Raw genomic sequence first — 70,396 nt, 5'->3', positions numbered from 1 at the left:
CCCAAAATCATAACAAACTTGCTAATTGCAACATATTGCCATTACGATAACGATGTTCGCGTATTAATAGCATGTAATTTTTAGAATAGGAAGATTGAAAAACTACTTCACGGAGAAATTTTTTGTCTACAATTTGTTTTACAGCATAGCTGTTTGTGGCTAGCATTACGTGGATTTTTCCTATACGTCAACAAAACCTCACACCGCCCTGTCTTTGTCGTCATTCCAAGCGCTTGCATGCCTAGTTTCATTCCACTCTCCCGAGGTGGCGGTCCCGTCGCGCGTGTTTAGTTTCCTCCGTCTCCTCGGGGCGGTGATAGTTCGCAACCTTTATCAAACTTCTGTGTCACGTCTGCGCCGTGCGCTGAACAACTTCGCTGGTCATCTACCTACACAAAGAGGAATAAATGATGATTTTTATATATTTTAATTTGTCTTTATAAAATGAGCCTTTCATTTCGGCGTTCTCAAAATTATCTGCAATTAAAAAGAAAATAAAGGGCTCATTTGTTTTCGTATAAAATAAATATGACAAGTTGCATCTGAATATAGATATAACCGTCATTAAATCTCACAGTTACAGCACAATGTTTACACGTTGCAAAAAAGTGATCATCCTTAAATAAACGGACTCATCTGTGCAAGATAGACTCATACAAAAAACAGAGGCCTCAAGACGAGGGTGATAACATCGCTGCCGGATAGCTCAGTATTTATTGTACGACAATCAGTGGTCTTCAAGAACGACATTTTTTTTTTCATTGCCTTTTCTGGAGGCGTCGTTTCGCGAAAATAAAAACATATAGGAACTGTCTGGAGCGAGGTGCGGCAGGGTATCAACTTCAAAAGTTTGAAGCGTTTTCTGAACGTAAGGCACGCAATGATGTAAAATTTTTTGGCTGCAGTCATCAGGAGGCTGCATTGCACCCTTCCGTGATCAAAACCTTTAAGCTAAAATAGACGCACGCACTTGAAAATTACGGAGTGTCGGAACTCGCGTCACCGCGTTGCGTTTAGAATGAGTTTCAAATCTCGTCGACCGCTCAGCGTCATCTGTGTGTTCCACTGCTCTGCTCTCCCTACCGGTAAGCAGATGATTTGGGCATTTTTAGTGGATTGTCCACCAATCCACTAAAAATGCCCAAATCATCTGCGTGGATAAAATACCTTTCCTATATAATTAAAGTACAATTACAATTATTTTCCTAAAATTAGTTAATTACAATTAGAATTACCACTGTATTGAAGGTAATTAAACACAACCACAATATAGATTTTAAAAGTAGTGCAAGTATTTGGCAATTAGTTCGCTTTCTGTGCATTCTTATGTAAAATGCCCATCAGTATTACGCGAGCGTGCTATTTTTTCTTCTTAGACCGTAATTCTACCCGAAGATGCTCCCGCAGGTTGGGGCTTGCTCGTCTGCTCGTTGAATAAGTCTTCAGCGACGGCGCGCAGAGTTTGCACTTTACCTATATGTTTTTTTCCGCAGCAGGTAAGCAGGTGAGGATGCTTACCTTCTTGAAATACATTGCATACGATGGTTATGGAAGTCTTTCCTTTTCTATATTTACGCTACTCACCAATGCGCGGGCAAGTGCCCTTCAACTAAGACACAATTATTATTAAAAAAACTAGCCCAGCGCCAGCGTGCCCAACATTCTGGAGCCGTGATTTCAATGTGTCGGACTCTCGTTCAATCAAGTTGGGAAAATAATGAAAAGGGCGAAAGAAAATGAAAGAGAATGAGAACACAAAAAGCCGATGATGTCATTGGTTTAATCTCATGATGGACCTCTGCAAACTTTACGAGCTTAGCGATCTGTTTCAGCACTGGGCGGGCAGAACTGAGGTTCGAAGAGCTCTCTGTTTTTTTAGGTTGCCCGTAGCATTTATTGCAGTCCAGTTTACGGTTACACAGATCATAGTGACGAGCTGCGAAGAGCACCGCCATACATTGAACAAAAAACATTACAGGCAACAAAAATCTCTGAACTCGTTCTGAAGGTGTCAGCGTTTGATTTTCGTGCTAATGCATTATTTCTTCTTATCTGGGGAAGGTTTCACTTTATTTTGTTTTTTGGCAAGTAAAGAGAAATAGTAAAGAGAAGTGCGGCGGTGCCGACTTTCCAGTCTCATTTGCTTAACCATTCTTTTTAGCGTCGTCGGACGCTTGCCCGCCCATGCTTTAGGTGCAATGCGGGTCTTTTTGCTCGTGCTGCAGCTCTGAAAGCAGTTCAGCGGTATGTGCAAGGTCGATCAGCAAATAAGAGAAGAATGAGTTTCGGTGGTGCAATAGGTAACTTTAATTTCAATTCAAGTCTCTTTTTTACTGCAGTGTAAATGTAATTAAATTTGATCAAAAGAAATCAATTACAATTACAAATTACCTACAGAAATATTTCAATTACAGTAATTTAATTACTGTAACTGATTTACTATCCAAGCGTGGTTGGTGGCAGTTGTGTGAGATAGAGAGAGCGCTGTGAGTGTAAAAGTCAGTTCTACACGAAACGTTATGAATGCCTTGAGAAAAGACTACACTCTAAGAAAAAAGGGAGGAGAAAGGTAGCAAAAGCGACAGTTCCTCCTTGTTGCGGACAAGTTGCCCAGAGAAGGGAGGAACGGCAGTTCAGATGAAAGGAGGAGGGCGACTTCCTCCTTGTTCAGTTGGCGCAGGGGTAGAACATCGCGCTACTGACCGAGTGGTCAACGGTTCGATCCCCAGAAAAGTAAGGTTTTTTTGTGTGTTTTTTTGTAAAGTTTTTTTTTTTTTTTATTATTTTTGTTTACCAAAACACACATAAACAAACCCAGACCGATGAAAGGAAAATTAAAGTCCTTATTATTCTCCGAGACGTTTTCCTCCTCCAGGCAGACCGGAGAAAGCTTTCGCCCTCCCGACCCATCTTCTTTCGGTTTCGTTTTTCGAGCACATCGCGCACGTTGTTTAATAAATTAATGTTGAGTTGATTGAGCTTCAGCGGCAGCGAAGGCCGCCTGAAATTCCGTCTTCTAGTGCAAACGTGCAGAACATTTCGGTTGCATTGACGTTTTTACCACTAATTTTATCAAACGAGCTAACGAAGCCGCTAGAAACAGCGAAGTTCCGGAGCAGTGCCAGCAGCGCTACATACACTGGGTAAGACGGCCGTCTCCAATTTGCGGGACACACGCGGAACTACAGCAGCGAAACCACGAGGAACTGTGTCGACGTTTTCGACGTTATGGAAATCGCGGGAACTGCGTCCAAGGAAGGCAGGTTTTCCTGCCGGCTGCCTGGGTGCCTTCCGTGCTGAGTTCGGTTCCGTTGTCTCATGCCGAGTGCCAACCGGCGTTCAACGTAATTCTTCTGCGTGTCAGCAACATCGTCAACGTGGTTCTGTATTTCTTCGTGTCAGCGACATCGTGATGGCAGTGTTGTGGGTTGTGAACAGAAGACTGGAATTATCGCCGATGTGACCGTGTGTTCGCGTATCAGTGGTGTAACAACAAGATGAGATGACGTAAACTGTCGGGCATTGATGCCGCTGGTTGGGCCGTTATCGGAGGGGCCGGGGTGTCGCAGGATGACGTTCCGCTTTACATTAAAGAGTTTAAAACCACTTGAGGGATTAGGTGCAGTCGATCGACGTGTGGATAGTCATGTTGGAACGCTGGTCTGAACGGTAACCCTAGTAGCACCGAATGTTGCCACAATGTTACTGGAATGTGGTCCGCCAACGTTGTGTATACGTGGCTAATGTCCGCAAAATGTCACGTCGCTGGAACGTTATCTGAAAACATTCCCGTAACATCACAGTAAACATTTGTGCTATGTTATGCCCTCAACATTTGTGCTATGTTATGCCCTCAACATTTGTGGTATGTTATGCCCTCAACATTAGTGGAACATAATTTATTAACATTGTTTATATATTTCCAATGACCACACAGCAAACATTTATGGTATGTTTTGTCCTCAACATTCGTGTAACATTAACTTGGTGTCTCAAGTAGCAGCCAGGCTCTTTAAATCAACCGTGAAATTTGGTTTCTTAACCTATTGCGCTAGGAGTTTTTGCAGCGTTGCCCACAGGCGGTGCATTTTTTTATTATAAAAATTGCAAAGAGCGAACTTACCTGAGGAAAAAGTAAAGAAAGAAAAAAGGGTTAACTCTTTTGGAAATTCAGCGAAGGCACCAGTCTTCAAACAATAGGGCGCCCTATTTTTGAAGACCGTTGGCTTCGCTGCATTTCCATTGCAGTTAAGCCTTTTTCTTTCTTTATTTTTTCCTCAGTTAGTTCGCTCTTTGCAATTTTTATAGAGAAAAATACACCACCTGTGGGCAACGGTGCACAAAATCCTAGCGCGACAGGTTAAGAAACCGAATTTGGTGGTCGATTTAAAGAGACTGGCCACTATTTGAGACACCCAATATATTGCCAATTGACCACTACTTTTCTACATGAGCTACATTATAAAAAAATCAATTTACCCACAACAAGGACAGCTAAAAACGGACAAGCACATATACATAGCCGCAGTGTGCTAGCTTCGTTTCTATCTTTCCTCGTCTCGGGCAAATTAGTCGTAGACTAGCTCTCTCAGCGATTTCACCCCTCCTTCGCCTGTGTGAAAGTCGTTCATCAAATAGCACTGCTGCTGAACCGCTCTAAGAAGTTATTCACTTCACTTGAGAAAACGTGAATACTCTTTTCTGTAATCTGCTTTCAATCATGTCGATCTATCCCAGTTTTATTTCGAGGTAATAGCTTTTATAAAAAGCTCCACTTTTTTTTAAACTTTTTTCAGCCAATCAGAATGTTTAACTTTCAGATGTTTGTCACTCCAATGTTCTTGCACAAGAATTTTCTGAGCAGAGAAAGACATTTAGCCTAATTGTGAAGTAAACTTTGTGAGGGAAAAAAAAATCATTCTTAAGTGACAGAGAAATAAAGAACTTCTGATGATCTTAAAGGACAAACATTGATTTTAATTCCCAAAATAATTAGCACTTATAACCAACAAAGACTAGACACATTTAGCTAATGAATGGGTATATTGAAGATAAAATGTTTGTCCCAAGTTGCCTTAATACCCAAGTTGACACCTTAGTAACTGTTGAGCACAGCACTTGTTGACAACATGTCGGTTACCAGAAATGTAGCCTGTAATATATATGCCTCACGGAACTCCAAAGCCAAATTTAGCAGCTATACTCTGTTTCACCTTCAGTTGAAGCGCAGCATACACTACGAGCCATCCCAGTCAATTTAGCGTCAAGTCTGATGCGACTTTGAGCTCTGCCTCCCGTTCCACACAACTGGAAAGTAATGTGATACTCTTCCGGCGCTGGATCAGCTGGGATGGCCCATACCGTTCACTATGCTTTAACTTAAAGTGAAACGGAGCATAGTGGAGACAGCACTGTAACTATTCAGACTCAATATTTTGAAATTAATTAGTGTTGATTTTCATTTCTTTTATATTAAACTTTCACAACCCACAAAAGTAGAAGGTTTCATGGATTACCAGTATCCCCAACCATTGGGCAATTGATTTGCATGATAACTTCTACAATTTTTTCTCCAATTGCAAGATTTTGAATTATTTTGGAGTGGATTATCTACTCTCTACAGCAGAAGACTGACTAATAGAACATGCATATCACAAGATGCATCCCCCCCCCCCCCCCCAGACAGTATAATTTCAGCAATATTTTCACTTTGTGACACAATTTAAAGCAGTCCTCCACTCTACTTTTCTCTCTCGCATCTGCTCGTGGCAAGCAGAGAAGGAAGCAGGGGTTGCTGCAGGGGAAAGGTATGCACATCCGTCTCCATCACTTCCTTCCAGCCAATAGGAAGTTACAAAAAGAAAGCTATCTCCTTGAAATAGCAACCATGTAAAATCAGTCTTGCCAAAATGAGTCTTGCGCCCTAAATAGTTATACTTTTTTTTTTTTCAAGGAAAATGCATTTTATGACATGGGAGTCCTATCCATGTCGTTCTAACTTGTTCTAACTTTTTTAGTGGCCCTCTAAGAGGCACCTGTCACTGACCATAAAGTAGGACGCTTAGAGGAATCCAAAAGATTTGTTGAGATAGGGTTTATTTTCATAAATCTTCCAAGTTTTACATTGCACTCAGTAGAAGCTGTAAGCTCAGCCAACTTGATTAAAATAAACTGTGAGAAAACAACACGAAAAAGGTTACAGCAACAGGACCAGACATATACTGCGGAAACATTTGCAGATTCACTAAGAAACATACTCAACTTCTCAAAAAGTATAATGAGTGGTAACAACTAAGCTTAAGTTAGCAGAAGAAACATGTAGTTTGAAAGTAACTTTGAGCTAAATAAAATTGACTAGATATATAAGCAAAGGTGTGTTACAAACAGATCATTCTTGCATCCGTAGGGCAACTGCAAGAGGAAAAAAAAAAGTAATTACACAGACGAAAATTATAACGAAAATGTTTACCTCCTATTCATAGGCAGTATCGACGTTTACCAGGAATAGGTGTGACAGCTACTCGCTTAGTTCTATATACACAGATATTAGATTGTGAAAATAGTGGTAAATAAGTTCAATCAAAAAAACCACTAGAGTAACCTGACACTGATGTTACCATATCTGTTGCTGCTCAAAGTTATCATAAAACAAACATATGTCATATTGATGAACAGAGAAGGAAGAGGAACAATTACATAAAACTAGAGGGCACACAGTCCCTTATCGCCATCTTGAGCGGAGTGTCACCCTTTCTCTACACCAAGTGTCATTATTAGCTGTAGATTACTCCCAGAAGTAAAAAACTTATTTTCGGAAACCTCAATGAGACAGGCAAATGTCCTGCTTGTCCTCTGTCAATAACATAAACGTCATAATTATTGTGATCAATAAATTACATGGGTCCCCACCCCCTAACCTAAAAAAAGCTGCGCACATGGCAGGCTTCATGTTGCTTGGTAATGACATTAACAAGATAAACACTCACTTTTCTCAGTACTGTTTCTAAAGTGCAGTCAAAGTCAGCAAAACAAACTGACATATTAAGGAACATAATTTCCACATCAAAGGTCACTCAATGCCTGGAAAGTAGTTATAAAAGGGAAAGTCAGAGTGAAAGAAGCTGACTATAAACATAATAAGAGTAGAAAAAGTGCTTGCCTCTTTCTACAAAGTCACCTCCAGGCAGAAGCAGTGCCCTCCTGCAAAAAGCATATTAAAGAGTAAAGCTATACAGGGTGTTTCTTCAATTCTTTACGGAATTGAAAAAAAAAAAAAAAGCTGATAGCTACGTGGATTCGCCTTCAGTGTATGTTTGTGGGGCTTGGAGGGCATTATATGAGGGGATAAATGTCACAGTATGTTGGCTAACAAAATTCTGTTAATTAACTTTTTCATAAACGGTTTAATGGGCCACGTTGCAATTGCAGTTTTAAAGGGAGCCATTAGTAAAGGCTAACCCAATTTATACAGTTTGCAAAAAAAAAAACAAAAAACATTAAGATATTTATTGTTGAAATTTTGCGTTTCTTCGCTTCATTAAAAACCGCGTGCTGAAAACCGCGCCTGGTTAGGATTCGTAGAATAGTGATGGATTTGTTTCTGGTTCATCGTCACTATCTCTACAGCGTGCCTTTCATAGACGCGCCGGCGTCACGTCTTCTGAGATTGTGACAGATGGACAGAAGTGGCTATGTCACTCTTCTACCAAGCATAATCAGGTGCGCGTTTTGAATCAAGCGAAGAACGGCAAAATTTTAACGACGAGTATCACAAAGCTCATTGTCTTTTCGCAAATTACCTCCATTGGGATGGGCTTTATTGATTGCTTCCTTTAAAACTGCAATTGCAACATGGCCAATTAAGCCATCAAATAAAAAGTTTTGATGGCTTAAATTAGCTCGGCATGCATAAAAAATGTATGCCGAGCCCCAGAAACATACAGTGAAGCGGCATTCACGTAGCTATCAGCTCTTATTTTTAAAAGATTTTGTAAAAAATAAGAAAAAACATTCTGTATGCTCAAATCTTAAAAGCTTGCAAAAAAAAAAAATGGGTTGTGGATATTTAGACAGCGTGATGTTGATCAGCCATTCAAATGATGCGCATACTTCTACGCTATAGATGAGATATTTAGCCAGTACAGTACAACTGGTAGTCTGGGTCATTCAAGGAAATATCATCGTCTCCTTCGGAAGTAAATTCGGAGCCTCGTTGACTTTGGACTTCAATCAAACTTTCTGTTGCCTCGGCTTCTGCCGCCACCGGAAGAGCGCAAACATCTTCATCTGTGCTAGAGTCCACAGGATCTATCAGGGAAACGTCATCGTCTTCGTTTGAAGTAACTTCGGAGCCTTGTTGACTTCTGACCTCAATCAAGCTTTCGGTTGCCTCACCTACTGTCTTCATCGGTGCTGGAGTCCACGGGATCTTCTTTGCAGTACCTTTCTAGTTCCCTCTGAGCGTTTTGCGCGATTCTTCTTTTCTGGCGATCGGACAACTCCGACAGCGAACGCTTAACGCGCTCCATTCTCCACAATAACAAGTAACAAAATACCACGTACCTTGTTTTGTGTTGTTTGCAGGGAGAACGGCGATTGAACGATAGGACGATGGTGCGGATAGCGCTTTCAAAAGCCTCGGCCTTGCGCGGGAGCACTACCGGCTGCGCAAACAAAAGAAAAGTGCTACTTCTGGCTATGGCTAGAGACGAAAGGCCTAGAGCCCGATAGAATCCGGAATGGCCCCGCTTTCGATCATTTTATTAATTAACAAAATAAATAATTTTATTGTATATAGTACCAAATAACACGTATAATTTTTTTTTAATTATAAAATTGTTTGTAAGCACTTTATCACTTTAGTCGATAATAAAGTTTGGTTGTGTTGGTGAACATTGGTCGACCTCGCTAGGTGACGCAAGCTACCGCTCGTTACTACTCGTTACAAAGGGTATTTATCTATCCATCCAGGCAGCGTACACAAAATGGCAGCCGTGTTTTCCCGTTCTTCCTAAGCGTTTTCCAAGCGTTTTTCCGATGACACCGATTGAGAGCAGACGAAGTGATCCGCGTACAAGCTTTTCATCATCAGAAGTTTAAAAACTCAGGTTTACGAGTGCTACATCTGTGCATACTCTTTGATAGGCGCTTCAGATGTGTGAGCTCATATCGCGGGTGACGAAACTGTAGAACGGAAGCTCTGCGAGCGCTCTACACGGCCCTCGTACTTCCCATTTTGAACTGGAGTATTGCTCGGCGACCTGGTCCCCGCCCCAGCAGCACGTCTGGGAACGGCTGGAAAGTGTGCAGCGCCGTGCGACACGGATCATCTGTGGCACAGCGGACGGCTCGTACGATGCACGCCTGGTGTGGGTGCGCTTGGTCGGCGACCCCCCACGAGAGGCGACGGGCCTCACGGATGCGCGCACTGTGCCGGATGCTCGATGGACCGCTTTCCGGGATCTCGTTGTACTCCGCAGTACGGACAAGCAAAAGAACTGGGCAGCCTGAGCCTCTCCGTGGGAGGACCACCCGCCACTGCTAGCTCTTCTCTCGCCAACTGGCTTTGAGCTCGTGACGACCAGTGACTTGCACCATTATTTTTCTTGTTGCTGTGTGTGCTTGTTTTGTTTTACCCTACTGAGTCCCCTTTCTCCTGTCTCATGCACTGTAGGGGGCGGCCTGCTAGTAGGCGCATATGCATAAGGGTTATCACCTTGTCTAGCCTTGCACGTCGTCGCATACACGTCAAATCCGTGTGCAAATAAATTACAATCGCAGTTACAATTACAGAAACAAAAACAATGGCGACAAGTATTCCTGCACAACTATACACTGCATTGACCCTTAAATAAGGTGCAGCGAAGGCTACAGCCACTAGACCGCAGCTTTGCAGCGTGAGACGGCCCTTTGGACATGAGTGAGCGAAGGGCACGTGGTGCATGCATCCTGCTTCGTGGGCGCTTGCTCACTGGGGCCATTCGAAAGCTTTTGAGCTTGCTCGTGCTGCATGCAGGTGTAGCTCTACCAAAACTGAAGCGGCAATTGAGGAGACTGTGCATTCCGTTTACTATTTCTGATTACTGGGAGGCCATGCTCCGTCCATTTTAATTACATATTCATTAGTTAATTCAGAAATTACTTCAGTAAAACCAAACTGCTACATCCATTCAATGCAGCCCTTTACACACAAAAGTACAATACTTCCCAGACCATAGTCTGCAGACTATACATGCCTAAAAGTTAATATTTCACTCTGCAGACTATCTGCCGGTGCAGAGGATACAATACATTTTGTGTCTTTCGTTCTAGATATTTTACAATACAATATTTACAATATGTTTTGCTTTGCTTAAGTGAGAAACAGGTCATACTGTCAGTGTGTCGTCCAGGCCTTTGATGTCTTGGGGTTGACAGGCTGTTAGCTTAAGTGCCTCCAGGCAATCTTTGTTTGTCAAGCTTAATCCTCATAAGCTCTGTGATTCACCACGACAAGCGGGCTCAAAAGGACCTCTCCCCATAATGTGGACCGTCTAAGGAAACAGATATTCAGTTTGAATTTGCCCCTGTGGACTATACACCGAGTGGGGACTGTATAAGAAAAACACTTTTTTCGAGCCAAAACTAACCCTTGTGGGCTTCACGCCGGGTGCGGACGAAGAAATATTGTAGCGGTTTATTTCCTTAGGGCATTGAGACATTACAGAGTGGAGTGGACAGAAATATCTAATTGCAAACAAACACATTAAAAACTAAATCAAAATATTGTTAACAAGACCCCGAATTCATTATCACACTGCATCTTTAAATTCGGTGCAATCAGCTATGCCAGCGATAAGTACGGGGAGATGATTCTTGCCTAGTGATGACATAGGCGGGAATGACTGACAATAGGTGGAGGTGTGACAAAGGGGGATGTCATTGTGGTGGTGGATCTTGTGAAATAAATACAGGCGAGATATGTTTCTGCAGACAGAAAGGTGTGTTGTGCTCTCAAGTTGCGGGATGTTTTTGTAACATTTTATAAGTTATCACAGATGCATCTCCTTAATGTTACCTTTGAAACATAGGCTCTTTGTTTCTGGATTATATTGCCCTAACATTTCTGCAGCAACATTTCAGTAACATACGTAAAAGTAGTGTAACGTTGCATCTCACTTGTCTAACATTGTGTTGATGTTTCGAAATAATGTTTTTGCAATATGGTTTTAGTAATATTGTCGTTACATTGTTACACGTTGCATAACGTTGCACAACATTAGCCACGTTGCAGTAACGTTCCTGCAACATCTCGTGCTACTAGGGAAGCTCCTATCGTACAGTGGCCAATGTGACTGTCGGTCCCCGAGAGCGATTGCGCTCTGGGGAAAAGACAACACTACGAAAGTATGACGAAAAGTACGTATATCTATAATGAAAGTTTAGCATAAAAAAAAAAGATAGGCAAAATCGAAAAAAAAAACAAAAAACGCTATCCTTTATTTTACTGTTTAAATATATTACGGTTCCTGTAGAAACTGCCCTCTAAGTGGCGCGCTGAGATGAGCGCTAGAAGTTTTCGAGCTCGCAACGGCGCAGCTCCGTACACTTAACAGTTGTCGCAAGTCTCGGCTTTGACTGCATTCAAGTTGATCGAAAAGCGATTTCTGTGCCCGTGAAGCATCACTTCCAGCTGAGTGGATATCCGCTCTACAGAGATTAATTCAAGACGGCAATTGCAGCTTTGCGCGAACAGCACAAATAGAAAAACGAACACTACAATATAGATACTGGCTACGAAGGGCCATGCGGGAAAACAAACTCATGCCTTGGAACCACATTGGAGCGGCTCGATTTATTGGCTTTCAAATAATTATGGCATGATCGAGCGTCTTCTTTTTAATAAGAGATTCATCACCTGCGCCATTAAAAATAGCCTCAGATGTATGACATTGCTAGAAAAAAATGAACATGTTCGGAATATTTTTTTTTGCTTAGGGAGTCACCGAAAAATTCCGTACGTTCAAAACGACCACTATAAAAGACGGAAACGCAGGGCTCGGTAGTAGTGATCGGGGTAGTGTGCTGTTGTATTGATGTTTGTATGTGCGATGCGTGTGTATGCGTTCAATATATGTTGACCTGATGTTTGTAGTGTGCGCAACGTGTCTACATGTGTGAGAGATTCCGAAGAAAAGGAAACGCAATTGTGGCGTAAAGAAATAAAAATATTTTTTTGTGAAACATGAATTGGGCGGTACCTAGCGCTACCTAGCCTAGCTACGTGCGATTACTCTGCTTGACCCTGCCATCTGGTGGCAAGCGATTTAACATCCTTTTACGCTACGCGGCTACGCCATAATTTCGTGTTACCGTGCTGAGATAAGCCAAGAGGTTGCTTCGGATTTGCTTTTTTTTTTTTGAGAGCGGCTTTTGGTTTTGCGGGCGAATGATTTTCACTCCTCCGTGATGTGCGGTTGACGCAACGGTTGACGAAGGAATTGTGGCTCGAGGAATAGCAAAGGTAGGACATAAAGTGCGCGAACTGAGTGCCGGTTGTCTCCGTTGAACATCGCAGTGCTGACGATAAGAAGACTGAGTGACTGCATGCTTTCGAAACGTAAGTTTCTTTACCTGCAGGGGCAAAGAAACTTCGGAAATAAATACAGTTCGCGGAAAGCTCGTGTTACGTTTTTATTTCCTGCTCCTCTCGCTTCGTGCAATAGACTTAGTGTTCTCGTTAAGCCTTACCGAGCTCGATTTGCTCGATTCGTGGCCGCCATAATGAGATGCAGTCGACGGAGGAACTTTTCCTCCCCTGCTTAAGGGACGAAAGTTTCTCCCTTTCTGAAGGAACATATGTGTCAAGAGCGTTCCTCCCTTTAGGGAGGAATATACTGACCCTTTTTTCTAAGAGTGTACCGTCTTTCACTAAATGGGCTATTAGGTTTTAACTCTCTACAACATTCTTTTCGTGATTTTGTGATAGGGATAGTAATAATTATATTTATTTTAGCTCAAGAAAACCAATGCGCCTTAGAAAGGCAAGCTGCCAGTACATTGAAGGCCTGCGGGACAAAGACTAGTGATAATGCTTTAATACTATGCAGATAAAAGACAAACAACAAAACGATTGATGATGGGTCTTGTGTAGTTGGTGGACGAGGGTGAAAGCTGATGTTGCAGGTTACGACCTCATTTTTGTTTTTGATTTTTGTGAGAATTTCTGTGTGATGGCCTTGAAAGGGAACCAGGGTTTCGGAACACAGTTGGCCATCGATTGTGCTCGCTTTGTCTCTAGTTGGGCGAGGGGAGGCTCCGCAGATGGTAGGGTTAAGTTTTTCAAGGTGTCCGTTGAAGTTCTGCTGGCAGTTAGACAGAGCGCTGAGTATTAGGTCAAGCTTCAAAGTGATGAATTCACTTAAACGCTCATTGTGATGCATGATTTTTTTTTTAAACATGCCTTATGTTATGATCTTTAGGGTGTTAGTTGTTTCTGTTTTTCTTTTGTATCTGCTATTTTCTTCCGGTTTTCATAAAGAGTGAACCACCTAAAACGAAGGACCATGATCTAGCACAACACATCCCATATCTTTTAAAAATATGGCTTCATTAGCGAGAAGGTCGGTTGAACGGGAACACAGAGCAGGTTGGCGCAGATGACTTGAAACACAAAAGAATGAAACGCATAGGGACGGACACACAAAAACAGGACAGTTCTTTCAACGTTGAAAGAACTGTCCGGTCTGTGTGTGTCCGTCGCTATGTGTTTTATTTTTTCGTGGTTCAAGTCAAAGTGAGCTTTCCCACTCTATATTCGTTTGAAAACAAAGACAAGTTCGGCATTGAATTTTTTTTCTTGTTTTAACAACAGGCTTTTTTTTCGGTAGGAAAACTTCAAAGATCGAGCGCAAAAAATAATATATTTTCTGAAATTGGTGTTACCATTAAACAGGTAACGATGTTTTGATATTTTGAGTCCCCTTTTATGCAATAACATTTCAAAAAATCTTTAGAACGCAGATCTACAGGATACCAATTCAAACACAACTACATTTCAAATATTAGTGTTTGTTTCATTTCAGGTTTATTGGATTTAGTGCAAAACCCCAAACTGTATTGTATGTTCGGATATTGGTTCAGGGCTGATTAAATTAAAGTTATTGTCGCCGGGTGCTCACGAACGTAATTATATATCTGATATTGGTAATACTTCAACGCCGTTTGCTCTTTGCTGAAAATTTTGAAACAGCAAACACGTAGTATACTTCAGGTGCATTCTTACCGTCTCGCTCATTGATCAGCTGCAGGTAAAGACCACGTTGCACTTCATGTGGACGTGGGCGACTCCACCTCTGTCGCTACCCTAATGAACAACATCGGCTCTCAATCCCGAACTCCACTGAGTATCGTGGTTACCTGCGCTGGTGTGGCCGAGTGGCACTCTGTCGTGGACACAACGGAGCAAGATTACGACGCACAGATGCGAGTAAACCTCAAGGTTGGTTGTACTTTGTATACCTACAATAAGGAGGGCACATCGTGAAGGCAGTAATATTTATTGAAACGTTACCGATATGTCAATAGGTTTACTTAAACATAGCTAATCGAATATCGAGAAAACCCTCGGGTAACAAAAATACAACTTGTCACATTTCAAAAGGCAAGTTAATTTCAGACTTTATGGTGCTGTATTTTATGCGTGAATAATATATTTTTTATTGCTTTGCATTAGAAGCAAATCTCGATCCAACTTACTAAACTTCCAAAATCAAACGAGACAGATTCCCATGTCTAATTGGAGGCTTCCAACGTGTACCAAAATTGTTTCTTTTGTTGTAAAATTTATTGAACATGTATGAAACTTTATATAACTATCTAGAGGACCTGATAAAAATAATTCAGGAAAGCATTTAAGAACTGGGCTGTGCTTTAAAGGGCCCCTGAAAAGAAAAAAAAATTTTTTTTTTTAAACAATCTGGTTGGGACACGCGTGCCAAAAAATGAATTTTACGCGAAAAAAAAAAATTTAGAGCAATATTGACGGCGAGAGATTTATTTGAAAATTTGCGCGCAAATTCCAGGTCATTCAGCTCGGCTTCTCATTGGTAACCATGGTCATTCAAATCGGCTTCTCATTGGCCAATAGAATGAGTGACAGCTTAGATGTTGGTTCTAAAATCTTCGTGATCTCTTGAAATCGCCTTTTGAATTACATATTTTTAGGTTTAAGAAACAATCCATCGAATGAATGTCGCAATTGTTTACAAACGTTTTACAAACTCGTAACTTCCGTTCGGATACTACAACAAAACAACAAACAAAAGCTTCGCCATTTTGTTTTCTGTCGTGGTCGCCGTCTTCGCGTTTCGCGTTCTGAAGAGGGCTTGTTGCTTGTGTTAGTTAGTCAGTCATAGTAAGTACTTAGGAAGTGGCGCGGGGTGACAGGTTTCTGTTTTTCTGCTCTTCTTTGCGCGATTCGTGTGTCCGGTTTACCTTATCTTTTGTTTGTTTTCTGGCGCGCGCCAGTGCCAATGTTTGTTTAGATGTCGGTTCCCGTGGTTCCCGTAAAGAGTTTAGTGAGGCACGCGGCACCGCACTCAACGTTTAATAATAAAAAAAATCAGTTACCAATGCGTGTCCTCGCGGCGGCTTGAAGGATCGTGCGGCTCGAACGAACTCGTCGAGGCGCCCGCTTCGCCGCGGCGAAGTGGGTGCCTCGCGAGCGGTTGTCTCGCGGCGATCGGAGCGGACACCTTCCGGCTGGCGAGGCGTGTCCTCGTACGGGCGAAGGCCCAGCTGCTGGCAGCGTTGAAGCAACCGACGCTTCAGGTCGGGGTCCACCGCGACGACTATGTACTGTGTGTACGACCACGGTGACCACGGTACGTGCACGATACGACGCGGTATGTCGTTCGATCGGCAGACAGCCGGCCAGGGGCTGTGTTCCAAATCTCCAAATGAATCCGAGTTTCTCCGGCGGATCGTCTCACGTGACAGCACAGATTGAAAAACGCTGTACGCGGGTAGGTTTTAGAACGCCAAGAGTACAAAACCCTCACCCTGGGGTAAGATCGAGTCAATTTTGGAACACGGCCAGGAAGTAGCAAAAGCAATGGCTCTCGTGCGGGGCGCAGCCAAGCCAGGAAAGCAGCCAAGCCGATCCACTACGAAGAGGCGGGGACTACCTCTCCTCCACGCGCCCGAGATGCCGAGAGAGAGAAAAGTGGAAAGGAGGTGACTGCCGACTAAATTGCGTCTGGCGCAGCCAATATTGCTCTGAGAAAACTTTTTTTTCGCGTAAAATTCATTTTTCGACACGCGTGTCTCAACCAGACTGTTTTTGAAAAACTTTTTTCTTCTTTTCAGGGGCCCTTTAATGACACACGTAGGCTCGTCATGATCCTAAAGATAAATGTTTTGTGTAAACGTTTAGAGCAGTGTTATACGGAACGCGTTCCTTTGAGGAGGAACGAAGGAACGCCGCCGTTCCATTTTGCATCGGTAGAACTGGAACGGGAACTCGTTACATTTTTCCTGGTACGAAAAAAGGAACGGCGTTCCTTTTTTTGTCCGGTAAGGTAATTTGTATTTTATTTCTAAGCCGGGAATTCTAAAAGTATGAAAGGAACATCTTTATGAAATGCGGGATCTCGTTAACTTTTTGGTTACTTATTTTAGCAATTATTTTGTGTGGTCCTCGCTTGGTAACAGTCAGGTGCAGAAGGGCTATTGGATATTGATTCTTTTTGCAGTGCCCGAAACTGCAATAAAAAAAAACCTTTTAGTTAAAGGAAAAGACAGAAAAGGAGGGACGTTTCAAACTCAGATAATTTTTTTGCTTCCACAAATCGTCATACACCCAGATATCTAATGCCGACTACAGCCATCACCGAACATCCACGAAGAGATCTTCAGTTACAACAAAAGAAAAGGTTACCAGATATCGAACGCATCCCTGTATCCCGAACATTGGTCACTTAAAAGATAACTAAAAATAACCTTTATTCTTTTTTCCTTGTCCCTCAGCTTCACACTGAACAATGAATCCAACCTTCAGGAAGAAAAACTTGTAGTTTTCAAGACTGAACTTCCAAAAGTTCTAACCTAGCGCTCTTCTTCACTTGCCGATCTTGCGGACAGCGACATAAACAAGCAACTGTGGTGTTAGGTTCGAAGAAAGGACTTTGTTAGATTGAAATGTGTGAGGTTATTGTAAAACACTCGTGCAATGTGGAGTAAAAGTACATTTGGCTCGTATGAATCGCCCACCATAAACATGAATATGGTTAAAAGCTGTGATTTTTAAAGGTGAATATATCAACAAATAAAACCCTGCTTCCGCTTGTTTTCCACTCCTGTTGCTCTTCCATCACGGCACTCAAATTCGTATGTTCCCATTTGATGGGATAGATAAAAACAAACTTTCCTCAATTTAACCAATGGTAATCAGCAAAATACAAATGTAACATATGTGTAACAATACGTTACATTTTTTAATTTAACGGGAATGAGTTACTTTTTCACGAATGGAACTTGTAACGGGGACGCGTTCCAAAAATCAGAAGGAACGAGGAACGAGATTTCGTTCCTTTTATTGAGAAACGTGTACAACACTGGTTTAGAATTACTGGAGCCATAAAAAACTTTTTTGTTTATGCTCTCGTATTCCACATTGTGTGTGCGTGCATTGCGATATGTTTGGCGTACGTCGAACGGAGAGGCTTTTTCTCATGCGTTTGTATAAATACGTAAACAAAAGCTTCCCCTCTACCAAATGCACTGAAATTCTGTCCCTCATTTGTGCGCATCATCAGGGATACTTGTTTTAATATGAATTTTCGTGTTCAGAAATTGCTCTGAAATAAAGCGGCTGATACACGACAACAATTTCACGCTCTGACGAACACGCCTTAAACAATTAGTAATATAATGTTTGTCAAGTTCTAAAGAGCCGTCCAATATCTATGTAAAACAAAACGACAGTCGCAGGTTATAATACGTGCCGTGTCCCACAATTTTCATTTCATCTATGATTAGAAGCGCCATAAGTACGCATAGCATGTTTTATGACCCATGGCGTCATTACAATTAATTATTTATTACTTGTATAGAGTAACTTGATAATTGCGAGCTAATATCGTCAAGTACAAACCATTTTTTAGTGCAGTTCAAATAGTCTGCGGATATTATATTTTGACATTGCTGGAAAACGGCACTCACACTCCTTTAATGTTTCATCAAAATTTATAACGTAGGACGTATAGCCAGACATTTTATGTCAAATTTGATTTTGTTGCTTGCAGTCTCGCAATTAAGATGTACGTAACGCAACCAATATAAGATTAGTTCCTTAATAATAAAATTTTTCTCATTGCCGTGTTTGAAATGTCCCTGATAACCTGACAACTATTTTACTGTATTTAATAGAGTAACTTAACATGTAGTCTTATTTGTTCTTCCCCCTGGAGGAAAAGGGCGATATAAGGGATAATAAAAGTAAGAAAACAAAATAAAACTGGCAAACTTCGCACATGGCAGCTATACATAATCATTTGCCGTTTCCGCGAAACACCCCAGGTTATCATTATCTAAAAATGCAGAGGAATGAACTTTAGTGTGGCTAATTTTTTTTTTCTGCGCATAAATATTAATTTTTTTTTAAAATTTTGTTTCAATGATGAGGGTTGTGAAAATTCAATGAGGGAGGAAATGCTGAGATAATCGTCATTGGTGGGCAAACTTATAATCACAAAATAAAAATTAAATTGTAATAATCATTGAAAGATTAACTTTAAACACATTAGTATCCACCGGCAGGAAGCTATAAGCCTTTGCTCATCTTCCTCTAAAATAAAGTAGTATACTCTCTTAATTATTATTTTTTTTAATAAACAACGGACATTGAATAGGTTTCTGATAATTCATCGCACTAAACAAACTCAGTTTTCACCTTTCCAACGCTGGCACATCGTTGAATGTATTAGCTCCAGTAAAAGTAGTCTGGGCATGTTAGAATCATATCACGGCAAAAGTTATTCGTTCTGTCTAAGATTCCCTTTTTTTCACCAAAAGCCATTCGTTTTTCCTGAAGGGGACCTTTCTAGTAAACCAAGCCGCTGTCAAGGCCATGTTGGAGAGCAAAGTGCCTCAGGCCGCTATCGTAAACATAGCCAGCATTGTGGGCAAGTGTGGTTTTCCTGGCCTCGCCACCGCCGCAGCCTCCAAGGGCGGCGTCATAGCGTTCACCAAGTCCCTGGCCCAAGAATTGACCGGAACGAGCATCCGCGTGAACGTTCTTCTGCCGGGAGGAACGCACGCTCCCCTACTGGGTGTTATTCCTGAGGACGCACAGAAAGCAGCTCTCGCTACGTGTCCCATGAGGAGGTTCGCGCAACCCGAAGAAGTGGCCGAAGTGGCCAGATATCTGTGCACCTCTGGCAGCTCCTACATTACAGGCACCTGCGTGGAGGTCGCCGGTGGAATGGGCGCTTGAGACACGCGTACGACCAGCGGAAAAGAGCTTCGCTTTTTCTGTTGACTTAATAAAACTGCGATATATGTGTTGCTTTTATCGTGGTGTAACCTACCCTACCGAAGTTTGTAACCTACCCTACCGAAAAACCCAGTATAAGTTTACAGAAAAAATCGTAAGGGTGCAGGCGAGCTGGTGAACATTAATCATGTTGAATTAACCTGAGACTGGGGTAGAGAAGAAGCATCGAAACGTAGAAGGGACAGAAAATACACAGGACGACGTCTCAAACTCAGCTAACTTGTTTATTTGGTCCACTTTCTTGTATAGTCTCAATCTCAAGGTCATTTCCACCAACGTCCTTTTGGTGTTTTTTGTTGGTGGAAATGACCTTGAGATTGAGACTATAAAAGAAAGTGGACCAAATAAACCAATTAGCCGAGTTTGAGACGTCGTCCTGTCTATTTTCTGTCCCTTCTACGTTTCGATGCTTCTCTACCCCAGTCTCAGGTTAATTCAACATGGCTAATAAGTTAACACTATGTGGATTATGTAGCTTTCAGGAAACTCGAAATCCAGATCGCAGACGAAAGATTAATATCTGAAAACCTGAAATCCAGTTTTATCCCAGATAGATTTTCAGGTCCATAATACAGGTAGCGAAATGCAGTACTGGATTTTTCGGTAGGGTATTTTATGCAGATTTGAACAATTGCCTGATATAGCGATGTTCCTGAATGCGATGAAGGTGTGAGAGCACTTTATTATTTTGAAAGGGTAGTACTTTCTATATTCGGGTCGCCTCTAAGCCGACAGTGCGGTGGAAGCTAACGGTTCGATGGATCGATGACGCGTCGATCTTACTCAACGGCATTTCGTCCCCCGCAAAACCTGCGTGCAAAGGGGGGGGGGGGGGTAAGGTAATGAATAGCAGGCGGTTCATTAGTGCGACGAGCGCCTCAATTTCACCGCACTGCCAGCTTTGGGTGAACGGAGCATAGTTGGTGCAGGCCTTTTAATAGCATAAACCTTTAGAACGTCCGTTTAACAAAATTGCAAGGTATGTAAATAGAAGGGCAGTTTCCGGACCTTAAACTATAAACTCACTGAATTCATGTTTCTTTGTATATTACAGACTGTAAACACATGCGAATTTACTTTGGTTGCATTGATTAAAGTGAACGCAGGGCCAGCTTTCTGGGACCCACTGTTTTAGTTCCTAATTCTCACAACACGGGGGGGGGGGGGCATATCAAGCTTGTGCAAGATAAACGAAGAATTCCAAGCGCGCGACCGCTATCTGAACCTCCTCCCCTGTGCTTCTCTCTGTCCTCGCACTCTTTCCCCGTTTGCGTCTGGCTATCGCTTTCTGAGATCGAATTCTGCATAACCTATCATCGGGATTCAAGCATAGAAGAAAAATTTTCTCGTCGCGACCAGTCCTCGAGCTTTTCAATTATGCGCAACAAAAATGCGTGAACCTCGTTTTTGATTTAGTACTAAGCTGAATATAAGCGTGAACTAATGTTGTAAGACCCGAACAGTGCCCATTTCAGATTATACTATATATTTCATGAACAGTATAGGAACAGACTTCGACGCTTTTATTGCGCGCGCTTCCGAGTCCTAGACTCGTTCTTGTTACCGACGAGAACTCGAACAAAACGCTCATATCCCAACCTATGCGCTATATGCATGGTTGAAAGTACAGAAGCCCCGAGCAAAGGAAGACATAAGATTTAGTGGCACCTTTCAAATATCTTTTCATTACAACCAAAATAGATTACCCAAGCTGAGCATAGTGCACAGTAACGAAAAAGGTGTAGTGGATACACCCACAGGGAGTGTAAGTGCTGCCACAAATACTACACCCATAAAAGTGTACAAGTACACCCCCAAGACGAGGGCGCATACATAAATCCTTTTTGAGGGTGCGTATGTGCACCCTTTTATACACCTTCAGCAATCGGGGGTGCACCCCATAATGGGTTGTGTTACTACTCCTTTCTTACACCCTAACTGTCGTTTCAGTGTGCATGTACACCCAATGTAAGGTGTACTAGTATTCCCTTTTCTACACCCACACAATTTTTTGAGAGTTAAGATACAACCACCAGCAGGGTTTACTATTACACTAATGTTCACATCCACCCCGCACATAGGGAACAAATATACACCCCAACAGAGTTTACTATTACACCATTTTTTTACACCGACCCCGCTCATAGGAAACATGGATACACCTCATTCAATGGTGTACCATTACACCTCTTTGTGCACCCACCTCAAGGAAACCGTAAGAAATGTACGCGCCCAGGTGGGTGCAAAAAGGCAGACACCAGACACAAGGGATTGTTTTCAAATCTCCTGAAGTTTAATAGACAGCCTATTCCGTGAACGAGTACAAAATTGCTAGCAATCGGTGGCATGTGAAGATATACAGCGGGGTTGTTACACAGCTGAGAAGATTACTGACTAAACAAAACCCGGAATGATTCTTAGGTAGTCTTTAATCCCCCAGTTGCCGGCAGAATCATTTACCCGAAATTCTGCCGGTAGTTGCCACTCTTTGGCGATACAATCCCTTCATTGAACGACGTTTCATCGACACGCGATGTTTCATATAGACAGCTCAGATTAGCTTACCTAGATTAACATCTCTTTTTTTTTTAATGAGTTGCTTCAGACTATATGGGCGAAGTGATATGCACGGGTGGAACAGGTGGGGCAAAATTTTTGTAATAAGCCGCCGCAGACTGTCCCCACGAAGCGACGTGAACGGGTGAGCTGGGTCGGTGAGCACGCTCCTCGGAGACACGCTCGCGACGAAATGTCCCTACAGCGTACATTTAGCGTAACGAGTGACGGTGAAACGTATCTACAAAACGTGTACCAACGAAAAGGTGTCCATGAAACGCGTTTCCAAAAAGTGCCTGGACAATAACAAAATGAGTATTCTACCCTCAGTAATCACACGATTGTAGACAGCTAATGGCAGGCGACTGCCGATAGAATTTCGGAGAAATTATTTTTCCGGCTTCTAGGAAATAGATACCGCCTAATTTTAGAGGTAATCGGAAAAAAAACGGTCAGTTGCTGCAAAGGAGTAGGTTGCAGCGCACTTACGATGAAAATACCGGGCTTGAAATATGTAATCCTAGATATACGTCGAAACGGGCAGTGCAGAACAACCACGAAAACACAAAAACGAAAAGAAAGGAGTTTGTGAAGATTCAACACGATGTGGCAGAAGCAGTCATTTGCCAAACCGAACACTAAACGCATCAGATGAATTCCTTGGGCTTTTTTGAAGAAATCGCGTATTGCCGACGTACGCGTAGGGCTTTTCAAGCACTGGTAGCGTTGGTACACTCGAATACGTTGTCCCGGACGAAATCTACGGCAGCCCACACGGGTCAAAGCACAGCACACAAGAAACTAGGCTGGAAAGCAGACCTTATGGGATCGGAAAGGGCTACTACGTCATCCGTGAAACTTTTACCACATGAGCACGCTCCTGCCGTTACCCGCGTCCAAACAGCAGAGTCAAGGGGTAAAAAAGCCCCCGGTTCATTGGTCCGGCGACTGCGTACCTTCTTATACGCTTTCAGCACAGGGAGAGAAAAAAAAAGAAGGGAGTAGGAAAATAGCAGCCCCTTCAAGGCCAAAACCGGCTGCCCTCGCAAACGCTTGTCTTCAAGGTTATCCCAACAATGAACACGAGAGGATTTGTCCCTTATATCCTCTTGGAAGTTCGACCCAAAGGTCATAGTGCAGTAGGTGCTATTCGTGGCCTTGGCCTTCATGCAGGTGCAATGCACTGCCTTCTTTCTACCTTGCAGTTGTAGTCACGTGATTATATCCGGAGACCCGATTGGCCTAAATCAAGCGTAACGTCTACTCTACTGTCAGTACCGAGAGAACAGAACAGCTCGATACCTCCTAAGAAACCGATTAACCCAAAAGTGACCCCCAAGGGGAAATTGAAGCACAAGCTGATCGGTGCGCGTGGCTAGCGTGGCGGTGCACTGATATACCTACACTCTAAAAAAGTGCATGCGTCTACTTTCACAAACAATACTCGAAGAGCCAATCACCGCAACTTACGGAGGCAGCTCAGTGAATTACGATGCCGAAACATATTTTTAGACCAAAAAACGCAGTCTCAGTTGTGACATTAAGCAATGCAAGCGGGACGTTTTGGATTGCTTAATGTCACAACTCAGACTGCGTCATTTGGTCTAATCATATGTTTCGGCTTTGTCATTCGCTCAGCTGGCTGCGTACGTTGCGGTGATTCGCTCTCCAAGTGTTGTGCGTGCAAGTAGACGCACAGAGTTTTTAGAGTGGTTTTTAAGAGAGAGGAGGATGCTTATTGTCCGTGTACAATTACACCCGCTGGGCAACGAAGGGGGCATCTTTCAAGAAAAGGGTGCATGTGCGCCTGAAACACCCGACTGCACCCTTTTTTATTAGAGTGTGAGTCGGTGCTAAAGTACGCAGCGAGGAATACCGTCCTTAGCCGGCGTTCTATGAGTGACTCAGTATATAATCCTGAAGGGAACAGCATCCAGCTTTGTTACGTCCTACCACCAATAAAACTTGCATTCATAAAAGTGTGTTTTGCGTGCACAATAGCCGATGTGGTAGTCGTTTCCACCTTGAGTTTTGCAAAGTCTTTATAAATATAGATGGACTCAGCGAGAGGACCGAAGCTTTTCTGTGTTACACTGACAAGGCTAGGGTAGCTTTAAAACGCTAACAAACCAAGACGGCACGGCTTGTGGGGTCATGCATTGCGAGATGCCGGCATGGCAACCATCGCTAGGCATGGTGACGATTCCATCAGCAGCGTGAGGCTGCAGAGTTGATAGAACGTACAACTTCGCAGATTAACACAGATTATAGATCTTTCGAGCAATTTCCTTCAGCTAGAGAAAATAAAGAGATAAATTTTATTTACAACGACACTTAGTTCACTTCATCTCTATGTCTACTGCAGTGATCAGGCTGCTACCATGGCAATGTACACAAGGTCGCGGCCATCTGTACAACGCCCCGGTCAATTTCGTTTTGGTGGCAGCGGAATCACTTAAGCGGGAACCAAGCTTTGTTAAGGCGGCGGTCCGACGGCCGACATCTTTATTCTTGATCCGTTTTAGTTTCTTGCGTTGGTTAGAAAGTAACCGCAGAGCTGTCGTTTTGCGCGCATTTTTCTAATATGGGTGGGTAAATTACAACCAAACTTTATTGCCATAATTAATTTACATAATCAGAAAATTAGAAAATTATAAATCGCATAGGGGATCGCAGATTTCTCGACTACTAATAACGTTACGATTGGCTTTTTTTTTCATTCATATTGTCAGGGCTGTGGGCTTGTTTCGGTATAAAGCCCGTTTTCCGATTTAAATATTAAAATAGGTTTAAAAAATCAAACTTCTTTGTTAAAATAATCTTTTAATTGTTGAATCTTGTTTTAAAAAAATTGAAGACGCAAAAAAAAAAAAAACTCTTTATACGAAACAAGCCGACAGCCGTGACAATATGAATGAAAAATATGGTAATCTTAACCTCATAAGAAAACAAGAAATCTGGAATCCGGTGCGCGATTTCTAAATTTCTAATTTTCTGATCACGTAAATTAGTTCCGTCAATAAAGTTTTGTTGTAATTAGAAAAATGTGTGCAAAACGTCAGCTCTGTAGCTATTTTCTAAACACCGTAAAAAAATGAAACGTTAAACACCAACAATAAAGATGGTGAAAGTGGGACTGCCGTCTTAACGTGTCCTGAATATGACCTATAACTTTCTGCCATGGAATACAGTTCGTCGCGCCTGTGCCCAGACCCACGACGAAACAGTCTGGCACATCGTACTGGAATGTGCAGGAGTACAATTGCCTCGGACACAAAACAATGGCTCTAGGCCGAGGTTTTCGGCTTGACTATTCCAATGAAGAACCCCACACCAATGAGCCAAGCTAGGGTGCAAAAAATAAACATCCATAACACTAAAATTAGACGACCTCCAGCGGCTCCCTGAGGCCTCCAGTAGTGGCCTCAAAAAGACGACTGGAAGACAAGTGGAGGAACGCCCGACCTGGGTAAAATTAAGAGCTTAAAAATTTCCAGGCTTTGGCATAAAGACAGTTTTGCCCGCCCGATTCAAAGTAAACATATATCCCTCCCCTCGTCATTATCATCAGCACCAATATGTTGGAAACGTTTGGAGTCAATATTTGTCAGTGACGTCTTATGCTCGTGAATACAGCTTGTTGGTATGGCTAAGGGCATCCCATACGCACTCTATGCTTTACATGCGATAGCACTTTATGGACATTTTAATCATATTTAGGAATTCGCGCGTGGTGCCATCTAAAAGATTTAGATAACCTTGATCGTGCTGGCAAAGTCTGGGAAAGCACATAATGTGTTCAGTTCATTCAAATGCATGCAGTGCATGGTCACGGAGAATGAATGGTGGTCGCGGGACCCCACCTATTATGGCCACGGGACATCTGGTCACGATTGGTCAACTATTTCCCGCGTTGTCCCATTTTAGACGGGAGTCCGCAAACCATCGTCACGTGACCACCCATAGATGATGACAATGTAATGCAACGGATCATGGTCACGTGAGAAGATGACCAAAGTTGGTCCCCCATTTCCAGCATGTAACGAAGGGGACGGGCCTCACGGCCAATGCTCACGCGAACACCCCCGATGATGTTCAGGGAATCTCACAGATTATGGCCGTTTGACCATGTGACAACCATTGGCCCACTATGTACAACATGTGTCTAGGCGGACGGAGCATCTCAGACATGGTCAAGTAACCACACATGAGTGATGGTCACATGACCCGACGGATTACGGGCACGTGGCTATTTGACCACCCTTTCCCGCTATTTCCAGCATATGACGAGTTGGATGGGACCCCTCAAAAAATAGACGCGTGACCGCCCATGGACAATTGCTACTTGCAGCACGAATCATGGTCAGATGACTATGTGACCACAATTTCCTTGCTCTTTTCATAACGGTCCAAATTGACAATCTAACCTGAGAGTTCAGCGTTACGGTCCGACCTTACGATTCAGCTTGACGATCCACTCTAACGGTCCAGAGTGACAATCCCGCGTTACAGTTCAGCATGACGGTTCAACCTGTCGTGAAGGTGCCAAAAATATTTGGAAACTTAATTATAAAAACATTATGTGTTAAAAAAAGCCTGCGGTCAAAAATGTGCTGTTAGAAAAAATTAGGCCATTTACTCTGTTGTCGGAAACGCCCGTTATTTCCAACAAAGAATGCGTTTCTTGTTGTTTAAAATATCCTGAAAAAAAAAAAAGAAGAAAGAGAAGAGAAAAAAAGGATGCTTAAAATTTACTGTAATGCCGAATTAGAGCGCAGCTCTTCAGGACGAGGAGGGGAGAATACGGAGGAAAGGTGTATTACTCACCTTCTTCTCTTTTACTCCCTCCCATTGAGCGGGAAATTTTCGCTAAATTTCCCGCTAAATTTAGGGGGGAAATTTTTCCGCAAGATTTAGCGAGGAATTTTTCTCCCAAATTTAGCGGTGGAATTTTTTCTTCAGAATTTAGCGGCAAACTTTTTCTGCCATATTTAGCGGGAAATTGACCAGCTATAGTTAGGAGAAAATGTTCCGGTAAATTGAGCGGGGAAATTGTTCCGCTGAATTTGGCGGGGAATTTTTTCCGCAAGACTTAGCGAGGAAGTTTTTCCGTTAAATTTAGCAGGGGAATTTTTCCGCTAGATTTAGCGGGGAAATTTGTTCACTAAATTTAGCGGGAAATTTTTTCCGTTCAGTTTAGCGGGGAACTTTTCCGATTTTTTTCTTATAAATATAGCGGGCAATTTTTCTGCCAGAATTAGTGGAGAAATTTGTCCGCTAAATTTAGCGGGGAAATTTTTCAACTAAGAAATTTCAACGCTGAATTTAGCTGAAACATTTCTCCGCCAAATTTAGCGGGAAATATTCCCGCTCTATTCAAGCGCCGCGTGACATCACGAGGGTGACGTCAGACGTGACGTCACGTGTGACGTAATTATGGGAACGTCCCATAATGCAAGGCCCGGTTACGGCGACGGCGACGCCGACACCGACGGCGACGGTGACGACGATGCCGCTCAAGCCGGAAATGGGCGCCTAAGAGCTGGGCTCTAAAAAAAAAAAAAAAAAAAAAAAACAGTGAGGTCAGCTGGGTGCCGTCCCGGGAGGGGGAGGGGGGAGTTTCAGCAACGACTCGGCGCAAAACAAAGAAAATGTCTTTTTAAAGGGGTACTCCGGCCACACTTTGACGGTCACCGATTTTAACAAAAATTGCACCATGTAATAAAGACTTGTTCCTGAACAGGCTGTCCAAATTGCTCATCAAAATATTTGTTTTCTGAAGAGAAAACGAATTTTGAAATGTGTGCGCGCACGCTCATTTCTCCGGGCGATGCTCTGCTGGCAACACTGAGCGGGAGCACGCGGGGGATGCTGAGAGAGTGGCACGTGACGTAACACATGGGACAGAAGCTCCGCGTCTGTTCCTCTTTGCCCGGCGTGTGTGTATTCTGACTATTCTCGGCGTAATTCTACGCCGTTTACGATTTTTCTTAGTGTGATGTTGTGATGGGGGTGATTGGTGCTGTGCTGTGGGGCGCTCCAACACCTCAAGGAAGTGTAGTAAGGTGACATTTCACCAGTTCCCGAAGGACAAGTCGCTCCGAGAGAGGTGGACCCGAGCGGTACGACGTAAGGACTGGGTCCCTAACAACAACAGCCGGGTGTGTTCGGATCATTTCACACCGGATTCTCACGATGTAAGCGTTTCTCCGAGAGAGTCGTTCGGACTGGCCAGGGCAGGGCAGCGTAAGAAACTGCGAGCGTGTGCCGTGCCGACCGAATCCGCGTATGCACCTCGACGGTCACGGATTGAGCGTGGAGCTCTCGCAAAATGGAGAAGGACGGAGGTAAGATTGCTTTTATATGATTAATTTGGTGCAAGCTTTTTGCCGTTGACCACCATGAAGCACATTTCAAATTATTCGGGACGACGTGAATGATAGCTGGCGATCATGATCGCGTTACCCAAAACGATGCTTCCATTGAATGAGCGCCTCCTGCGCTTCGATGGAAGCGTATTCATGGAGGCATGCTTTTGGTTGGAGCGCACACCCCTACCAAAAGCTGTAAACTGCACTTTAAGTTATAGTTTTCATCAAGGTGAAGCCAAAGTACAATCAGCACTTTCGAACAAGCGACTTCGGAGCTTTGGAGCGTCACCTCTTATACGGAGCTCAAAATGAAATTGCTCGGCGAGCGATTGCCCACATTGGGGTCTGTGGACTTAGTGACCACTGTGTAACTTTTAGAACGCTTGCGCCCTGCGTTCTCCTGCGGGAGGCTGTTATTTTTACCTTTATTGCATTAGTTTGCAGAAATACATTCGACACAAGACTGGCTGAAGGAGTCATCCATGTTTTGTGTGCTTGTCACTTTTGATTAGGCCCCCTCGTTTCAAATGAGAAACAGAAATCGAAACACCAACAAAGCATGATGCGGCGAAAAGAAATATAATTGCTCATTGATAAAAATAGAGAGCAACCGAAGTCATCACTATTGACAGAAACTTGACTTGTTTACAAGTCATCTATGGAGTGATGGTATTGCTGCACCGAACTGCATCAATAGACTAACCCTGCTACATGCTGCTACAATTTACCAAAATGTGACGAATTTGTGCTAACGCTGTGCTAGAAGCCCATTTTTTCACTGCATCGTTAGGATTTGGGTGTGGGTACAATGCCAGATCATTGCAGTAGGATGGTGCCTATTTTTGATGATTTTTAATATTGCTTTGGATTATGTACTGTTAGATTTGACCTCATATCGAACACAATCAGGAGTCAGAAGTTTTTCAACACATATAACTCTAATTTCTTGAACTTTGGGTTGCTTTGCTAACTCCTGCAACTGTGCTTCACAATATTCTCTGGTACACTGCAGTGAAGCAACCATAATGTGGGCAGAGTGCTTTAGCGTGCTGTGCTTCGCTGCAGCGACGGTGTGTTGGAGAGAACACCTTTTGAGTGGGGTATTTAAAACTACCCCACTCAGAAGGTGCTCTAAAATGACTCGAGCCAATCACATCACTGCTCTTACTATGTTACAATGAACCACACTATTTTTACAGCATATGTCGAACATGCTCCCTTTAAAACCCTTATTCGTGAAATTAAAAAAAAGGAACAAGTGTGGCCCCGATAGTGTTTTATTCTAATTTCAGCTAGTGGAGGATGCTTTGAGGGGAACGTCAAGTAGCTGTCAAGTATCCACAGCAGATGCAACTCCATCAACAGCCTGTGAGGCAATTGATCCTCACAATCTCACACTGCGTTCCACGCAACTTGCTTCAGTCGAGGTAAGGGCATTTTTGATCCGAATGAAAAAATATGAAAGCCGTTTACAAATCCCTGTAACGCCGAATTGAAGAGCAGCTCTTGAGGAGGAGTAGGGAAGGGTACTGCGGGGGGTCACGTCACCTGCAGGTAGTCACGTGACCCCGGGGGGTCACGTGATCTCGGGGGAGGGGGTCACGTGACCTCAGGGGGAGGGGGGGGACAACGTGACCTGGGGGGTCACGTGACCTCGGGGGGGGGGTCACGTGACCCCCCCCTCCCGGTTACGCCGACGCCGACGCCGACGCCGCTCAGGCTGGAAATGGGCCCCCAAGAGCTGCGCTTTAAAAAGTAAGGACTGATTAAACTTAATGTTTCTAAGGCAACGACATCTGGCTAAAAATGTTCTAAACCTGACATCTCTGCAGCCCCCAAGCGACCCCGACAATGGAGATTTGTGCATGAGCAACCCTGCAGCAATGGACGAGAGCTCTAGTTTGGATGGCGACACCGGACTGCTCCTCGTTGCACGAATCAACCCAAGTAGGTGGACTGTGTTACTAATTCAGCCATTGATAGCTGATAGTCAATATAGATTTTGAAGTACTGTCCACTCCAATGTACAGTCCCCCGCAATATGAAAGACCCACTGGGAACGTGTGGCCGAGGCAGTGGCTGGCGGGGGCGCTGCGAGCGCTCCGGGCAATTCAATTCTGCTTCAAGGGGAGGACCCTCACTCGGGACTCAGCACAAACTGATAAGCGCGCTGCGCTTTAGCCGAGCCTCGAGTGAGCGTCCTCCCCTCGAAGCAGAATAAAACTCATCGGAGCGCTCGCAACACCCCCCGCCAGTCAACGCCTCGGCCACGCGCTTCCAGTGGGTCTTTCATATTGCGGGGGACTGTACTTGAACCAACACTATCACTATTCACAGGAACTTGGCATGCAAGCAAGTTGTCTATTGTCGTGTCTGAAGGGATTGCACTACTTTTGCAGCAAATATTTAAATATGCCTTTAGAACACTTAGCAGCAAATTTAATAATTAGAGTCTAGACTTATTCGTGTTTTTCTTATAATCTCAGACAGTGGAGGATGCTCCAAGGGAAACAGCACCAGGATTCGGGCACGCATCTCCAGGGGATATGGATCTAACAACCCATGAACCAAACCAACTTTCTGATCCAACAGCCTGTTCCACATCATGTGATTCAGTCCAGGTTAGTGTATATAGCATCTCGGATGCCTGTAAGAGAAGTAAGGTGAGACAAAATGTTAGGCTTTCGAGGTAATAGCAGTTATTTAAAAATGCTCTAAACCCGACATCTCTGCAGCCTCCAACTGACCTCGACGATAAAAGGTCGTGGGTTGATTGTTGAGAGCTCAGTGACAAAAGTGCGACTGCCTCACGACAAACGTACTGCTCCTCATCATTGCTAAAGTCGGCTCAGGTAGGTAGTTGTGTACCTTCACATGAAAACAGAGAGGAGTATTTGACCGAACTACGACAAAATACAGAGAAAGTGCCCACTTCGTTCAAGTGCCCACTATTAACATTTCCCAAAGTGGGGTGGGCACTCCCCCAGTATTTTGCAGTAAGTCTTTTCATGATAACAGCTGCTGGCTAAAATTGCTCGAAATTTCTGACGTCTGCAGCTGGAGCTCAGTTTTCCCGACAACAAATGTGGGCTAGCCGATCATCCAGTGCCAGTGGACGCCTCAAGTTTGGGTGGCTACCCAGACTGCTCCTCAGTGCATGAGTCACCGCAGGTTGGTGGACTATGTAACTACTAATTTGGCCACACAAAAGAGTCATTACACATTTTAAAGTACCCTCCAATCTGTAGTCTGCTTAAAGCATCAATCACATTCCAGATCTGTGAAGGTGTGTTCAGTTGTCTATATTTCTTTTTCTAGACAGAGTACCACCTCCAGGGAACATCAGAGCAAGCACCATCCCCAAATAGGGCAAACTTTGGGTGCCAAACAAACATATGGGTTGGCCGAAACAAGGGAACGCAAACAGTCTTTTGGGTCAGGAGCACCTGTAAGCGAAGTTCAGCAGTACTTAGTTGTCAGAAGGGATCCACACAACTTTCCAGGAGCACTTTTTTAATATTGAATACTTTTTAGCTACACAGACAAAAGTGGCGTGCCAAGATATGGAGACGCAGACAGATGACGCATCGGATGATGGATGTCGCCCACCACTGCCAGCTCCGTCTACACAGCGCACCATAGTCAATAAGTATGTGCAACATGATACATACGCATTTACCTCAAGAAAAAAAAAAGGAAATTTTGCTCAGTGTTCATACAGTGTGCGAAGTAGTTTTTACAAGATTTAGTTGTCAGAGGAATCAGCAATGCTTTTTGGCATTTGAAACCTGCACGTCCTGATAAGATAAGAGATATCTAAAATTCACCTACATATATCTTCATTCTCTACGTAAAGGTGGAAATTAGTAATGCTCCGCGAGAAGCCAGACTATTTTTATTACGGTTCTTGAGAGGAAAACAAGTATAGTTCTAGACTGCCACTTAAAGTGGCTTTAGCTTTCAGGGCTGACGAAACGTTTTGTGATTAGTTTACAGCACGGATGACTGTGAGTCAGGTTCCGAAAGCAGGGATGATACGTAAGTAACTTGAAAATTTTTTACATTTTGTTGCCTTACTAAAATCTAGATACCTTTTTTCTTTTACAGTTGCAGAGATGATCTTGATCCTTTGTATGTCATGGAGGAAGAGGACGGTAGCGACAGCAGCTCTGAAGAGTAATATTTCGCTTGCATTCAAATGTCCTATCTACTTTAGGGAAGTGCAATATAAGGCCTTAGTTATCACTGAACTCTGCCTCGTAAATAAAATAAAATTTTTACAAACCGATATGCAAATACATGGTTTCATCCCAAAGGCAGTACAACAATCCCTGTGTAATAGTCAACATAAATCAAGTGATAAAAGCTTGTCTGTTCTCATATGAATGGAAGTACTGTATACATCAACTAATGTTTACGGACCAACTGGTGTGCCCCTAGTAGCCGCCAGTGGCACAGTGCACATGTGATAGGCTGTGGGCCAAAAGTGTAACCATTTCATATAAAACAAAGTGAAGGCGGTAATGTTGGCTAGTTTTTTGCTCATAACTCTAAGAATAAACTTCAGAAAAACAAAGATAAGGCAAACAAAAAAGAGCACGGAACGAGCACTGTTTACAATTGACATTCATCAACAAATCATTGGAATGCTTTGATGATGGACCCAGTTTAAGTTTATTTGTCTTTCTCACAATGTCCGACTGCTTCAAATGTTTTGGCAGAACGCGCAAGAATCGCTAATCCACAAAATGTTGCGTGATTAATGTGACGTAGGGCGATTGCATTCGTCACGGACATCAGCGACGGTAAACATCGCCTTTCACGTACTGTTTACACTGGGCTGATTTATTCGTGCGCCCTGCAGCCTTACATTTCTTTTAAAACCTACAATTACTTTGCATTATCTGAGCAGAGTCGTAGTACAATTCCGTGCCATTGCCGTTTGAATGAGAAGACACTTGGAATGTAGTCTTATCATTGTGATGGTATCAATGGTTATTAATGCAAATGAACAATAATTCTTTCGACAAGTCTACGAGAACTCAGTGAAGTGCTTCTGACACAGTCACTGGGGGGGGGGGGGGAAGCAAGCGGCTTTTCTTTAGTAAGGTGTCTACCTGTGTCCTCTGACGAATCATGCAAAAGTACCTTTCGGATTGCAATGCCTGTCTTGCTTCTTTGCCCGAAGCCGCACTGCTGCATCCTGACTTAGGATACTTGAGTTGGTGTGTACACTGATGGATTTACATGCACTATTAACTCGACATCTTCGTTAGTCGTACCCAACTATAAAGCTGCTCCTCTGTTCAGAGCCAGAAATAATGTTGCCTAGAAACATTTTCATGCTGTCCGTGCTCTAGAAGTTGCAGTTGCTTATTGGCTAGCAACGTCTAATTTCTTATGTTTCAGCACTTCCCATCAGCAAGAGCATGAGGGAACTGGAGACCATGCAGAGAAAAAGTATGTCGTCTTCCACCACTGTTTAATGACGCTTCTGGAACGGTGTGGACAGTGCGGTTCTAGAGACTGCAAAGTAGTCATGAACTATGCGGGGACCCTCGTGACGGCACACATTACGTGCCCCAAGAAGCACAAGGAGACATGGCGCAGCCAACCCCTTGTTGAAGGGAAGGCATTATTTAACATCCTTTTGTGCTCAGCCATTTTGTTTTCTGGTAGTTTCTCCACTAAGGTGTTGCGGCTGCTCTCGTTGATAGGAGTACAGACGCTGCAGAAGTCGATGCTCTTCGACTTCCAAAGGCTCTACTTGTGGCCAGCAGTTCATGAGGTTTGTGCTTGCAAAGTAAAAGAAAAGCTTTTATTGAAGGGGTTACTTTTTTATTAGGTCTGGAAATCGGAGCAGGACCTCATGATCCAGGCAACACAAGGGGAAAAGCTGTGTCTCGCCGGGGACAGCAGAGTGGACTCCCCTGGACATTCGGCTGACTTCGGCACATACACTCTCATGGACGTTACCCACAATTGGGTCTTCCACATCGAGCTCGTCAAGGTATATTACACTGCACTGTGTAAAGCTTAAAAATACTTCCATCCGTGTCTGTGAACTTTTTTGGACATTCTAAAATGAAATCCCAAGAGCTAGGGATAGTACCTTTTATCAGCAGCATGCCAGGTTAACACAAAGCTTACAAGTACAGATAGATAGATATATGGTGTCACAAAAGAAAATTTACACTGTCTTTTTTTACCGCAAAAATAAACTAGGCATCGCCGAATGCTCACTCTCCGACCAAAGGTAGAGCTAGAGGTCACAACCAGATGCCGAAGTTTCAGCCCGATCCTATAACTTAATCAAAAGTTATAAGTGATTTTCTGAAAATTTCAATGGGAAAATGCAGACCAATTTTGCCTGTTTTCGGTTCCTGGTGCCACAGAGGCACCAGAAACCGAAAACTCCATCGGCCGCCATTTTTCCATTGAAATTTTCAGAAAATCACTTATAGCTTTTGATTAATTTATCCGATCGAGCTGAAACTTTGGCATCTGGTTGTGACCCCTAGCGCTTCCTTTGGCCGCAGAGTGAGCATTCGGCGATGCCTAGTTTATTTTTGCGGTAAAAAAGACAGTGTAAATTTTCTTTTTTGACACCCTGTAGATGATAGTCGGTGTACATCCAGTGACCTATAGTTGGTGACAGGTGAAGAAATCAGTGGCACAGTAAGGAGGCTCTTTCAGAAAGCATCATTCACATGCTTGAAGTGCCCCTGCTATCAAAGAAATAGTTCTCTAGCAATGGCGCAACTTTTTCACAAGCTAACATCTTGTAGGCCACCGTATTTGCTCGAGTAATAGTCACTTCTTATGAACAAGGCCCTTGTGTCTACTTTTCTGCAGTGCACGCATACAGCCAATCACCGCATTCTGCATAAAAACTCGGCAAATAAAGTCTAGAACATAATTTTCCGTAAAAATGTGATCCGAGCATATAGCAATTTCCCGTGAAGACATTGTCTCTATCCCGTAAATCGCTGTCATCTTTTCACCGATCGCGTTGGTTTGCTATCCCCGTGCTCCGCGGGAAAGCAGACCCACAGGCCTTGTTCATAAGTGTGACTATTACTAGAGCAGATACTATGTCAGTCACTCGGGCAAGTCAAAGCTGCAGCTGAGAAGCTTTCTGTTGATTAAACTGGATGGCGTCGTCTGCCCCTGACTTGTATGGCTCGGTAAGAGATGGGTGACAGCAGCACACTGGATTATTTTGTTCCATGGCGCCTCGATAAGCGGTAGAATGGGGACATTCATTGATTACTTGACCTGCCACACCATTGATCAGTATGACGAGGCTTGACAAAGGTCACATTTTGCTAAATAATACATAGAGAACTGCAAGCAAGTTTTTCAATATTTCTGCAATTCAGTCAACAGAGGTCTCCTGAAGCAATCGAATGGAGAAGGAAGGGCTGGTCAGGGCGCTCAAATCGCTCCAAGAACAAGGAGTCGAGGTTGGCACAATCGTAACTGACCGCCACCGTGAGGTAAATGCCTACCTGCGGATCAACCACCCTGACGTGCAGCACCGCTTTGATGCTTGGCACTTTGAAAAGGGTAGGAGCTTGCTTAGCCTCATTTTTTTTGGTTAGGGTGTATTTTTGACGCATCAGAATTTGAGTATCATATCTTTACTCAAGCTCCAGTCTTTTTAAGTCTTTGCATTTCGGGTAACAAAAATTGTTTAGGTATCAAAAAGAAGATTGATGCAGTTTCGAGGACAAAGGCACATGAGGTGCTGCGCAAGTGGAAAAGCACCATCATCCGCCACGTTTACTGCTGTGCCCGTACCAGCGACGGTGATGGCGACCTTGTCCTTGCCAAGTGGACGTCCATCATGCGGCACGTAATAGACGTCCCCATCCACAGAGATCCTCTGCATCCAGCCTGTGCGCATGGCGACATCGGAAGCCGGAAATGGCTGGAGGAAGGCCAGCCTAGTAGAGGTACCTGCTGCTCCTATCTGTACCTAAAAATTCCTTATTTTTGTACAGGCACAGAAACCTTCAGGCGACTGGAGTCTGTACTCATGCCCGCCCTCCTGCTCAGAGACATCCCCAGGATCTCACCTAAGGAGCAGACATACGCACTAGAATCCTTCCATGGTATCCTGGTCCATTTCGCACCAAGGTCGAGAAAATTCAAGTATGAGGGAATGCTGGCACGGTAAGCAAGTGGGCTCATTAGGGTCCTCGTACAAAATAGTTGTAACATATATATAGCTAGCTCTGGCACCTCAAGCGCATATGTCAAGATATCACATATAGCAACTTTGTTGGTATGTTTTTGTTCTTTTTGAGTTTGTGCTATTGGGAAAAATTAAGCAGGAACAAATTCCTGAAAGAATTGGCAGTTCTTATTTTTTATATTGTTTATCCAAGCACAAGTGACGAGGACGCGTCATCTTGCCCCGAAAAACTGATATTCCGGCGCATAATCGCAAAGAAGAAAACAAAATAATTGCCGATCTGCAGCCGCGTGTAGATGTTAACGGAAATTATGTGTGACGTGCTCTGGGGGATACACAGAAGTGAACAAAACCTGTCCCCCTCCACTGCTGCACTCGCCGTCAGCCCCGTGGCGAACTATCTTTTGTGTCGATTGCTCACCGCGACCTTCGACGATGCTAGTCCTTTAAAAGTCTATGATCGCGGAGGAAGCGGCTGGGATTTCTGAAGAGAGAACGCAAGGGTGCATCACGTGATCCCCCAGAGTATGTTACCCGAAAGGCGACGATGAAAATTGAAAGGCACTTTGACATTCGATTTGTTTTATTTTTTTTTACATAAAAACTAGCGCTCACAAGAAGGTACAGTTTTCTGTTCTTCGTTCCATGGGTGACACAGATTAATTTCCGCAGTTAATTGGCCAAAGTCTGAAAATCGTTGTACCGCCCATGTAAGGCTTGTCGCACACTTGTGCTTGACGAAGAAAAACTGAGGCTACGTTTACATGGATGCGACAGCAGCGCATCGGATCCAGTTAGCGAATCGGATCCACTTCAACCACTAAGTTTACATGGATTCGGATCGACCAGCAGCGGCACCTCGTGTCGAAGGATCACAACGCAAATCTCGTGACCTTCAGATTGTTTTCGAGGTGTCCGGTTTGCCTACCGGCAGGCGAAGCAAAGCTCCCGTAATCCCTCGCTCGAGCACTCGATTAGATCCGCTAGCGTATACATGGAGAATCTCGATTCGGATTGACCATCTCAAACCACCCCGTCCAAGCGGATCGGATTGGATCCGATCCGATCCGATCTGAGTTGTTTACATGGACCGATTCGATTCGTTAACTGGATCCGATGCGCTGCAGTCGCATCCATGTAAACGTAGCCTGAGACGACCTGTTTTTAAGCCTCTTGTGATGGCTTACAACCGGCTGCGTTGCTGCGTATTTGGTCGTAAGCCGTCCTAAGAGGCTTAAAAACCGGTCTTGTCTCAGCCGGTCGGAGTCAAACGCAAGTATGTGAACGGGGCTTTATCCACCACTCGTTTTGCACAGAAGCAAAAGTTTGCAGTAATTTCATTTATTTATTTGAGGTTTATATAATGATGGCATTTTGTTAATGCCATCATTAACTGTATGGAAAGGCATTATTGGTAAGTATGGTATACTAAGTATGGAAAGGCATTATTGGTTTAAATTCTTTAGGATTCTGCACAATGTTGGCAAGCCCAATTCATTGAATTTAATTTTTATTGTAGGACCTAGATAGTGGCCATCCACTACAACTTCAATGCAGAGAGGGCCATAAAGCTGACAGCGGATGGCGAGGAACAGTATGCCCAGCGTTGGTCGAAGGCAGAGAAGCAGTGGAGGTTGATCGTCCTGAAAGAGGCAGCAGCATACGGTAAGAACGCTTGGAGTGATGTAATTAATATCAGAAAAATTGAGATCATGGGGCTATCGGGAGAAATATGGTATATATGTAGACAGTTGAGAGCACTGGATCATAAACTTGCCTCAATTGCCTTGTTGTTCCAGGCTATGTCAGCAAAGCTAATTGATGCTGTCCTGGCCTGCGTAGCACGCTGGCCTACCTACAAGTTGGCGGCACAAGCACAAGCTCCGCAACGCGTCGTGCATGCGACCCTCGCAGACAGGTGTGGACCACGACCAAGCAAGGAAGAGGCAGTGAAACGCCATCGTTCAAGGTTTTCCGTGTGATTATTTCGTGTCACGAGCTTTCCCTCATGTTGTATTCACGTAGGCCTGGTGTCTATTCCTTCTGCGTCAATTCTGTGCCGAGGAACTTGGCTTTGCGAACTGCGAACTGACATTTTTCATTCTTTAGACAAAAGCCTGCGTCTTTGAGTTCGGACAGTACTTGGTCCAGACCTGCAGCATGTTGTTTAGAACTATCTCCACTCACGATGATATCGTCAAAGTAGATACTTATGCCCTGAATGTCAGCCAAGGTTGTTTCCATTGTACGCTGCAAAGTTGCGGGTGCCGCTGATATCTCGAAAGGCAGGTATTTCACCTTGTACAAGCCCTTTATGGTGTTGATAGTCAGGACAGCTGTTGTGGCTTCAGACTATTTCAGTTGTTGGTAGGCTTGGCAGAGGTCCAACACGTCGAGAAAACGGTGCCCCCTCTCAGATTCGCCACAACTTCAGTAGTTGGTAGTGGGTAGGCTGCCTTCTCTGAAGCGGAGTTGAAAAGTCTTTTAGCAGTATTTCTACACAGAATATAACATTTTGTTCAAAGTTTTTAAATAGACATCTCTCGATTTTGTCAACTATGCATAAAATGGGCATAAAAATGAGCTGATTATGCCCTGAATGGATGTTTGCAATTTGCAGTCGGGTAATATTTTTTTTTTGCTTTGTAAATGGCATTGATTGACTCATACATGCATTGACAAGACACTTCTGTGGCACTGATTATAGCTTCTGCTATAAATATTTATGTACTCGAACTGAAATAAACGTGAGCAATAAACTTCTTTGATGGTGTCCAAAACACTTTTGGCCAATTACACACTTTGGAAACCCTAATGTGTGAAGCAGGTGTACTCACCTATGCACAAGAAAATAATTGGTACTCAGGCGATGGAAATCCTTCTCGAATCTTTCTGAGGACACATCCAGGTAACCGATGTTGCCGGGACCTTCCACAGCACCCCCATGCCCAGCTCACGATTACCCGGTACGCTGTGTATCTCAGCTTTCTAGTAAAAAATAATTTATATTAATAGGGAAAATGATAAAGCCCACTACTAGCGTATGTGTTGCGAGTCGACAAATGGAAGCCTCCAAAATGCTTTGGTACCTAGTAACTCCTCGGCATTTGTAGATACTAATTATTATAAATATCTACATATACTGAGGAGTTATTGCAACTAATACTCTTCACTTGCAAACGTAATGTAACCCCGGTTGTTTGCAAAGCGAGAACAGTACGGCGAGACCATTTTTATTACTCACATCGTCCACCCCATGCAGAATGCAATAGACGAAAATAACAATAAATGTGCCAATAAATAAATAACAATAAACGGGAAGCAAACATTTTGTTGCATAAGTCCGGTAATCTGGCTTCTAAATACATACCTATTTCCATCGCTTGTTTCGAGGTAAGTGGGCGTGAAGTGCTCCATGAGGCGAGCGTGGACCTCTAGCTGGTCTTTGTGGAGGCAGGGGAGACAAAACAACTCGTTCCGCGTGACGCACCCGTTCCGCAGGAGCGGGGCCAATTCCCCCATCTCTTGGCAACAGAGATCCTCGTCAGGCAGTGTCGGCTGACAACTGCCAAAGGAGCACCTGTATAAATAAGCGGGAATTACCAGGAGCCGATGTTAGGTTTGGGAATCTGGAAACGATTTCAATCATCACTAACGAGTCGCGAAGGATCGCTCCTGCTCTCTGACCGATCGGTTCAAACGATTCAAAACGTGGTTGAAATTATGACACTTAGCCTGTAATAGAAAAAGGCTTTCAGAAAAATGTTAGCCAGCCATACCATTCTGCTTCAGAAGCGGCATCTGGGTCCACATCGCGGCGGATGGGGAACACGCCGGCGGGTGGTTCTCTGGGTGGTGATGCCGGCGGTTCATGGGTTGTCACGCGGCCATTGACATGGTCAAAAGCTGGAAATAGAGGGTCAATGGTAGTCAGATGGTTAAGTGACCATAATTTGTGCGGTCCTGTCTCCGTCGGATATGGCGGTCAGGTGACCATGGTTCAGGGGTTCTGTCAACTTCGCGACAATGCTGTAACTAGAAGACCAATGGTGGTAAGATGGTTACGTGACCATAATTCATGGGTTTACGTGACCCTTATCTGTGACCACTCAGTGTATTCATTGGATTGAGTGAGTCCAACACGTTTTGTGCGTTAATGGGGCCCTGCAATCGTATTTAAGCGTTACCTTTTTTGCGGTCTCCACGTCTCATAGGGTTCGGGCAAGCCAACGGGCACGGAGAGAGTAACTAAATATCAGTGCATCATATTTTAACCGGACGGCGCGGAAACCTCCTCCACCGACGAGGGCGACCCGCGTTGCCGAAAGCGCGCAATATGTAACGACTTTGGTCCTGGACTTACTACTGGTCAGAGCCGCTAAAAGATTTTTTTTAGTCGAAATACAAAATATAAGTGTCGCGAACCGTTCTAATTATGTATGAAAGCAGTTTTTGAGCGGTATTTTAGATCAGAAAAGAAACAAATGAAGTTTATGAAGTACGGAGACAAGAAAAGGCTCGTCGACAAACCCGCCGCCACGCGGTGGAAAAAACGGCGCATACTAGAAAAGGCGAGTCGGATGGGGCTCCCGCGAACAGCGAGCTTAGAAAGGTCCCGGATGCACGCGGCGGCGCTGCGGTCGTATACCGGCTCCAGGATCCGACCGGTTCCGAGCGTTCCGGAGGCTTTCGGCGCGGGCTTGGCTGGCGATTTGGCCATTTGGCGGTATGGCAGCGCGAAGTAGCTACCGTTTTGAACTGATCTTCACACCGTGTTTGCTGTCGTTCGTGGCCAATGAAGTGTTATGCCAAATTAGTCCTTAATCGCGCAGCAAATGCGATGCGAGCCGCCCTGGCCGCCCGCTTCATAGAGCCTATCCAACACGTGCTTTAGTGGCGCCCTCTCGAGCCGTCCACACGGAGTGCGGCGGCCGCGAGCGCTCGATGAGCTCACTACTCCTCCTCTAGTTCACGGCCACTCAAGCCAGGACCTACGACCTCATGAAGGAGGTTATGTTTTGCTTGTTTTTGTAATTCTAATTTGCCTATAACTTTTAAAATAAATCGAAATTTGAGAAAAGAAAAGTTTCTTTAAGTTACTACGTTCACTGCGTTTAGGTTCGGTGCAAATTAAAAACCAGTCAAAAATTTGCTGCAATACCCCTTTAAGCTTTTTGTGAGCATCACCAAGCTGGCTTAAGTTTTATTGTTTTATTTTTGGAAACATCCTTTAGGGCTCCTACACGCTCGTACCAGCTATTGGGATCGGTCATCTTTGGTTATGTGAAACTCCTGGCTCCACTACCAAGGAGAGATGCCAAGGATGTCAATAAACGTGAGAATCTACGTAATCTACCCAATCTTACAAACTTCCCTGAAACAATGCTGCGCACCTACTGTTGTATTTATTTCAATAATTTTATACCATCTAGGATGCAAGAAGTATGAAAGTAGTCAACTTCATACGCTTTGCGCAAGGTACTTTTTTCCCTAAATTGTGGCAAGACCGTTGCTTAATGTATAAAACAAACACTGGTAAGCACAACATGAAACCATAAAACATGCTGGAGCCTGACGGCAGTTCTCAACAAATGTGCCAGGCACGCTGCCACGGGTGTGGCTCAACGCCCCCCCCCCCCCTTCCCCGGAAAGCTCATTTTTGGTTGGGCCTCCTCTCCCCCTCCCCCATTTATGGCGTTTTGCCATGGGCGTACGTGACTAAATGGACCTTTTTCGAGAGCGCCGTCTGGAGGTTGTCTGCGAACTACACTAGAAGAGTAGCCCAACATGCCTCCGCCCGTCATAACACGTTGGCATCGTGCCGTTGTATTGGTTTTCAGTGCTCTTTATGCACCATTCTATACCGATACTAAAAAAACGTACCGCAAAAATAAGACCAAATACCCATGAAGATTGATGCTGACAATGTTGGTGTAGCCATTTTCGCAGGGCACCACGTGCCGGCCTCCTGCGAAAATGGCGACAGCGGGAGTGTACGCATGCGCAGAAGCTTACTGGAAAACGTTCATTGTGTGCATCCTTTTGCTGGCCTCGAGAATATTTCTAGTTATATACGCTTGAACGAATTTTACTGATTTTGTGGATTTAACCGAGCTAAAACTTTACGTACATAGACAAAATCAAAGTCAAATTGATGCAATGCAAGTGTTTCTGACCCTATATAACATTTGCTTGTATTTGAAATCCAGGGCACATATTTTGATGGTAAACATCGATTTATAATATAGTCAGATTATAACCTCTACATTTTAGTGAATATGCTGTCACAAATGCACCATGCAAATATTTTTTACAGCGACGCTGTTACATGATAGGGTCTGAGAAGAAAATGCGTTCTCACATGTCGACAGAAAACTCCCCATTGGTCGTGGCAAGTATGAATAAATTAAAATAAAAAGATGGGGCAACCAGCGTCAGTCAGCCTTCCTTGGAATTATTAGATAGTGAGATCCTGACCCGTTGTTATCACCTCTAGGCATCGTCCTCGAGGCAGTCCTAGAAGTCGTCTTTGAGGTCATCCGAGAGGTCGTCCTAGGCGTCGGCCTAGACGTCGTAAGGGCAGCAGCTTCGCTGGTCCAACATCTTCACGTGGAGTGGAAGGGCTCTGCAATCTTTCAAGTTGAAGCATTTCTAGTGTGATTTAAAAATCGTGACTATCTTGGGGTTGCTGCAAGCACGAGATGCTGGGGATTTTAAGTCCCGCCGGAGAAACGCTATTCTACAAAATTATTTGCATAGTGTGCACTAGCGCTAGCGCTAAATTTAGCGCTAGCGTGTGCTAAAATTGCGTACGCTTTTCGATTCGCCCATGTAAAGGTAGCTTGGCCGGAAGCTATCTATTGCACGGCGGAGTGCTAACTTTACAGGGACAAGAAGCTGGCCGAGTAAGGAAAGTATCGTGGAATAAAGGGCGTTAATTAAAATACCGATATTTTAACTGCTGGCTGTGCTATAAGTCCACGGCTCTTATAATTCTCGGGAACATTGCGACTCTGCTTTTCAGCGGGAAGAAATTCAACATTTGGTCAAAGTGGCCAATGTGAAAAAAAAAAAAGATATCTGGCACAGGAATAAAGAGTATACCATCCTGAGGTTCAAGTAGGTATTAAACAAGGGAGTATTTTTGCCCTATAGATATCTCGGGCAACTTAAGGAATAGTAGTTTGGCTGAAGTTCTCATTTTACAGCGTTTCCTGAGAATAGCCAAGAGAGTGCAAGGGAAGCATGTCTCGGAATGCTGGGGATGACTGTAGTATTGCTGGGCAAGTTAGGGTATTTTGTTCACAAACTCACTTGATAAGAGGCGCGTAGCTGAACCCGGCAGCACTAAGTGGCATTATCCTTGTCCACTTAGCGCATATCACCCGACGGGATACGCATATTTACGGGAGTTCGAGATGGCTTTGTGTGCCCGCAGCACTTAAAAGGCACCGATAACCAGAGCCGGAAAAACAGGTTCTTTGAAAGCAGACAGCAGACAGAAGGAACAAAGAACTCTCGGAATTCGATGGTCTCGAGTCAGGTTAGTAAATTTCATTTTGTTTGAAGTGTCACTTTAGTGAATTTTATTGCGTTTTCTAGTAAAGTGTACACTGTGTGTTTGAGGAGATTATCTGTCAACACCTGGACTGTAGTGATAATCTCATATAAAGTTTGCTAATGTATAATGCGCATCGTATAGTCTGAATGGACACGAGGTGTCCTCTTACTTTTATGTTGGCTCATGTGAAAATTATTTGCGAACTGAAAATACGCGTAATATAGCCGTGCACTAAAATATATTTAACTGAAGCGCGATGAGTGAGCACCCTTTGAAATTATAGTCATATCAATGCGTACTTAGACAACCTAGAATTTAATGTCTAGTGCGTAAATTTGTTCCCACTTCGTATATTGGTTTGGCCGGTATAGTCCAGTTTTGTTTGAGGTGTTTGATCAATAAATGAAAGCACTGCTTAGCTCTACAGGTAATATTTAAAAAAAATGTTTAGGTATACAGATTTTGTGTATGTTCTTACTTCGACTGAAAAGCAGGTTGTTGAAGAGAAATTTGTATCTGTTCAGTATGGATTTGGGTTCACGGTCAGCAAAAATAGCCATTTAAACTGGTTTGAACCGGTTCCAACAAGTCTAGACCACTAAATTCAGAATCTTTTTTTTTAAAGGGTTATTTCCGCGTAAAACGAGTAACTATATAGTTCTTCATCGTTCATACAATATGTATTTATTTTGAGGCACCAAAAGAAAATTCCGTTGTATAATTTCAACACAAGAGTAAAATGAATTTAGACCTACGTACCGAACGTCGTTTATATACGAAGCAATATCCACATGTTGTCCTCACTCACATGCATTTTATCTGAATCGAAAGATCACAAAGTGTGGATGGTCGCATAAAACACGCATGATTAATTGAACTTTGTGTCGCAGTATTGAAAGTTGAATCGTAGTTGTGCTTTTTAAGTAAAGAAATTACTACAGTGAATAAAATGATGAAATGGGAAACACGTCATAGCGTGAAATAAGTTTACAAACTACGTTTTATAATGAGCAGGGTGCTTCTGTAAGCACCAACATATTTGGCTCGCCATGCAAAACTCGAATTCCAAACGTACATACCTGAAACGGGGCATTCGAACGCAGTTAAGCAAAACCTGTATGCAGCTTTTTCTTCTTTTTTTTTTTCTTCTTTTAAAGTTGGGGGGGGGGGGGGTCATTTTTCAGGTAGTGATATGTTAAAAAAAAATAAAGCAAAGCAAAGTCAGAGGCCGTGTATTTCCTCTCCCATACCAGGCTGTTTGTCGCCTGCATGCTGGTTTATAAGTTGGATCCCGCGTGGCTTTCTGAACGCATGAAAGCTAGAGACCAAGAGCAGAGGCTGGTGATTAGCAAAATAATAGCGCTATTTAATTGTTCTAAAAAACATGTGAACAAAGCTCCCCTGGAAGCAAGTTCAAAAACCTGTGTGAAAATGAAAACATCCGGTATAAGGCACAGGAGATGCACGCCGGTTTTGCTCTATCTTTAATAATTTACAATTTCCGACCTGAGCTCTAATAAAATAGACATCAGACTTGATGTCAAACTACGTTCGCCTACCCAGTTTCAGGTATGTATGTTTGGAATTCGAATATTACAACGCGTGCAAAAAGTGTTCGTCCTTCGGCCCCATTTTATATATATTGACAACTCAACTGAAGCTGAAAGCAATATTTTCAAAATGTCACGAAAGGTTATTAAAAGCCCGTTAAGTCTACCTTTTATAGAAATATCCAGTGGCAATCACAACGCTTGTTTTCCTAACCAACATTGTTTACACTCGGCCCCGTAATGCAGGCAAATGTCATGCATTAAGGAGTGACCAAAGTTGTTCGCTCTAATTTACACGAAACCTTCGTACACAGATCGAATCTGGCCTAAAATAGCGCCCACCCATATAAACAATTTCTTATACAGTATAAACTTGCATAGCCTATCTGTTGAGCTTTGTTGTTAACAAGATGTCAGTCAAGTCTATTCGCACAAAAACCCCACCTTTTCATGTTGATGATTTCGTGTTAAATATAGCAGAGTAGACATAATGTTCTACTAGAAATTGCAGCTTTTTTAATTTGTCATTTTCTGACGGTCTGAGTATCTAATGGTCATAATTCCGCCGAGCGCAACTGTGCATTTTGTTTTTGTTCAGCCGGCAGAAACATAAAATTTATGAACATCACTTAAAAGAGACACTACTTCTAACGACCTTTTCACTAAAAGAGAGCAAGAAAAAAAGTGGAAAGGGCTGCCGGCGCTTTCCTTTTTTTTTTTTTTTTTGGATAGTTCAGAACGAGCGAAAGCCCCGGATGAACGCCTTGGACGCGTGGGTTACTCAAAGTTCGCTTGTTTTCTTCGCAATTTCTTCTATCTCTTTCCTTCCAGATTTAGTTAGAGCGAGCCAATTCAATGACGACAATCACCTGGTCATCGAGGCACACTTCTTCGCTAAGAAGCTGCACGAATAACAACCTGAAGCGCAGAATATTATCGAAGGCCATCTTTGTCGAGCGCGGGACCCAACTGCGGCTGCAATGTTTTCAAACTCCTTCGCTTTCAATATGACCAAGGCCTCTGGCGGCAGTGGGTTGCGTCCGTTAACCGAAAGCACTTTTCCCGGACGCAATCCTATCTAGTGTGCTCGCAACATTTAGTGAATGGAGCGCCCACACTTAAAGGAACACTGACAGGGTATTTATGCTCGCCCATTCTCTAATTGTACATGACATATGAGAGCGCAACTATCCAGAACATAATTCGCGGTTCGAAATTCGTTTTCTTTCGGCCCGAAAACAGCCAATCGAGAACTGGCCGGTTTGAGTCGCGCTCACTCTTTTTTCTGTCGTCACGTGCCTTTTGCTTTGATTTAAACACAACCACCTAAGATGATCAAAGTTGCGGATCACAGAAGGCACACACTCAATACTAAAAATAGGCAAAAATATACCTATTTGTGTGGCTTCTGAATGCTGCAAATACGTTGATTGAAAAACAAAGCGTTGCACAGCCACGTGACTTCTGGTAGCTTTCTCCTCCTGTATATTTCTCCTTCCTCCCCTGTCCAGTTTCGGTTTTGGCTTCGAGCAGTAGCGTTTTTTTAGTTCATTAAAAACATATGTGACACTGTAGCAAAATAGTGACTGGGTAGCCTTCTTACACCATAATAAATCGTCTGGCAAAAAAAATAAGAAAATAATTTTTTGAGGTCCGTCAGTATCCCTTTAACACTATATCCTCAATGTACATGGGCTAAGCTCGCAAGCTGCGTGCAACGTTTCTCGTGAGAACTGCTACTTCAGCTTGTAACTTTCTCAACTTAAATTTTCTTAGTACTGATATTTTGCAATGGTGACATTGAATTGATATTATAATCTACAGACTACAACACTTAGTTGGATGTAGGTTTCCGGCGCCAAGTGTTACCAGAAATTGTTCAAAGGTTAGTTTCTTGGTTTTCCTGAATCCCGATGCCCTGCGCTATATAAGAGAGCCGTGAACTTATTTTGGCCCTCACAACATTACTGGAAAGAAACTTCAATTTCTATTGCTGAAACCTGCTCATGCATCGATTTCGAATCACTGAATCATTGATCGACTCTCTCTGGCGATCAGCCCTTCCGGACTTTGCTGTTTTCAGTTCTTGACAAATGACACTCTAGTCCACACGGGATCCTTAATTAGAACTCGTATAAACATCTGCAAGCCGGAGGGAGTTGCCTTCGATCGTTCCCTTCAATGCTCTGATTTCGTGTGTCATTATTCACATAATATTTTGTTGCTGTTAACAACACACACAAAAAAAATCTAAATGTACCGATTCCAAAAAAAGAAAAACTGAAGGGGAATTTAATCGCTATTAACTGGTGCAATATTTTGAGCCTGCGAATTCTATCGGTGGTGCGTTCAGTGCCGCACTTCTCAGTAGCGTCGCACCGGCGAATGCCATAATGAGGGGCAGGAAAGGCTCTCAATCTGTTGAAAAAATCTATTCTGGGCACACAAGAGCACACGATTCGCCCTAAGTAGGATACCCAGCAATTTGTGGCACCTGACTAGCATACCCAGCGTGGAGCGGCGCCCCAGAGAGCACTTTCGCAAACGTTTCTAACCAGTCAGCATGCCCGCGGTACTTGACGCTAGCCCGATGGCGCTACGTTATTCAAAATAACGCCAGTCATCGTAAAACGATCTATATGTTTAAGAATTTATATCAGGAACACAGTTATTAAAATAAACTTTATATACAATAATTGATTGAGGATCTCTCATATCACCTATAAAAGTGCCTATCATGAATAAAGATGCCTGAAAAGATTTTGCAGAAGAAATTTCAAATAATTTATGGGTGCATTTAGTTATGAGTGTTTAAGGTAATTGGCCCTCTTTTAGATTAAATAGTAAGTTAGGAATTATACATATATATATATATATATTAATCATTAATAAGTTTGATTGTGTGAAGTTCACATACCAGCTTGACACCGACGCAGGAGTACGACGATTGAAAATGAAACATGTACGTAAAGCGTTACACGAGTTACTTCTTATCAGTTACTTTTCTTTGGTAACGATAACGTATTGAGTTGCCATTTCGTAAAAGAAACCCCGAGAAGCGTACTTACTTACTTTTAAAGGAAATGTGCAATGATTTTGACGGTGAAAAAATTTGCATCTCCTACTTTTGGCTTTGTTTGTCTTGTCACAAACAACAGAAAGAACATCTTCTGTCTTCGAAATTTCGCGAGGCAAAGGAGTTTTAATTTTTGTAGTAGTTTCGGTTGCGTTAAAGGGGCATTATTGTTGGAGACAGATTAAAGCGCCATTCATATATGTGCGACCGAGTACGACCCAGAGAGAGAACAGAACGGTTTTTAAGCCTCTTGCGATGTCTTAGGACCGGATGTGCTGCAGCGTAGCTGGTCCTAAGACATCGCAAGAGGCTTAAAACCCGGTCTGGTCTCTCTCTGGGTCGTACTCGGTCGCATATATATGAACGGCGCTTTAATCTGTCTCCAACAATAATGCCCCTTTAACGCAACCGAAACTACTATAAACATTTAAAAAAAATCGCTATTGCCGGGAATTGTAAAAAAAAAAGTAAAGAAAAACACTTCTCAGTTTTATGCAGCAGAAGTAATTATCTGTGAGTGTGAGTGTCTTTAAACATGTTTAACTGCACATTGTTGTTTATTCATAATCAAATTTGTATATATTGCGTCATTTATCACCTTACCGGAAGAACAACAAAAAGTAATTTTGAGTTTTAAAAGTAATATGCTGAAAACTGAACGAGACAAAGTAATTTTTAAAATAATCGATTAAAGTTTGGCGATTAATCGGGTTAATGTTTTAAATCAACACAGATCCCTAATTTCTAAAAAAATATATAAGTGCTATAGAATATTATTTAGTGCTCCCGCCGACATTATCTTTTAGATTCCTTTCTCGATATATTTAATCTCTAGTTTAGATATCTAGGCATGGCCCTAAAGACCGTCCTTAACGAAAACGGACCTAAGTGTCGTTATTCATAATTATTTGAACATCTCGGGAGCAAACTATATTAGCGTGTCACATTAATAGTCCAGAAACAAGGCCATAGTGAAGGGCGAGCTCAATTATCTTCGTATAAATGAGGCAGAACTACTAAGCAGGGTGTTTACTTACACCGTCTTGAGGGTTTTCATGGCGCCTCCACAATTTCGTGCACGGTAAGTATATTTCAGTTTGTGCAGTGAAAAAGAACTTGTTTTTTATTAAACATACTAAGAACGCGAGTCTACAAGGTCGCTAGAACAAGAAGGGCTGGTTTGTGGGGTGAGTATACATGATTAAAGAAAACATAAGCGTGGATACTATTTGCAGCATTGACAACTTGGAATAGTCAATCAAGATGTCCCTTTCGGGTCGGCTTGCGATCGTCACCGGTGGAGGAAGTGGCATCGGCAAAGCGGTCTGCCATGCCCTGGCAGGAGATGGGGCAACTGTCGTGGTGGCCGACATCAACCTAGAAGCGGCGAAAGTAACTGCTGCTGAGCTGAAAGGTTTGTGCCGTCTCTGATTTGTGATTTCAGAATTTTCAGTTCAAATGCATGAGGGGGGGGGGGGGGGGCGAACAAGCCCAAATATTTTTGGTACGTTTCAGAGTTCAAAACATTCCCTTAAACATTTATTTCTAAGACAATATTTTTTGGGTGAGCAGACAAACACGGGCGAACTTTCGAGAGGAGTATGTGGCTTCCGGTGGGATATTGTGTTTTCTTGTTTTTGAGGACCCGCAGGGACTAACACCGATGTTAAAAGTCTCAATGCCGCGGACCAAATGCGGTACCTCTTGAAATTCGCTCATACTTGATCATCACGCCTTCCTGAGTTTTTGGATGACAAGAAATATAGCACTTGTTCCTTAAAGACACGACGAATGTGCCGAAGGGATCGTGGGCATGCATCTTCAGGAGTATTTATCTATTCGAGCCGTCAGGGCTGTATACCTGAAAAGTACAAAAAACCTACAAGTCCTGAAACGTGTTAAAGCACTTTGTGAACGGCTCTACAATGGCAATGGGTATCTACCTACCTTCCTCAGGCACCGAGATGCGCGCCCAGCTACCACGCAAAGGTCGCGAAGCTAAGTCTTTGTTGTAGCTGAACATCTTCCGAAAGTTTTAATTACGCTTCCCTCAGCGCCAAACGAGTCTCTGAAATGCCCGATTTTCAAACGCTTTGACTAGCTTGCTGTGCTATTCGAGGTTTTTTTCCCAGAACGCCGTGTCACCTTGCATGTACACGTGCCATAATGATACGAGGAGGGTATATATCATAGTACAGAGATGGTCCGAAGAGGCGCCGCCTATGTCACCAGCGCCTCATCTTTGCGTTGCGCCAGTTGGAGGCAGCACATCGAAGTAGGCTGGCACCGTCTGCTATGCCGCCGTTCTGCGATCACCCAAAGCTCGGCTGCGTCAGTGGCGTTCCTCGCTCGAGACAATCAAAAGAACTTCATTTGCGACATTTCGTTCGTGCTGATGAGCATCGGCCGCTCTAAATCACTAACGGGGTCATTTCTAGAGCACGGCTCTCGCGCGGTTGCTCGCCCGGGAACCAAGAGTCGTTTGGACACCGACACAAACGCAAGGTAAACGTAAGAGAACTGGAAATAAATTGGGTGTCCAAAGTCACCAGGCTCGACCTAAAATGGACCGTAAAAATCGATGCCTGCTCGTAGCAATATAAAATTTTCCTCAAAGGTGTACTTCACATGTCGGTTTTTTCTTGTAAAATTATAAAACGTAGCTCGCTTTCTGTAAAAAATAGGGCCAAAAAACTTGACAGGCTCAACGGGGGGCGGCGACGCGGACTACCAAGTCGAGTTGAAGGACGCGTTTGGCGCGCGTATTGATAGATGGCGTCGGGAGCAAGCAGTGTCGTGAGGTGTAGCCGACCAGCGAAAGAAAGCAGACGACACGCGAAATTGCTTTTATTGTCCGGCTTTATTTTTTAACCAAATTTACATAACAAAAAGATTATTTTCATTTTAATAAAGCACGGTGGTCGCGAGCAGTCTCGATTAGAGTTCCTCGATATGCTCCCCTGAAGGGGGAGCCGAGTTGCGCATTTATTTTCACCTTGCCGCCACGCCACTATTCGCCGAGATTCATCACGTGAGGAGCAAAGCATCCGCTGCCGTGCAAGAAAGCCACCTTTACGGTCGCTCCGCCGACGTCCGCCGAGAGCTGGCATATGTTTCCCTGCTTTCGCCTCCTTCTCCTCTTTTTTTGTTTTCCATGCGCGGCGGAGCGTGCAGCGCCGCTATTCGCCGAATTTAGTCACGTGAGGAGCAAAGCATCCAGAGCGTGCAGGAAAGCCGGCGCTACAGCCACCCGCCGAGGCTGAATGCGCAACTCTGCTACCGTAGGTCGCTATATACAGGAACTCTAGTCTCGCTAAGGAAATAGCGCCATCGATCAATACGAGCGCCAAACACGCCCGCCCCGCAAGTCGACTTCGTCGACTGCGTCGCTGCCCGCCATTCCCCCTGGCATGTTTCCTGGACCTTTTTTTTTTTACAGAAAGGGAGCTACGCTTTCTAATTGTACAAGAAAAAACCGACCTGTGAAATACATTTTTGACGAAAAGTTTAGATTTCTACCTGCAGGCGTCGATATTTACGGTCTCTTTTAGATCGAGCCAGGTGACTTGGGACAACCTATATATCTCCCTCTGTCATGGCGGCCCGAAGTTGCGAGAAAATCGGATGGCATAAAAAAGGCGCGGCTTAGCTTTACGTTTTTCACTTCGTGATTGTTACTAGGGTTCCTATCGGGTAATGCCCCAAATTTGTCGACTTCGTAACTGCAATAAGATGGCAGCAATTCTCAACGTTTCGCGTTCCCGAAATTTTCAGTGACTATAGTTTCACTTTTTATTTATTCTGCTCAGTGTTTCATCTGACATACTCTCAGGCTTTCTCTTATACAAAAAATTAGCAGATATCAAATAAAATATTTTAAATCAGAAACTAAAAAAAAAAAAAAAATGGCCGGCAAGTGTTAAGGCAGTTATTATGACAGCAGTATTCGACCCGTTCGACGAAATTAATACCAGTGTCAAAGCGCCATAAAAAAGGAAGGCACGAAACCTCGCGTGAAACAAGTCTGGCCTCATGGGCATATTGGTTTATGCAGGAAGCGGCCACCATGGTACGAAGGGCAGTTCTTAAGCAGATTGTATAATTTGGTCAGGTGATTCATATCACTGGATGAGAAAGACGAGGAAAACGACAAGGACCCTAGAAAAGTTGAGAAGACAAGGTGCAGAACATAATAACGAGCGTTGCAAAGAAATAACGCGCAGTAGAGTGAAATACCGCCTGGTTGACAATGCTGATTGAAAAAGGCACCGAAAATAAAAAGGAGCTATAGGCAAGTTGAACAAGGAGCCTTGTTCTACTACTTGACTGTAGCACCGTTTTTTTTTTTTTTTTTGACGCCTTTTCTAATTGGCAATTTTCGTACCTCAAGATGTATTTTACGATCACTGTTCGTGGTTTTAAAGGCTTTATATGAGCTAGGCGAGTTGACTGTGCTGAAAGTCAGTTCTAAGGACAGAAATGAATGGGTTCCGTTTCATCTCTAATTTTTAGGAGAAGTGTACTCCCGTCACACAGTAGAAGTGTCAGGTTGGAGTTGATTCTCATGGTGGTAGCTTATAGGGTTTGTGTAATGAGGGAATGGGCTGGCAGCGTTTTTTAATCATGATAAATATGGCTTTTTTTTTTTAGTTGCATGCAAGACTCAGGCTTTTGGAGCCCATTTCCCTCGCTGAATTTGACACAGCTCTGGTTTCTAAATGTTATCTTCATCCCCCCCCCCCCCCCCGTCAATTTTAGGTATTCGGAGTTCCATTCGCTCTTCTTAGCAACCATTAGCGGTAACCGGCGACTGATAGAGGCATCGCCTGTCCACTTCACAGGGATTGTGGCTGTATTGCAACTTGATTGCGTCGTGACCAGGGTTGTAAAAGTTACTTCAAAAATGTACCTAAGATACAGTTACAGTTACTCATACGAAAATGTACCTAGGTGCGTATCTAGCTACTCGCTTAAAAATGCACCTAGGTACAGGTACAGTTACTTCAAAGGTACTTTTTATTTTCACGTCAAGTATTTTTCTCAAATTTGTCACATTATTATTGGAATTAAATCCTTTGTATACTGGGATGTAAAAAAAAAAAACAAGTTTGATAAACGTGCTTTATTGGTGTCAGTGGGAGAAATAAGGCAAAACGCTCACCAGAGCATTCGAAGACTGTCTTTTTCACTTGAGTGCTCGATTTGACCTCAGAATCAGGACTTCTTCGAAATGTTCATCCGACATCTTCGATCGCAGTTTGGTAGTAACAATTGTTCCTCCTATGCTAAAAACGCGCTCCAACGCCGCAATGCTTGGAAGCCCTGTGTTGAATTTTAAGAACACGCTTTTCAGCAGCGGCATGTGCTTGAAACAGTCCAGACTTCTTGTCGGAAACTTTGGTGTACTGTACAGTCGGCGAGAAACAGCCACCGGAGGAGCCTCCAACTCAGTAGAAGGTGGCAAAGGGTAAAACAGAAGGGCCCGGGGAGCCAATAAGGTCACTGGAGCGAGGCACGTGACGGCGCTGCACAGATGTCCACATCGGAGTTGAGTCCTCACGTGCCTTACTCTCACGCTCCAATTGGCTCACCGAGGACACAGCTTCCACTGTTTACGACGTCCCGCTCAAACTCGCTTGTTGACGTGGCTTGCTCTTCAGCGCCAGCACTGGCATCGAAGCCATCGGCGGGCACTGAAGACGTCGGCCGCATGGAGAAACGAAGTGTCGAGTGCATACGCACCTAACCTTCGCAACGCAACGACGCGCGAAAGTCTTCAAGCGTTCACGTTTTTTCTTTCGTTTTTAGGAAGGAAGAGAATATTGTAACACGAGCGCGTTTAGGAGCTCGTGTCACAGAAAATCCGTCGGATGTCGGTGGTGTCGGTGGCGTCACGGGAAATTCCTGAATGGTCGATAGGGTAGTGACGTCACAGCCACATGACTTCGCGCGGAAATTTCAAACAACCCACAACGCTCATGTGAAACGTGACGTCACGCGTGGAATGAAGGTGGCTAAAGACATACAAATTAATGGTCGCCGCATGTTTCAAATGATCCCACTTGATAAACTAATTCATTTGCCTTAAATAAAAGTTTGAAGAATTTACGCAGGATTGCACCCACGACCCTTCGGCTGCGGACCAGACATGATACCGACTAGGCAACGGAGGGCTTGGGAATGGCACTGCGATCCTGCCGTCATTAGAGTGCCTCGATGTCTGTCTGTGTCAGGGTAAAGGTATTATCGCATCGAGTGTTGTTAGCGCGTGCCGAGCAAACACTTAAATAAACCTTGCGGGGTAAAATGGCATCAAAGCACTGGCAAAAGCTCCTCGATCGCGCCGGGAGTGTTGTATCATAAGAACTAGGTCGCTGTGTGACTCAAGAGCATGAGAAGCGATTGAGAAGGACATGCGAACGGGACCCGATAACCCTATCGCTAATCGTTCTCCCAGTTTTTTTTTCTTCACAAACATTTTCAGTTTTGTAAAGTGCAAAATTTGAGTTTGTTTTATTGAGTGGACTACGTGATGTTAAATTGATTTACGACTGTAATTATAATTTATTTTCAGTTATATGTTGTATTGTGTTTTCTACGATTTTCACGAAGTGAATAGAAAAGTACCTGTAAAAAGTAACTTCACTTAGTTACAAGTTACAGGAAAATGTACCTAAGATACAGATACAGATACTGAGAAATGAAAGTACCTAGGTTTGTACCTCAGGTACAACAAAAATACCTAGATACCGATTTACAGTTACTTGTACCTAGGTACTTTACAACCCTGGTCGTGACGACACTTCGTATCGACGCAAAGTGGCCTGTTAAAGCATGTTATAGAAGATCAAATTAATGGTCGGGAGAACACAATGATGACGAAGAACGTAATTCCTTTAAACACACACTTGCACAGTAAAAACATGCATATTTAGAAACCGTATTACCCTCTGCGATTACTTTATTTGGTTAGGTATGGTTCTTCCATCGTTCATAACGTATGGGTAAATCAGTAAATTTTGGAACTCGTAACGATATTCTGTTTTGTAACACACTCACACATTTGAGAGCATGTGGCCTTTGATTGGTTCTAAATGTGGTATAATAAGTGACGGAATGGATTGTGTTAGTGTTAGGGTGACCAGACGTCCCGTTTTGGCCGGGACAGTCCCGTTTTTGAGGTCCACTTCTGCCGTCCCGTTTTTTTGTCCTGATAAAAAAACATGTCCCGTTTTCGTAGGAGCGCATAGTCTCGGAACTAGCACCACGCGATTTAAACAAACCGACACTATGCCTACTCGTTACAAGTATATCTTACAGAAATGAGCACCGGTACTTTATAACATTTGCCCAGAGAGTGAAATTTAGAACTGCTCTTACCTTCAAACACTTTTTCTCTCGCAAAGACAGGTGTGTAGGCAGGCACGTAGCCATGGGGGAGGCCCATGGGGCCTGCCCCCCCCCCCCCCCCCGAAATCTTCTATTTTGCTGGGACCGCCTCTCCCCCCTCCCCCTCATACAGCATTTTGTCATGCCCCCCCCCCCCCCCCCCACCCCCCCGCCCGAAACAAAATCCTGGCTACGGGCCTGTGTGTAGGGATATAATTTTTTTATTGAAAAGAGTGATATAGCACACATGTAGAGTCTCGGTTGGCAACTCCCTTCCCCCGCCCCCCCCCCCCCCCTTCCTCGCCGGGATGTCCCGGTTTCTACCTTGAGGAATATGGTCACCCTAGTTAGTGTACTTTAATAACTAGCTGGTAAACGAGAGCTTGTGTGCACCTTTTTGGGGCTCTACGCTTCTATACTTTCTCATAAGAATTGTTGGTGGATTTGCTCAAAATAAAACAGAAGGTTATTTTTTTCGGTTTGACGCCTGTCAATGAACAATCGAAAACTATAATATAAGGCAGTTATTTCTTTATTTTTATAAAAGGTATCACTATAGCTTGAGCATAGGCACTCATAAGAGACATAAATCATGCAGGTTGAAATCAAAATTCACACTGAGTAAGTGAACTTGCTTTTTATGAGTTATATTGCGTTCAGCATGCGTATTATTAACCCTATGGTATAATTTAAAATTGATCACAGAGGCGCCAGTTTTAGGAAACAGGAGATTAGGATTATATCAGACATCAGGAATAATTTTAGTTGTGTACTAGACTATTTAAACAGGAACAGGAAAATCCCTGACCTTGCAAAAGCTTTGAATCCTCCTGACATGAAACTTACTTCTGTCTGTCCACCGCATTCACTTTTTTAACAGGCGAAGCTCACCGGGCTCTTCATGTGGACGTCGGCGACTCCTCCTCTGTCGCTGCGCTCATGAGCAGCGTCAGCTCCCGATGCCGGACTCCCATGAGCATCGTGGTCAACTGCGCTGGCATCGACAAGCAATGCGCCGTCGTGGACATGACAGAAGACGACTACGATGAACTGCTGCGAGTGAATCTTAAGGTTAGTTACATTTAGGGTTCTGAGTTTTGCTTAATACCGATAAAGCCCGGAAAAAAACATCGAGTAGGTGAGTATTCAAAACAACCGATCCGGTGGTTATACATCAGGGAAACAAAGAAAAATGAATCAAAGCTGTTCTTGAATAGGAACAAAAAGAAAAAGCTTCACCAAAACAAACATCGTTGTCCACAAATTTTATTTTTTCTGGGGCCGAAACACAGCTCTTAGTATACCATCCGTGAGGCTTCTTGCCTCGGAATTTATTTTACTTCGTTTCATTTTCTTTCGGTACATGCTACCTCTAAGTCCGCCAAATATACATGGTGAAAAATTAAAATTTTGCCTGCGTGGACAATCTAGAAGATTGAACTATACAAGATACTGTTTTTAGAGCGCAGCTCTTAGGGGCCCGTTCCCGGCTTGAGCGGCGTCGCCGTCGGCGTCGGCGTCGCCGTCGCCGTCGCCGTCGCCGTCGCCGTCGCCGTCGGCGTAACCAAGGTCATCCCAAGGTCACGTGACCCCTCCCAAGGTCATCTCAAGGTCACGTGACCCCACGTGACCCCCTGAAGGTCACGTGACCCCTCGAGGTCACGTGACCCCTTCCAAGGTCATCTCAAGGTCACGTGACCCCAAGATGACCCCACGTGACCCTTTGAAGGTCACGTGACCCCCAAGTCACGTGACCCCTCTGAGGTCACGTGACCCCCGAGGTCACGTGGTCGCCTCCCCAAGGTCACGTGACCCCCAAGGTCACGTGACCCCTTCCAAGGTCATCTCAACGTCACGTGACCCCACGTGACCCCTCTGAGGTCACGTGACCCCTCTGAGGTCACGTGACCCCGAGGTCACGTGACCCCTCCAGGTCACGTGACCCCAAGGTCACGTGGGGGTCACCTTTGGGGTCACGTGGCCTTGAGGTCACCCCCAGGTCACGCCTCCCCGAGGTCACGTGACCCCCTCCCCGAAGTCACGTGACACCCCCCCCCCGGAGCATATTAAAGAATGAGGGGAGGAGGAGGAGAAGGGGGAGGGGTCTACCCTCCCCTCAGTACCCTTCACTCCTCCTCCTCAAGAGCTGCGCTCCAATTCGGCGTTACAGGGATTTGTAAACGGCTTTCACTTTTTTTTTTTTATAGATCGTTCACTGTGATAAGATATCAATAATTTTATAAATAACGGGGTATATTAATGTTGCTTTATGTACGACACAAGCTTGTTTGCAAGAGAAAACAGCAGGCATATGTTAAGGTGTGCTGCGTATGATCACTTTTACGTTCGAATTAGGCACTTAGTGTGAACTATGTACCACGTACTGGCTATTGAAGACTATCTAAACCCAGATTTTCCCCGAAAGCAAACATTTACAACAAAAAACACCGATGCTACAAAAAAAAAATCGGAAAAAGCATCGTCCAAGTTGAACAAAAATAAACTTCAAAAACATTGGACCGGAGTTATATCGCATGTTTCTGATATTATGGAGGACATACCTTCCCTCAGTAACATGCCGGGTGATTTAACTTAATTTTAACGTTTATATTTAAAATGGGAATATAAGTTACGCAGGCACCGTTTTGAACAAGTATTTACCATAGTCGGCGAACATTATTGAGGGGATAAGTTTATGGTAATTTGTTTAATTAAATTTTATATGATCAATAGCTGTTTTAATTATTAGTCTCATGGGTCCATGTTGCAAATGTATTGTCAGCCACAACGACCACAAGCCTAGCCAATGTAAAAAAGTTCGTAAAAAGCTGATTTTTTTATATAGATATTAAGTAATCGGTGTTTGCCTTTTATTGCGGACTCGAGATTGAATTTTCGCCTCCACGTCTCCCGCATTGTTGGTCAAGGGCTTCGCCAACTGGGTGTAATTGCGTGGCTGACAAACAAATTTCGTCGCTCTGTGTTTTTTTTATGTCTATCACGCCTCGAGTTCACGCCTCGAGTTCGCGTCTGTGGTTTGGAACTCTGTAACGATATGACCTAGTAATATTATCGAAAACGTTCAGCGTAAGTTTATGAGAACCTTATACGACCGACATATTGGCCGCCGCCGTTTCTACAATTACCATTCCCTGCTCACTGACCATTCCCTGCTCATTGACCTCGGTCTTGTGCCTCTGCACGATGGGCGAATTGCAAGAGACATACATTTCCTGCGTCAAATTGTTCGTGGTTTTCTTGATTGTGCCCATCTGCTGATGTCGCTGAGGTTCCGGGTACCGTCAGGGAGGACATTAAAATGCAAAGACAGGTTTTATCCTGATGTGCGAGCCACTTGCCCAATGACACGTCTGCAACAGAGTCACGATGCCTTTTTTTGGTGAAACAGACATTTTCTCCTGATTGTGTTTTTATCTCAAACTTTTATGTATTTGTGTACAGGACAGTGCGCTGCTCCTCAGGCCACTTGGCTGTTTGCAGGCACGCAAAAGAACCCCATCATCCATCATCATCTATTGCACGTTGTCCAAACTGCGCGCAAAAAAATTGCCACAGGCCCTGCCCACAATGGAGCTTACAAGTATGACATAGACGTTTCAATCCCGTCGTCACTATCTCGTCAGGGAGTCATTGGTGGGTGCGCCAACGACACAATTACGAGGTAGAGACGACGTAACTGAAACACCTACGTCACTCTCCTAAACGTCTTTTCGGGCCGGGTATCGGGCACCCATTGGCTTAATTTGGGAATTAGGGAAAAAACTTAAAGACGGATAAATGAATATCTAAAAACCCTTCATTTTTTTCGAATTTTATAAACTGTTTTATCTCTTATTGGGAAGGTTGGTCAAAAATGCAATTGCGACATGGCCCTTAAAACAGTAATTAACTATATTTAACAATTATTCAGAAATTTGTATATGAAGTTTATCTTACTATTTTACGTCCATAGAACCTGATTTATAAGTAATAAGTATGGCACCCGTGTAACTGTAACTCCCTTTAAAAATAAAATAAAAAAAAACTATTGAGATTAGAATTTTGTTCTCTGTGCAATTACAACGCCATAAGATTTTTTATAAAATTGTTCTCAGGTAAACTCACATTGTTTAGGATATAATGTCGCCTGCTACAAACGACGCCTATGCGAAAAATTTCTGCTTGGAGCCGTATGTCGCAGCACCGACCTGTCGGACGCTACCAATCGTGGCCTGGCCCTGAAGTTTACAATTGACCTGATGGATGTAATTATTTTTATTCTGGTTAATGCCAATCTGATCTAAGGAAAACATGTTTCTTTTGTATATAGGGCACCTTCCTCATCAACCAGGCTGCTGTGAAGGCTATGCTCAAGGATAAGGTTCTCGAGGGCTCCATTGTCAACATAGCCAGCATTTTCGGCAAGAGTGGGTACCCCTTCTTTGCCGCGTATGCAGCCTCCAAGGGCGGCGTCACTGCGTTCACGAAGTCTCTGGCTCAAGAACTGGCCGGCACAAACATCCGCGTGAACGCTCTACTGCCCGGACCAACTGACACTCCAATGGCGGCTACTAAATCTGAGCAGTTAAAAGAAGAGGTCGCCAGAATCATACCAATGAAAAGGTTTGCTCGCGCTGAGGAAGTTGCTGACGTGGCTAAATATTTGTGTTCCCCTGGCAGCTCTTACATTACGGGCACTAGCGTGGAAGTCGCCGGGGGATGGCTCGCTTGAAACGGGGTTTTATATACCCAGATACATTTTTTGGGGCCAATAAAACCGTGCGTATTCGTTTTCCTGGGTCACTTTGGAGTCGGAGTTTCCGGAATGTTTTGTGTTCAGCCTGTACCGCAACAAAACAAGCTTCTTCTTGATTCATCGGGAAGTCAGTTCCACCCTACGGTGCCTGGAACACGTCTCTGACTGGTGTGTTTACCACCCCCTGAGAAACTGGTCCCTCCATTTGAGCCTTATGATGCTATACCAGTGTCATGCTGTTTCCAGCCGAGATTCTAGCGGTGTCACAGCATTGGTGTCGCAGCACCCGTGTCTCCTCAGCGGTAGTGGATGTGGCAGGCGACTGCTGTGCAACACTTTCCTCTCCAGTTTGGCAATCCACAAAAGGTTCGGGGGCCATAAGTTGGGACGCTGCGACAACAAACACCATTGCGCTCTCTAGTAAATTTCTCCACAAGTTTTACGCTCAACCGCCAGGATCGCGACATCCAACAGCATGACACTCCGGCTTTTGTAGCCGTTTGCTGCACATCAGGAAGAGTTTTGATTTGTGGGCGAAAGAAGACGCAAGACTCACTAGCATTTGTGACAACCACCAGTGTCTATTTTGTTGTTTCGTTCTCACGACCATGGTAATTGGCCATCGCATTATCGCGGACTAAACGAACAGCAACAGTCGTTCATAATTGTGGCGTACCTGTCGGTGTCTAAAAAGCCTTGTTGCAAAACGTTTGGTGAAATGCTAAGCGTAGGCCCAGTGATTTGAATTCTGAGACACTTCAAGTCATAACTGAAAAGTTGTTGGGGTTGCACACGCAGAAAATGTCGGATCGGTCGCAGCTCTTATTGTCCACCTATAGGTACAGAAAGTGTATTGCAAAACACGTCGTTCATGATTGTTGTTTGCGTCTACTACTTCGCAAAGAAATTGGCTTAATATGTTGAGACCGCGAGAAGATAAGCCCTTGCTTTGAAACAAAGTTGTTTCTCCTTTGCATTTACTTCCAGGAAGATGAAGGAGCGCCATACCTCGTAGACCAAAGCGACTAGAAAGTGTTCCAAGATGCGCCTTCGGCGCATTGGAATGCATGAACGGGCTTGCCCATCATAGAGAGACAACATAGAAAACGTGCAAGGAACACCGATGACAAAGTAGCCATGCGCATGCCTTCATTGGTTGATATCGACAGGAGTCTGGAGCACGTTGCAGTATTTGGGGGGTAAACAAACGCGGGTGCGCAAAAAGCAGCCGATCGTGCACGCCTCATATTGTGCAACATACCAGAGAATTTGGACACTCGTAGAGCTTTCAAGGTAACCGATGAAGCGAGAACTGTGGCAAACGCTGACTTACTCTGACCACACAGTCAAATGGTCACCCGACACACTATAATGTTGGAGCACTTGAGCTTAGGATACACTCGAATAATACCTCCATTGAAAAAAAACGAAAAAAAAAAGTTTACAGGGTCTACCAGAATCTGAAAGGTCGTGACGCACCATTTAACAATACCTGAGAGGTTTAAGATGCCTGTCAAAGCTTTTTAAGGCGCCTGACGTACCCACCAAGAATTTCTGAAGGGTGTGAGAAGACCGTCATAGTTGTTTGAGCAGCCTGTTGGGTCTGTCGCAATGTTTTTTTTTTTTTGTTTTTTTTTTTTTGGGGGGGGGGGAACATGTCACCCATCAAAATAGTTTTTACAGGTCCGTGGGAGAAACCACGTTACCCTTCAGAATATATGCGTTGAAAAACTTGCTTGGCCGTTTAGTACCGGGGCCGCACCGAGCAGTCATTTTATGTCGCCTTTTCGTCCTATGACGTGCGGTCTATTACCTGAAACAGCTCAGTGCGCGGATAAGGCTCTGTTTCTTGCGCCTCGTTGTACGTCCGGCTTCAGAAGATCGTCCAGCGAGAAAAACCTATGCCGGAAGTGTCATCGCAACAATGGACGACACCGTGACCCGGGATTTCCTCAACGGCGGTCGATGTTGGTTTCAGTGTTCGTGGTGTTTGTTGAACATGTTGCTGACAACGCTTGTGTGCGTGTGTGCGTGCATGTGCGTGTGTTTTAGTAGATGAACTACTGTTAATTTGCGCTCAGTTTTAGGAGATCAACTACTCTTAAGTTGTGGAAAGAGCCAACAAAGCCACAGTAGCGCGGGGCGTTGAGCTATACGCGCGCGTCATGCTGGCGGTGAGAGGAACCACGGCGAGCCGAGCGCCGTCCGTTCGCGAGATTAACGGCTATCGTTGTCCCGCTGTCCGGCTTTGCTATGTTCGATACCAATGACCTGTTTTAGATCATTAGCCAGGCGCGTAGCCGCGAAGGGGGGCGGGGGGCGTGGAGCCCGGGCTTCCCCCGAAATCTTCCATTTTGCTGGGGCCTCCTCTCCCCCCTCCTCCTCGTACAGTATTGTGTCATGGGCGCCCCCACCCCTCCCCCCGAACCAAACTCCTGGCTACAAGCCTGTCATTAGCCATAGGTCAGCGCTATGTAAAGTAAGGCGGCATAGCCGGATGTTGATAGCCGCTGATCTCGCAACCGGGGGCGCCGGTCTCGCGTGTTTCCTCTTTCCGCTAGCTTAACAAGCGCGTGTCGCTCGCAACAGCAAGCTCATGTGGCCTCATTAGCTTTTTCCACCGCTGTACATCTCATGAATTTACCGAGCGGAATTGTAAGTACATGGAACGATATTTTCTATCGACAGTGAACTCGGTTGCCGCTATTTAGTCTGATGGGTTCTGTACATAACTGCTGAGGTAGGGTTTCAGTACACGTTGGTTTTACTGTCTTTCTGCGTTTCAACATGCATATGAAACTCAGTCAAAAATAAACTTCCAAAGACGCTTTAAATAACTACAATCTTGGTTTGTAGTTCACATTCAATTGTGCGTCTAAAGGGTTGAAAGGCTGAAAGTTTGGGAAAGGCTGAAGGGCTAAAAAAGTTTGTATGAATGAAAGGGTTTGAAGAGGTGAGAAGGTCCAAAACATATCGGGGCTAAAAGTTATTTTCAATAAGGATATTACGTTATACATACGATAACTTTAAAATGTGGCTATATTATTGTTCATTCAGCCATACCCGTTCAAATGCGGTAGAATTATAAGGTGGGTGGTGCTCTTATTCGAGTGGTGCCTAGGTTATCATGACTTTTAGTCTTTCTGTGCCTTGAGCGAGTGGTGCTTTTAGTTCAGCTGGTGCACACGGCAAGGGATTGTATTGAAACAGGTTACGTTTCACTATTGTCTCTCTAGGGTGCTGTGCGCGCTTCCCATCCGCGCCACCCGGATGCAAATCCTTCGCGTTGAATTTTCTGGGTCACCAGAGAGGGGAAGCCTGCTTTCCAGCTCATTACACTCCTCCCCCTTACTTGCGTTCTTTCTACACCACTTGCCTTTGCTCTTCTCTTTCTTGTCCTTGCGATCCTTCTCATCTCCGCGCGGTTCCTCGCACCAAATAGTCCGTGCGCTTTCTGAGAGCACCGTTCTTGCGTCCTAAATCCGTAGCTCAGAAATAAAGAAAAAAAAAAAAACGTATTCGTAGCTCAATCTGCAGTACACCCGACTTTCATTACGGAGACTGGGGTTCGATCCGTAGACCCCGTGGCAATTTTAGTTTTCTGTTGAAATCGTTTAGCGGGTGCGGATTCACCGACTTTGACATTTCATGCTTACGCGGCTCCCTAGGTTGGTTGAACTTATAAGCTACCGCTTTAAAAATATTTATTTGAATTTACTTTAATGCGGGACACAAACCAACCAATGCCGAGGAACTATATCAGGATCCCGGTGAATTGCGAAGCACAGAATACGACAAAAAACGCACTATGCGTAAGCACAATGTAAAATGACGTTTCGCTTAATTTGTCAGCGAGACAATTTGGTTGTTCTTTGCGAAAACACAACGTGTGAGCAAAGTTATCAGGACGACGAAAATACTTCTGGGCTGCTCTCTGTATATTGGTTAGGTTCTATAATAAAATGTCATTATCAAATGCGCCATTCACGCTAGGGGGTACCAAAACGATTGGTATAATTTATGAGGATCAGACAAACCCAGATTCGTTCTTGTGCGTGCCCATTTTTGTAGTGTCGGTTATTAAAGATATTTCTCAAAAATAAAACAAGATTTGTGGAAAGCTTTAAAATTATGTTTTAGAACACAATAAAAATACAATAAGAGCGGCAATATTCACGAGAAAACGCGTGCGTGTGTGCCTAAGAAATTATTTGATTAATTTTTTCATCAGTAACTCCGAAACCTTTAAAAACACCATATAGAAGTAAACCTAGCAATATTTCTTGCTGCGCGAAATACGTTTAGTGGGAAAATTGAATTTTATATGATTTAATAAGATTCACGACTGCAAAAAAAAAAAAAAAATTAACCGTCAAGGTTAGGCTATGAGAACAGTGGCCCAAGTTTTTAATAATACCAAGCGAGCGCCGACGGCTGGGCCAGCCAGCGCCGTGCCGCGGAGGCGTGCGGCAATACGGGAGAGATCAGGCGCGTGCGCACATAGCTCTTTCCGGTGCGAGCGTCGTCTGTTAGGCTATTCTGTTTACCGCGAGCCGCCCCCGCTCCGTAGCAAAGAAGCGCAGGGCGCTGATGGACACCATTGTTTATTCAACGCCGACTTGTCTCTCTCTCTCTCTCTGCTTCTCTTATCTGGCGCTGACGTGATACTCGTCTTGCGCCGCTTAAAGGGGCGGTGCAATGATTTTAACACTGAACGAATGTGCAGCTTGTATTTTTTATATTGTTTACTTCGGCATAAGTAAGAGAAAAAGTGCCGCCATACCCCGAACTACCTCTATTTCGCTGCGTAATCGCAAAATAAAAAACGCTTTTTTTCCCAACCTGCGGCCACATGGTGGCCGCAAATGGAACCTGCGTTGTGACGTCATTCGGAGTGGTTTTTGTAAGTGACAGTGTTAGGCAATTGTAAGCTTGATTTAAGGTTAAGTTTAAAAAAAAAAATCTTGTTGTTTAGGCATGCAGAAACGCTTCAGAAGCGTTTTTGCCGCTAAAAGGGTATGAATTATTTGTGGCGCCATCTACCGCAAGTCAACAAAACCTGCCGTCATCCGTTGACGCCCGAGGCGCCTACGGCGGCTACACGAGCAACCCGGACGTTTCGTCTTTCCCTCGCTCGACGGAGTGAGTTGGTCGTGGTCCGTAGTATCGTGGTATCGTTATTGTTCCTGGTGTCTCGACCTCGACTTCGACTTCGACTTCACGCCGCGTCGACTGCCCGCCGCACAAGTCCAACTGACTTACTATACGCAAGCATCTTGCGCTCGACGTCGCTCAGGCCGTCCGCCCATGCCGCCATGTTGGTCGGGAATCGGCGGGAGAGCGGGAGAGCGGGAGAGCGGGAGAGCGGCGAGCCTGGCGAGCCGGCGAGCGCTGGGGAAACGGAAGCCAGAAGCACCCAACCGGAAACCAACGCCACTCCGAATGACGTCACAGGCGAAGCTGGTGCCGCTTCAATGTTGAGTTGAGAGGTGCCAGAGATACCAATTTCTTTTATTTTTTTTAATGAAAACTAGGGCAAGCAGGAAAGAATAGATTTCGGTCCTTCGTTTTATATGTGTCCGGGATCAATTCCCGCAATTAATTAGCCAAAGTCCCGAAATTGTTGCACCGCCCCTTTAAACAGTGGCGGAATGACGCGGTTTAGGCTGCACATGAGCAGTATCACCCAAGCAAGCGCTGTTAAGATCTTTGCTTAAAGGCGGTGTGCTCTGCCAGCAGGTAAGGAGCAGGGGTTGTGTGCGGGCAACGGAATATCCTAGCAGACGACGCTCACACCGGAAAGACTTTTGTGCGCACGCGCGTAATCTCTCCCGTATCGCCTCACGCCGCCGCGGCACGGCCCGGCGGTCGACAGTCACCTGATAATATTGAAAAATTGGGCCATTGTACTGTGTTTCACCGTAAGTCCACACTCAATAAACGCAGAGGGTTGATGGGAACAATCAGACTGTGTCAAAAGCGCACCATTATGGTTTTCGTCGGGTTTAAGTGCGTGTTCTATCATCGCTGAACCAGCCATTAAAAAGAAAAGACCCAGTGACCTGCTCTTTTGATGCTGTTTCATCGGTCCCATTAGCTTGTAGCGTTGGCTGCATCTTGACGTGAGCTCAAACGAGGTATAGTTTAGAAACTGATTATCACACTAGTTTACGAACCCTAAGAATTATGAGTATTTTCCCGGCCAATTCGTGGTCATCGTTTTTCGTGTGTACTAACATGGTTCGAATGTCTCGAACTACACTCTAAGAAAAACGTTGGTCTAAAGGAAATAACGGCAGCATTTGGTCCTCTGAACTCCCAGTTGCTCTCCGAAAGGACCATCTGGTTCCAGCTAGGTATTGTGCGCAAAAGCTGGGGACTAACTGCGCTCGACTGGGACTAACCGATAGGCGCGCGCGAGCAAAAGCAGCCATTAGTCTCCCTCAGACAATGTGCATCTGTATGATTTAGTCCCCGAAGGTAAACGGAATGTTCGCCAGGAGGACGGATGATATTTCGCTTGTCTTGGGGATTGGCAAAACTCAGCCCAGCAAGGCTGTAAGTGTTGACAAAACTCGGACGAAACTGGCGAATTTGTGTAATTTGCCGCGAACGTTCAGACTACAGAATATATGTACGCATATTTTACAATATATATTGTACAACATAATTGTACAATGTATGTGGATGTACAATATGTACAACACAACATACACAATATGTGAGAGCAACTATGAAGTTGCTCTCACATATTGCGCAGTGCTGGCTATCGCGCAACTGTTAATTCAATGTATAACAATCCAGTTTCTGCAGAAGGGGATTCGATACGTGAACGTTCTGCCACGGGGAAAGGCAGCTTAGTGACTGCAGCTGTTGTTCAGCGGTTTCGTGACGAGCGCTCTAATGACACGCGCTCTATTGCCGCGGTGCCCTCTTGACGTTCGATCTGCAGTCGCGCTGCTCTGGTGTCGTGCGCTCTCGTGTCGCTCCGCTCTCTTGTCGCGTGCTCTGCCGTCGGCGCTCTTGCGTCATGCGCTTACGTGGCGTTCTCCCTCCAACGTCAACTGCTTTTAATGGCACCGATCAGCATATACTTTGCATATAGGCATTCTTGAAGAACCCTTAAACCTATGGGGAAGAAAAGTAATTGCAGGGATTACAAGCTAGCTTGGTTTGAACGAGCTCCGTTCGAATTGAAATCGCCAGAAGAAGGCACAAGAACAAACGGAACTAAATGTAAGTTCCCCCTATGGGTTAGAGCTTTTCGCCAAACTGGTGTTTGGCAGATAAAAACAAATTACCTTCGGTTCTTTGTTACAAAATCCCAGAACTACAAATTAACCTAGGCATGCTTCATGGTCACCGTTTGCGTTCCCTCTGAATATTTATACCTCAACACCTCATAACCTTACATCTTCCCTTCATTAAACTGACAATATTCAAATACGTAAACGGCTACTGTACGCTCAAGGAGATTATGAGCTCAACACTTACCGTACAGTCATTGCAAAACAGAAAAAAAAAAAAAAAAAAGAAGAGCGAGGTGCTGGCCCTTTTCAGCCTGAAGGAACTTCTATCGGAATTTGGTGGTAATTCTACGGCGAAATTACCATCACTATTTCTGCCGTGGTATTATTTTCACTCTTGGCTATACAAAAGGTGACAGTCGCCGTTTAGATAGTAGAGTAGGTAGACACTTGTATTGCTGTTCTTCATAAACGAAGAGCCGCCAGTGATCCAGTGGAAATAAGAGCACGCAAAAGTGAGGACTGTCATTTTCAGTATGAAATAATCTTTCTGCATGTTTTTTTTTTGTTTTTTTTTTCAATCAACTGAGGTCGTCTTTGACTGTAACATAATATTTGAATTGAGGCTGCAGTGCCAGTGAATTAGTAAAAAGTCAACCTTAAAAATAAAATTGGAATAGTTTCAATCAAATTACTAAACAAATTACTAAGCGGAAAATACCCAGCTCCTGCGAATTTACGATTATTCGCCGCGATGTCTCGAATTACAATCAAGGGGGGGGGGGGGGCATTCTTTTCCCACGAGAGATCACCCTAAAGATAGCGCCATTGACGTTATAACACAGAGATAAAGTTGGCCATGATGAATAAAAGAAGATGAAGCGGACTCTAGCTTTCAACACTCCATGCACCTCCGCTATAAGGCACTCTATGTATCGCTTGTTCCTTGTCCAGTTCTTTATATATATATATATATTTTTTTGCCACGACTGTGCAATAAACACGATTTTTAACATTTCTGCAAGAGAGAAATCCTTTTCGTATATAGTTGCTCTGCAGTTAGCGTTTCGTGCAACACATGCGTAAAAAGCGACAAGATGAGAGCCGGAGCTGTTCTGTCTTCAAAACTATATACTGTAAGGAGACTGAGACTCGGTGACCAATATTAAGAATATTTATATTCGAACTTGTCTACAGTGCCCGGTCGAGCCACGCGACTCATTTGAGATGATGATGGTGACGCGCGACGACGACGATTAAGACGCAGTCATAAAATACACAAAATACTATATTTTTTTACCACCGAAAATCGATTCCCATACATGCCAAGCATCTTCTGATTCCCACATGCACCTCCCCTACACGTTAAGGGAATGCAAAATTTTAATGCAGAATTAGGAATACATTCCACCCGCAACATCAATCGATGCTCCAGTCATGAAACTGCTCTTTGGGCTCAGCATGAACAAACTCGTTTCAGATATTTCTATCGGCTCCGCCTTGCGCTGCATGGGTATGTCGATCATTATTCGATTTCGGATAAGTTCAGGTGGATATTGTGAAATCATTGGTGTATCGGTGAGAGCGGGCAGGATCGCATTCAACCGTATTCCCTTGGTCCCGAGCTCCCGAGCCACAGACTTGGTGAAGGCAAGAACGGCGCCTTTGGATGCCGCGTACGCGGCAACTCCCGGTAGTCCGCCTTTGCCGCCAATGCTCGCAATATTCACGATGGCGCCATCTGTCACGTTGTTAGCCAGCATGAACTTGACCGATTCCCGTGTTACGAGGAACGTTCCCTGCAATGAAATTCGTCTCCTTATAATCATGGGCATTCACAATGTGTCTCTCTCCAGACGCAACTATTCACGTAAAAATCCCACTATGCTCCAACCGGACTATAGAGTTTTGAATAACTATATATTCCTTCGAAAACACAATTTCCCTTCTGAAAAAAAGAATATATTTTGCCTTAAATAACAACATTATTTTCTTATATATTTCAACAACAGAACACAGTCGATTATATATTTCACCATTTGATATTTGTTTATATGGTCCAAATAACGGATATTTATCTCGTCTTAGTGACCACGAATTTGCTCAGGATATTGTTCAGGTCGTGTCATCTTCCCGTTAAACAATAATGGTAACAT

The 70,396-nt window shown here is 44.0% G+C and overlaps 5 protein-coding genes and 1 long non-coding RNA gene across 12 annotated transcripts in view; 4 read left to right on the top strand and 2 right to left on the bottom strand.

Moving 5' to 3' along the window:
- LOC8035391 (estradiol 17-beta-dehydrogenase 8) overlaps positions 1-19,552 on the top strand; it is a 23,731-nt gene extending 4,179 nt beyond the window's left edge. Inside the window, exons 3-4 of one of the 3 annotated variants that reach the window (XM_040215600.1) lie at positions 14,286-14,479; positions 19,073-19,552. In XM_040215600.1, the coding sequence (XP_040071534.1) occupies positions 14,286-14,479; positions 19,073-19,474 (596 nt within the window). In that variant the 3' untranslated portion in view covers positions 19,475-19,552. Of the gene's footprint in view, positions 1-14,282; positions 14,480-19,053 lie in introns of all 3 variants that reach the window. The other 2 variants (XM_029974297.2, XM_040215601.2) reach the window with 2 other exon arrangements.
- A 5,122-nt stretch (positions 19,553-24,674) lies between these two features.
- On the top strand, positions 24,675-30,467 carry LOC120844038 (peroxynitrite isomerase THAP4-like). The gene is made up of 4 exons (XM_040215627.1): positions 24,675-24,678; positions 28,097-28,437; positions 29,754-29,888; positions 30,294-30,467. The coding sequence occupies exons 1-4, from the start codon at positions 24,675-24,677 to the stop codon at positions 30,465-30,467; spliced, it is 654 nt and encodes a 217-aa protein (XP_040071561.1).
- A 487-nt stretch (positions 30,468-30,954) lies between these two features.
- LOC115315070 lies at positions 30,955-39,424 on the top strand. Of its 4 annotated transcripts, XR_005716310.1 has the most exons (13): positions 30,955-31,082; positions 31,197-31,313; positions 31,519-31,632; positions 31,780-31,909; positions 31,996-32,110; positions 32,451-32,499; positions 32,569-32,637; positions 33,871-34,471; positions 35,844-36,030; positions 36,162-36,419; positions 36,523-36,639; positions 38,181-38,326; positions 38,461-39,424. It is a non-coding gene; the product is annotated as an uncharacterized LOC115315070 (long non-coding RNA). The 4 variants fall into 4 exon arrangements; XR_005716311.1 differs by lacking the exon at positions 36,162-36,419 and having other exon boundaries at positions 36,468-36,639; XR_005716308.1 differs by having other exon boundaries at positions 36,162-36,639.
- LOC120844029 (P2X purinoceptor 7-like) lies at positions 39,398-43,836 on the bottom strand. Of its 2 annotated transcripts, XM_040215599.1 has the most exons (5): positions 43,766-43,836; positions 43,152-43,293; positions 40,441-40,567; positions 40,032-40,241; positions 39,398-39,649 (listed from the first exon to the last, which is right to left on the bottom strand). In XM_040215599.1, exons 2-5 carry the CDS (start codon positions 43,198-43,200, stop codon positions 39,499-39,501), a joined length of 537 nt encoding a protein of 178 aa, XP_040071533.1. In that variant the 5' UTR covers positions 43,201-43,293; positions 43,766-43,836; the 3' UTR covers positions 39,398-39,498. The 2 variants fall into 2 exon arrangements, with proteins under 2 accessions (XP_040071533.1, XP_040071532.1); XM_040215598.1 differs by lacking the exon at positions 43,766-43,836 and having other exon boundaries at positions 43,152-43,408.
- Positions 43,837-44,059: 223 nt separating this feature from the next.
- LOC115315069 ((3R)-3-hydroxyacyl-CoA dehydrogenase) lies at positions 44,060-61,029 on the top strand. Its single transcript, XM_029974294.3, has 4 exons — positions 44,060-44,204; positions 50,084-50,262; positions 57,118-57,308; positions 60,568-61,029. The coding sequence occupies exons 2-4, from the start codon at positions 50,112-50,114 to the stop codon at positions 60,967-60,969; spliced, it is 744 nt and encodes a 247-aa protein (XP_029830154.2). The 5' UTR covers positions 44,060-44,204; positions 50,084-50,111; the 3' UTR covers positions 60,970-61,029.
- An 8,367-nt stretch (positions 61,030-69,396) lies between these two features.
- The window catches only part of LOC8030800 ((3R)-3-hydroxyacyl-CoA dehydrogenase-like), a 2,582-nt gene continuing 1,582 nt past the window's right edge, over positions 69,397-70,396 (bottom strand). The window contains exon 3 of the mRNA XM_040215596.1: positions 69,397-70,039. Within this exon, the coding sequence (XP_040071530.1) occupies positions 69,635-70,039 (405 nt within the window). The 3' untranslated portion in view covers positions 69,397-69,634. The remainder of the gene's footprint in view (positions 70,040-70,396) is intronic.

This window comes from Ixodes scapularis, unplaced genomic scaffold, assembly GCF_016920785.2.
Source record: "Ixodes scapularis isolate PalLabHiFi unplaced genomic scaffold, ASM1692078v2 PGA_scaffold5__190_contigs__length_132052651, whole genome shotgun sequence".
NCBI classification, from domain to species: domain Eukaryota; kingdom Metazoa; phylum Arthropoda; class Arachnida; order Ixodida; family Ixodidae; genus Ixodes; species Ixodes scapularis.
This window is presented reverse-complemented; position numbering and strand designations above follow the sequence as displayed.

What these genes read in the sequence shown, in the direction of transcription:
- LOC120844038 (XM_040215627.1), top strand. An exon ending in CAAAATGGAGAAGGACGGAG is followed by an intron (nt 28,438 to 29,753) that starts GTAAGATTGCTT and finishes TTCTAATTTCAG; the next exon opens with CTAGTGGAGGATGCTTTGAG. An exon ending in CGCAACTTGCTTCAGTCGAG is followed by an intron (nt 29,889 to 30,293) that starts GTAAGGGCATTT and finishes ACATCTCTGCAG; the next exon opens with CCCCCAAGCGACCCCGACAA.
- LOC115315069 (XM_029974294.3), top strand. Translation starts at nt 50,112, where the DNA reads ATGTCCCTTTCGGGTCGGCTTGCGATCGTCACCGGTGGAGGAAGTGGC. An exon ending in AACTGCTGCTGAGCTGAAAG is followed by an intron (nt 50,263 to 57,117) that starts GTTTGTGCCGTC and finishes CTTTTTTAACAG; the next exon opens with GCGAAGCTCACCGGGCTCTT. An exon ending in TGCTGCGAGTGAATCTTAAG is followed by an intron (nt 57,309 to 60,567) that starts GTTAGTTACATT and finishes TTTTGTATATAG; the next exon opens with GGCACCTTCCTCATCAACCA.
- LOC120844029 (XM_040215599.1), bottom strand. Translation starts at nt 43,200, where the DNA reads ATGACCTCAAAGACGACTTCTAGGACTGCCTCGAGGACGATGCCTAGA. An exon ending in CTCGAGGACGATGCCTAGAG is followed by an intron (nt 40,568 to 43,151) that starts GTGATAACAACG and finishes CTCTATTTCCAG; the next exon opens with CTTTTGACCATGTCAATGGC. An exon ending in GCCGCTTCTGAAGCAGAATG is followed by an intron (nt 40,242 to 40,440) that starts GTATGGCTGGCT and finishes TTATTTATACAG; the next exon opens with GTGCTCCTTTGGCAGTTGTC.